This window comes from Pygocentrus nattereri, chromosome 11 (genome assembly GCF_015220715.1).
Source record: "Pygocentrus nattereri isolate fPygNat1 chromosome 11, fPygNat1.pri, whole genome shotgun sequence".
In the NCBI taxonomy this organism is placed as follows: domain Eukaryota; kingdom Metazoa; phylum Chordata; class Actinopteri; order Characiformes; family Serrasalmidae; genus Pygocentrus; species Pygocentrus nattereri.
In genome coordinates this window covers 28,239,078-28,311,166 of record NC_051221.1, presented here as the reverse complement: position 1 = coordinate 28,311,166, position 72,089 = coordinate 28,239,078, and the positions used below count along the sequence as shown (strand labels likewise).

The 72,089-nt window shown below is 37.4% G+C and overlaps 1 protein-coding gene across 1 annotated transcript; it reads left to right on the top strand.

Moving 5' to 3' along the window:
* The first annotated feature begins 17,204 nt into the window (after window positions 1-17,204).
* tafa5b (TAFA chemokine like family member 5b) lies at window positions 17,205-49,453 on the top strand. The gene is made up of 4 exons (XM_017699309.2): window positions 17,205-18,118; window positions 31,924-32,073; window positions 47,894-48,021; window positions 48,113-49,453. The coding sequence occupies exons 1-4, from the start codon at window positions 18,028-18,030 to the stop codon at window positions 48,119-48,121; spliced, it is 378 nt and encodes a 125-aa protein (XP_017554798.1). The 5' UTR covers window positions 17,205-18,027; the 3' UTR covers window positions 48,122-49,453.
* The last annotated feature ends 22,636 nt before the right edge of the window (window positions 49,454-72,089 follow it).

The window sequence follows — 72,089 nt, the reverse complement described above, 5'->3', positions numbered from 1 at the left end:
ATAACACAAATGTTTAAATTATTAATCTGGAAATGATCAATTATGCAAATTATAAACATCCAAAATTATTATTCAAACATAAACATTAATATTAACTCCAAAAATATAAAGTAGGAATCTGGCGCCTACAAATAATATGACAGCACTGTAGAAGTGAAGAGGGGTTAGAAATGAAGATGAATTTATAAAAACCTGAACCATTTTTGACCAGAAAACAACAAACACAAAATGAGTGCAGGCAATGTTTGGCTTAAACATAATAATTTTTACAGTATTTAACAAAGCACAGTCACAGCACACTCACCACTCACAGCATGTTAGCAGGACTGGGATGTGGGAATACATATTCACAATACAGAAATAAGAAGTGTCTTCATTCAGTGTGTATTCAGTCCAACTTACAGTTTGTAAAGCCAGTATTCAGAATACACTTGTCATATCTGTAGTGAGCAAAGAGACTGGATGTACTTGTGAGCACACTTTAATGAACAAAACAGACTTGCAGAAACATTAAAAACAAAATAACAAACTACTAAGCTTAACCAACACCTTGAGCAAACCAAACATGGCATACTCACACAACAACTGCACCTAACAAAGCGATGAGTAGACCAGGCAAATGCTAACTAAAACAAAGGGCTTGATAAAGGCTAGAACAAGTGGGGAACACCTGGTAGAGGGAGAAGACAGACTACAGACAGGTGAGGATCCTAGTAGGGAAAGGGGGCAGAATACAAGAGCCAAAACAAAACACAAACACGTGGCTAAAAAGCACATGGCTACAACACAGGGGAAGAAACTGATGAAGACAGGGACAGAGGAAACCCACAGTGACTCCCACAGTTACCTTTTACATTTTAGGAAGACTTTTAGAATGCCCAACAACAAAATAAAACAAAATGCAATATTCAAAAGAAACATCATCACAGCAAACGTGCTCATTAGATGAGCTCTACAGAGAACTTCAATTACACTGGAGTTCATGCCAAAGCCGGAATAGACTGATAAATCAAAGAATTAGCATTCTCAGTGTTACAGAGCTCTTTAGAGAGGTGATCAAATTAATAATTTCCTTGATAGTGGACATGTTTGCATCAGTGTTGTACTGGACATCTGCTCAGGGGATTGTGGGAGCAGCAGTGGACTGAAGCAGGTGGTGAGAGAGGGAAAAAATAATTTTGGAACTTTATTTAAATTATTTTTCATGAAGCATGTTAACAGAATAATAACATGAAAAACAACTGGACATCAGTAACAGTGAGGAACAGTACAAATTAAGTAAAAAATGTTTTCCCCATGTTCCTTAAAAAGATGTAAAAATTTAATCTAAATGTTGTCTTAATATGCTATATTTTCATGTATTGTAATCAAATACAATACAGAATACCTTTAGGACAGTGTACTCAGTATTCAGTATTCAGCCATCACCACTTTTTCAAAGTATTTTGATCAACTCTACATCTTAGCAATGCCTTTTCACACTAAATACTTGTATGGAAACTGAAACTTACAAGGACACTGTTTTTTAATCAAAAGAGCGCTCATTTACAATTATACCAGTAAAAAACCACCTCTTCAATTCAAAGGGATAAAGAAAGGTTGGAAAATTTGAATTGTGACTTCTTTGATTATGACTGTTTATGAAGCCTAAATCACACAAAGGTTATATGTTGACCGCAATGAAAAAACAAAGTACAAGAAAAATGTAGCATGTAGAAAAATATAAAACAATTTTCTAAAAATCTGGGCCGTTTAAAAAATATTTGATCAAGATTAATGATGTATTGTATGCGCAACCTGCACATCACTGCACCAAATGTAATGGCAAACTTTGCTTCCAGCACCTACCATTTATAACCAATTTGGCCCAAAGTGGTGTGAGTGCAAATGTACCAACTTAATCTGCAGGTTTCAATAAAACAGACTGACTAGTTTTAGCAGTGGTTAGAAAAGTGCAGGAAAGGGATATAATCAAAATAACAAAGCAATTCAGAATGTCATTGTATCAGCTTGATAAAGTGCATATGTATTTTATTTACATAAAATCTCCATATTTTTGATGAGTCTGTGAAAGTAACCAAAGAGAAACAAAATAAAAAAAAATAAAACAAACAAATAGCTTGACAACCCTGGAAGACCGAAGAGGGGGGTAGAAATAAAGATGAATTTTCAAAGTAGATAAGGTGGATATGGACTTTAAACTAACTCCATCAAGTTGAGGCTATACTTAAACCTACAGAAGTCTAGCTCACTGTAAATTGTTGATATTCTTCAAAAGCTTTGTTACAAGTACCAAGACAGCAATGAAAATGATACAATTGTGACTTTTGTGACTTACATACATGACTCAAAAGCACTTATGATGAAAAAAGTTACATTTATCGCTCAAAAACAGCCTTCATAGTGAATCTTGAGAAATATCCATCCAATAGCTGTCAAAACTTGTAGATGACACTGCCATAGTTGTTCTAAAAGAGAAGTGAATTCATGTTCTACTTCAATCTAGTTAACTATATAAGAAGCTGTGTAACATTTCTTCTGGCTTTAGGTTGTGCCCCACGTTCTGCTACATTCATAAAGCCAAAGCTTTTTCCACTGCTTTCATAGCAGTTTAAAAAAAGCATCATTCAATTTTTGTGAAAAGAAAATGGAGAGTGTCAGCATCAAGAAGAAAGAGAGAAAGGAGGAGAAAAGAGAATGAGCAGTAAAGTGAGAAAGCTTACAAAAGCTCTTTTGGCAGACGCTGAGGGAAACAAAGCCTGGAGATACTTATTCAGGTGGAGTGGTGTAATTCCAGCTGATACATTCATACATCTGAAACATGACTTCTTAGGCCTCGCTGGCTGACTAAAACTCTTCTAAACTCTTCCTCTCAGGAGTAGAGCTAAATCTTTTATGACAAGAATGTCTGTAGGAGTGAGAAAAAGTTCTTTTAACACATTACAGGAATCATTTCAACAGAGGTTTGAGCTTTAGTGTGGTAACATAAAAACCTATGCCTAAACAGTAGGCAGTACTACAAATGTGACCTTATTTCTCATTTTGCTTTTATTTTTCCTTGGAAATAACAATAATACCTTAGTGTGTACTGAATCTCTAGAGCTGCCACATTCACCTCCAGTTCTGCTCTGCAGTTTGAACTGCTACCTGGCTCAGCACACCTGACCCAGCTTAGGAAGAGCCAGTTAACTGACCTATCCAGTCTATGCCTACACAAGACAGAGGGAATGAAGAACATAATGTCAGTCTGAAATACTAAAATATCTGATGGTTTAAAATTGAGACCAGACTGAACATCCATCTCACTCTCATACTGTGGAGCAGTTACAAAAACCAAAGGTTTGTCTAGTGTACCAGAAAAACAAATCACACAGTGTCCTGCATTTCCTATATTTCAAACTTGAAGTTTTATTTTTGTCTGTGTATTTTGTTGAATTTAAAATGTAAAAATTAATATTTGAATGTGAAATTATAGTCCACAATTCAGTTTACAGTTCATATAGAAATTTAGTGCATTGAGTGCATTAATCATTTATTCTTTATGTGTGAAATATTAAAGAGAATAAAGAGAGTTTCTAAAGCTAGAGTTAAAAATGATTATATTTGTTATATTTTATGTAATATTTGCACATAGTTATAAAGGAAAAGTCACTCATAAACATCAAGCAAGACCTGGTAGACCACGAAAAAACCAAGAAACATTGTGCTTTAAGGACGAATGCTCTTTTATTGAACAGGCAACAAGGGAGAGCTGCAGGTCAGCATTGCTGAAACAGCCAAGATAGCAAGCAGGTCACTTTTAGCCATACACTTTCATTGTAAGCACTAACACTGCACCAGCTACTCCACAGCCCAGAACAGAATAGCACTAACAACATCAACATGCACACATGTGTTAAGCTTCTAACAACAACCTATTACAATAAAGATCTCTCCTACCATGAGCGTGGTGACTATAAGATTGTGAAAATGGAAAAAATGTCCGTTGTGGTGTAAAAAAAAAGGAGATTTGCCAGTTTATTGAATGAAAAATAGAAATCAAGGCAGAAAAATCATGCTAAATATGAAAAGTTTAACAAAAGTAAAAAAAAAAAAATAATATTGAGAGTCTTTAAGGTACCCATCACCCCAGTAAACCTGAGTGTGGAGTCGGGTTCGCTCTTTCTCCCATCTCCCAAGACAAAGAGTTCCTGCTTGTCTCTCCAAGTCCCAACTCTCTGTGGTCCTGCCCGAACTGCCCACTTAAGGTTTTACCAAAAGAATTTATAACAACCCTGCATATCTGAAGTGACCTCCTTCACCCAAACAGCATTAGAGACAAGCACTCATTGTCAGGGCCTACAGAGATGAACGACCCAACTGCACACTTAGGAAACATACATTGTAATACACCTAAGAACATCGTAATACCTGATTTTTATAGTGTGTGTGTGTGTGTGTGTGTGTGTGTGTGTGTGTGTATGATGCACAGACTTATTGGATGTATGTGTGCGTGTGTGTGTGTGTTGGATGTGCAGACTTAATGGAGCCTAAAGTTGTACGTGACATCTCCCCGTTCCTTTGATAGAAACAGCCTTGAACATCATAAAGATAGCCTCCAGGCACAGAAACATCTAATCTAACTAATAACCCCCACCAGACAGATAGTTGTCGTCAATAAGCATCGAAATGTCGTCAATTGGAGTGATAGTCGCTCCTCTAATCTATGTGTGGGTATGTTTTCACGTAGGTATGTGTATGTGTACGTGTGTGTGTGTGTGTGTGTATGTCTGTGTGGGTGTGTTGATGTGTGTGTGTGTATGTGAAAGTGTGTTGGTGTGTGTGTGTCTATGTGAGTGTGTGTGTGTGTGTGTGTGTGTGTATGTGAGTTGGAGTAGAGCCTGACTCTGATAGCTCCCTAGAGCCCAACAACCTTGACCATCACAGATAAGCTCTAGGCACAAAAGAACATCCACACACTGTAGCTTCTGTAATGAGTATATCTCTGATTCTTTAAAAATACCATTTAATAACTTATAGTTGGAAGGGCAAGATCCCCCCAAAAAAATATAGTTTGGTGGTCAAGTTCCCCAGATTGCTTACAGTGACTCCTGATGGCCTCGCTGCAAGGATGGTGCTGCAATATATTTTCTGCGATATGTTTTTATTTTTTTCCTGATGTTGAAAAATGAAAAACTTGTACTTAATTGCTGACTGAAAATTAAATAAAAGAAAGGTGAAATCAGACTTTTGCACAGTACTTTAGTTTTTATAGCAGTGTGGTCCGGCTCTGTAGTGTGGCATTTTAAACTCAATGCTAAGTAGCAACTCAAAATTCCAACATAAACTCATTAAGAAAAATGTGAGTTTTCCCTATGTTCTGTAAAGATTATCCAAGCACGGTCACTACAAGGGAATACATTTGTGGGCGGAGTATGGATAAACCAATTACCTGATGAGGTGGACCAGGTTTGTTGGGGCAGGGAATGGAAAAGGACTAGAAACCCATACAAACCCTGCTTCAAATCATAAGATATGAGCTGCACTACAAACATGTAGTACTGAGCTGCTTTTTCCTGAGTGTTTCTATTGCAGCGTCACTGTTTGTGATTCTCCTTCTCTTAACATTCTGCCTGGCAAAGTCTCTCCTCCCTCTGCTAAAAGCCCATCTAAATCATATTCATTTTGAAGGCTTAAAGGGCACCAAAAGTGCTGCTATTGAATAATGCAAAGAAATTGGTGCTGTGGCGTGTTGGAGAATTGTTTGTGGCTGAAGTAATTTAAAGGAAGCTTTCAAAAGCGATTATGTAACTGCAATGGCAATTTGTCTACATGCTTCTCCCAGCCATCACAACAGATTATCAGCTCTAGAGAGCCTGATGTTAATCACTATCTTTTGTGTTGTTTATATTTTGTCAGAAATTGTTGTAAGAAAATCTTGTAGATAAAACATCCTTAATTAGAAAGTAAGTTAATACAATGAGATTTCATCACAAGTAATTTTGGAGCATTTCTATTTGCTAAATTGTTGGGGTCAAATTGACATCAAATATAACAGATGTCAGTATGTATGAAGATAATGGAAGGGTTTTGGTTGTAGAAAGCAAATGAAAAAGGTGCTTAAGTGCCATAGTGGTTGATTACAGTTTTATGATGAGATGGTCAGTCATATCTCAAATAATGATGGGTCCACATACTAGGAGAAAGTAATGCAGCTGGTATCATGGTGTGGGGCAAACAACCTGGAGACAAAGTAGGAGCAAACAACCTGGTGATACACAAAAAACTGTGGAGATGATTACTGATTTCAGAAAGAAACCCACCCCACTGCCTCCAATAGAAATACACTGCTCCACAGTTAGCAGAGCAGAGTCTTACAAATTCCTGGGCACTACCATTCAGCAGGGTCTCAAATGGGACAGACATAACACTGCAGTTATATAGAAGGTGCAGCAGTGCCTGTATTTTCCACTATCATAATAGAATCCATCATCTCATCTTCTGCTTCTGTCTGGTTCAGCTCTGCATCTTCTCACACCAAGCGTAAACTGCAGTGAATGGTGCAATGTGCAGAGAAAATCATGAGCTGTTGGCCCTCTCGACAACATTTACTAATCTAGGATGAGGAAGATGGCGGGAAAAATCATGACTGAAACCTCACACCCAGTCAGTCTCTCTTCTAGCAGTTTCTATCTTAGTGTTGAAAGCCCTAAAAACTTGGACAAACCCACCACCTCCACAGGTTCTTTCCCCAGGCCATCATTCTCCTAAACAAGGACACTTCTCACATCTCTCCACTGCACTTTACTATACACAATGTGATGCTCATAACCACTACATACTATACTATAATCCTTCTGAACAAGAGCCTCTCCCACTCTCCTCCTACTCTTGTTGCAATATAAACATTTATCAACATGTTTAGATTTACATTTATATTTATTTTTGCTGCTCAATTCCTTTGTCTATATATACTTTAAAACTTCAGTACATTATCAGTACCTTATGTTTCTGTTCTGATCTCACACAACACATCATTTTTACTTGTAAGCTTTCTGTGCTGTCTATTTTCTGTTTGTTTACTGTATCTTTTTCTACATTTATTTTATTGGATTCCTGCACTAAGATAAATGTCTTGTACATCTGGTATGTGACTGATAAATCTTTTGATTGTGATAACCAAGTCAAAAATAATACAGTAACATGATTATAAAATTTGTTATATATTTAGAACTTCATTGTTCTCTTTCCATCTGAGATTGTGAAGTTTAATAAAAAAAGACACATGCTGTCTTCACAGCGAGAGAGGCAGCCAAAAGCTAAGCCATGTATTGTGGTGCATAAATGGTTTTTTGCTCTACTAACAAAGAATTGCATGTTGGTGTTTAAGGGTCTCAGAGGAGCTTTAGGCTTCAAGCTGCTTCACGCCCCCTGAAGAATCAGAACCTAGTGTTCAAATACTACTGGTTGAAATTTGCAAACAGAAATGTTTGAACCAAGGGAACAACTGGGTACAAGAGTGACTAAACTGAAGACATTAAAAACACCTCACATTGAACACTGGTAATGATTCTAGTAAGGAGAAATACAAAAGAATGAGAATAAATTAAGTCTTCAGGATACAGACAATAAATTTGTTCATTCAATTTGTACTGCCTTTGTGAAATGTGATAACATTTGCAAGAGATTTTAGTTAATAGTTTAATACACTACTTCTTCAATTATTTATGCAGTACACTTTCAGAACATAATGTCAACACTAAAGGTCTTAGATGCAGATACAAACACTCATGCACACAAAAACAAACTCCTACCATCTCCACAGGAACAGGTGCTTTATGGTTTGCCTTGAAAATGTCCTTGTGTGCTTTGCATAGCAATGATGGTGAACAGGTATAAATTTGTGCTGAATTTAGAATGATAGTATTCCCAGCTGACCTCTGGGCAGTAAAATTCATAAAGTGCCCGGTCTTTTATAGGTACATTAACTTTTTTTCTCCTCTTTCTCAATTTTGTGGTAATGCCACTACCAGTCTGAGAAAATGGAGTTATCCTCTGTGGAATACTGTTGAGTGATTACATCTCTGACCCAAACAGTATTTAAGATAAAGCAGTATGTCAGTATCATATAGCCCTATATGGGATTTTAATTCATATAGCACACTGCAGTACATCATAAGCAGAAATGAAATCTTTAAAATGTTCTCTTTATATGAGGTATTTTCAACATACAGCAGATGACAGAGGACAAAATAATGTAAACGCCATTCACATTCAACTAAATATGACATGCTAACATGATACAGGTGATTCATATTAGCTTTAATGCCAATTAGCAGTGGATTTCAGCTGTAAACAGTCAGCACTGACTGTCAGACTTGTTTTCAAAGCCACACGAAGTAGCTAAGAGGAGCCAAATAGTTGGTACCCATGTGTCAAAGGGTGGATGTACATCAGGGCACACCAACTAGAAAAGATGAACGTTAGTCTCTGAAGTTGTTAATATTCCACAAAACTATGGCCTTTAAAGGAATAAGCCCCTCTGTGACTCCATGAAAAAAAAAACGTACGTGATAAGCTTCATAAATCTGCAATTCATGACAGAGCTGCTTGTATCCAAGTCCAACAAAACAAAGATGTAAAACCTTGTGTAAAAAGCACAAAACCTGGACCCTTGAACACTTAAGTGACTTTTAATCCCACAAACAGGGAAATTCCACCTCTGCATTTAACCCACCCATGAAGTGAAACATCACAAACACACTAGGGGGCAGTGAGCACACTTGCCCAGAGCGGTGGGCAGCCCTATCCATGGCACCTGGGGAGCAATTGGGGGTTAGGTGTCTTGCTCAATGACACCTCAGTCATGGACTGTTGGTGCTGGGGATTGAACGGGCAACCTTCCATTCACAAGGCCAGGTCCCTAACCTCCAGCCCACAACTGCCCCAATGAAAACAATGTAACAAGAAATAATACAATCCGTCATAATGTGCATGAGGATAACTTCAACTCACAATGTTTATTGACAACTGTTAAATGTTGTTGTAGATCTTTGTTGTTAAGCATGTTCTAGATCTATAATGGTCATCTCATGGGAGTTACCGGGTCTGATTAGTGCCTTGTGTGCTTGTAATAAAGCCTATTTATTGCCCCAGGGCTATTTTACGGTGCAACACTGTTCCTGTAAAACTTCAATGTATATACTGTATATTGGTATGTAGCTAACTATGTTTGTTTTTCATCCAAATTGGTTTGGTCACAGAAGTGCCATCCAGTGCTTGAGCTGTACACTAGGACTCCAGCATGAGTATATACCTGTATATATTTATAAAAATAAAGATTGTCTACACATATTCTTTTGAAGCTCACTTATCTTTTATTTGTGCATTGTAACATGGTTATATGTAACATTTTGACCTCTGCAGTCTTCACCAGGGAAAAACACCAGTGCTAAAGTTACAGCAGCTACAGAATGGATGATAACATTCATCTTATTGACTTTGTAGGTGTATTTGTGTGTAGCAACATCAATAACTGAATATCTAGAAATTACACAGCTCATAAACATAACACTTACAAAAGGTTGTAGCTTTACATTGACCTTGGCTGTTCAAAAGACCCACATGAAAAAAATAAGTGTACAGGGGCATGAAGTGACATGACAAGGCTTCCTGTCCATTAGAAGTCATGTGATTAAAATATAACAAGCATTTTAAATAGAACCTGTTGACATACATATTATCTATACAATAATAATATAAAATCATGAATAATAAGATGAATATCTAGCCAAAAACAGCAACATCAATAAAAACTTACACATAAATTTAACTTATAATGAACTGGACGTATAGGGCCTAGTATAGAAAATATTTGATATCCAATTCTTCATTGAGCCCACTGGTCAAAATTGTGTACAAATTATATTTCCAATAATGTAAGAAGATTTCATTCAACAACTTTCATTCTTAATGTATCTGTGTGCACTAATGTTACAAGTTACACAAAATAAAATGCAATTGGAGCTATGTTCTACATTATGGTATCCGATTAGGTCACAGACACATACTCTAAAGAACAATTACCCCAGAACAATCTGTACCCTGGGTGAGCATGTTTTTCTGCTTCCCATTACACAATATAACTGTAAAAGTAAACTGAGCTCTTGTTAGCCTGTGTGGTCACATAATTTCTCACTCAATTCTAACACTGACAGTAAACGGAAGATCTTAAAGTTCTGGTTTCCCTTTTACTCTGCCATTGAACTTATGTGAAGAGTCACAGATAGAGCTTCTGGCTATATAGTTTTTATTTATTTATTTATTTTTATCCCCATACATTCCACTAAAATGAACTACAAAGAAATTTCTTTTTTTGTCTCTTCCCACTGGGCTGCTACGTGTGTTGTAGGCCGTTGGGAGTGTGAGAAAAAGAGAATAACATTTGTGTTTCCAAGGTAGTTGCACATAAAAAGTGCTCACATGTGGACATGAATGTCAGAGCAAGCCGGGAATTTAGTTCACACGGGGAGAACATGCAAACTCCACACAGAAAGGATCCTGGCTGCCCAGCCGGGGAATCGAACCCAGGCCCTCCTTGCTGTGAGGTGACAGCACTTCATTTGCTTCCAAAACTTATAAAATAAAGTTGGACTAAGACTGTAATCTCATAATAATCAATAATATTTTTAGGCTGTATGTTATTTAATGTTATATTTTGCAAAGTATATTAGTATTAAATGTTTAATAAGGGTGTTTAATAAAGGATCACATAGATCCATATGTTTACAGACATGTGCAAATCCACAAGAGCAGCAAATCAAATAATTAGTAGTAGAAGAACTACAAGTCATTGATCCATGTACTCTGCCATCTGGATAGGATGTGTGTGGTATATCTACAGCAATTAATAATGTTCAGTGCATGGAAAAATAACAGATCTAATTTAATTGCTGGAATAATTGTTTGAATAACAGAAGCTATGATGGATAGCAGCACTGCTGTGAAATATAAAGATGAAGTATGCAGAATGACCCTTTTACACAGCAACACATCTCTACCTGTTACATGCAAACACACACACACACACACACACACACACACACACACATATTATGAAATATGACATCCCAGTACAATAGAAATTGTAGCCTCTCTCAGTGTTACAGCAGCTACTGTATGGATATGATTATTTCTCTTATTGACTTTGTGGGTGCCTTTGTCCACGGCAACATCAATAAATGAATAACTGGAAATAGCACAGCTCATAAAAATAACTCATGGTACAAATTGTAACTTTACATTCATCTCAGTGGCTTAAACAGAAATGTCAACCGAATTACAACTCCAGCTTAGATGTTGTGCAACATTGCAACACTTATCAAAGGGCAAACCCCATAGTAACTCCCCCCTTATTGGTTCATGCCAACATGCCTTCTGTTCAGCAGGAGTGCAGGTTCTGTGTTTATCCTAGTTCCTCACTGCTCTGTTTTCAGTTCCTATGTTGTACATTCTTGCGCATTTTGACCTTGCTTGTCTGTTTCCGAGTTTACAAGTATAGATTCATCCTTGGATGCTGTGAACATCCTGAAAAACTGTACTAGACACTTATGTTTACCTCCTCTAGCTCCCCTTCATTATAACGGTGAAGGGTTTCTTTTTTTTACAGTCTTTTACAGTATACACTTGCATGTCACAAATTAAACCTCTGTTTTCTGCGTTTTAATGTTACATATTATTTAGCGAAATTGTGCTTATGTTGATGTGTTTAAGAGTGGTTTGATGAACAAGTCAAACACATTCTATGATCTCCTCTGTCCTTTCAATCTAAGCACCATTCTTAATTTATGGAATTTTCATTCAAATCTGTGGTCCACAGTTGAATGTTGCCTTCATAGAGCTTAAGGTAAAGACAATAATCAATCTCTGCTATAAAACTGGGCCCTGCAGAGCTAAGGTTTAACTTAATACTGTGTTTATTTGATTTTATTCTTTTATTCATTTCCATCTGCATCATAACATGCATTTTGAGCTCTTTTTTTGAGCTCACTTTTTGCAGTTCTACTGCAAAGCTAAAAAATGAATGACTGATTATTATTATTAATGACTGAGAAAAGTTTCACATTTTCACATTCTCACATTCTCATTTTTCATTTTTCTTCTTTAACTGAAGGATTTCCTTACAAAACACATTATAGACTACTTTCAAGAATTTTTTTTTTCTTGCTTGTGACATGTCATTGGGGAACTTTACACATACAGGAAATATCAGTGCTATGGTAATGTTATATTAATGTTATATTATGATGTTATTTTAAAAAAAATTAGAATCCAAGTTGTTATGATTTGATTTTCAGCATTTTGAAATGAAACAAAATTTCATAAAACAACATTTTGACTCAACGTTCATTAGTTTGTTAGTATATACACTGTTCAAAAAAATAAAGGGAACACTAAAATAACACATCCTAGATCTGAATGAATGAAATATTCTCATTGAATACTTTGTTCTGTACAAATTTGAATGTGCTGACAACAAAATCCCACAAAAATCATCAATGGAAATCAAATTTATTAACCAATGGAGGCCTGGATTTGGAGTCACACATAAAATTAAAGTGGCGGAGGTAGCGGTCCTGCTGCTGGGTTGTTGCCCGCCTATGGCCTCCTCCTCGTCTCCTGGTGTACTGGCCTGTCCCCTGGTAGCGCCTCCAACCTCTGGACACTACGCTGACAGACACAGCAAACCTTCTTGCCACAGCTTGCATTGATGTGCCATCCTGGATGAGCTGCACTACCTGAGCCACTTGTGTGGGTTGTAGAGTCTGTCTCATGCTACCACGAGTGTGAAAGCACCACCAACATTCAAAAGTGACCAAAACATCAGCCTGAAAGCAGAAAGGTACTGAGAAGTGGTCTGTGGTCCCCACCTGCAGAACCATTCCATTATTGAGTGTGTCTTGCTATTTGCCAATAATTTCCACCTGTTGTCTATTCCATTTGCACAACAGCATGTGAAATTGATTGTCAATCAGTGTTGCTTCCTAAGTGGACAGTTTGATTTCACAGAAGTTTGATTTACTTGGAGTTATATTGTGTTGTTTAAGTGTTCCCTTTATTTTTTTGAGCAGTGTATAATATAATGCTACCACAGAATGCTAACAACAACATTATTGCTTGATTTGAATATGGACATTTCAGTTACTTTTAAAGTGAGGAACTGAATGTGTTAGTACTATGGAGATCACATCAGTGAGTACTTTGGTTACAGAGGACAATCAAGCACATAGAAGCCTTTTAGTCATTAGTGAAGTGTCGGAGCTTGAATTTGATGGACCCACTACTGTGTAAGAGTGTGCAGCACTTTTTAATGGCACCGTACTTGAGCTGGTTTCTGTCATTCATTAAGTCTTGTAGCAGTGAATTTATATATATAAAATGTAAAATTTTGAGGACAGAGAGTATATATATATATATGTTAAAGTGGCCTATATATATATATATATATATATATATATATATATATATCGTTTTCTATTTAATCAGGTCCACTTATATAGGGGCATTTTGTAGTTTCTACAATTACAGACTGTAGTCCCCCACAAAGTAAGTATTAAATATTGGGTGATGGATCATTCTCAGCAATGCAGTGACACTGAAAATCATGTGCCAATCATGAGACAGAGTGAAATAAGATTACAGAAACATGATTCAGGCTGACCTCTAGTCAGTGATGCAGTAATTTCTTGTACTAACCATAAATGTTTTTAGTGTGCTTACTATACACAAATTAATATTCTCATAAGGTGGATGCTCAAACTTCCATTTATACAACCATAGGATAGAAATTAACCTATGTAAGTAAGTTATAGCTGAGTTACAATAACTTATAAAGCAGAATTTAAAAAAAATCCTGAATAATTCACTCCATGAGATGTCAACATGTGGTTGTGGAGTCATTCAGTGGTTTGATATGAAATGCTTAATTGTAGGGAAATGTACCAACTCTTTATGGTGGTGATGATAGGAACCAGGGGTCACCTTGTCCGCCACACAAACATAGCCATTTTAGTTGCTACTCAAAACCACCCATTAACCTATACATGTGTTTTCAGAGGCATTAAATTCTTCAGATGTCTCCACTATCACCTCCACTTTGAACATTTCTGAATAGCTAGGTTTCTCTAGAACAGGGCATTTTGCAACAAATCACTCTGAACGACTGTCAACAACGCAACCATTTAATTCTACAGATTTTTTTAAGGGAGTTCCCCTTTAAGTTTTAACTGTCTCAAGCACTGCTCACTCGATGTCTCTCCCTCTAAATATTTCTGCTTTATCTTCTAAACTCGTGTGAGTGAAGCATCAAATCTGGCCTATGATGTGAAGCCACAAGCTTGCTAGCCAGCAAACAAACAACCCCACACATCACAAAGCCTGAATGGTTTGTGATGTTGGGACACTCCAGCACCATTCACTTGACTTCACATGCTCAAATTTCATGTTCTTATTTGGAAGCTTGAAACATTTGTCTACTCAGTCAGTAAAGTGACCTTTTCTTTATGCTAGGGAATATCTGAATAGTCAAGATAATATTTGATTGAAAATTATTAAGATACATTTTTTAATGTAAAATATTCAATAGTTGTAGCCCTACATCTGACTATTCCTGCAATCTCCCAAACCCAAAACACATCAGTACGCATACACTCATATCAAAAGTTTGTGTGCCCCTGGCCAAGTGAGGTTTTGTTGCTTTCTTTCCAACAAAACTTCTGCACATCAAAAGCATGAAATAAATATTGAAAGAAAATAAATAAAAAGGAAAAAGTAACCAGATAACATGTTACTGTTTTTTTAGGATTCTGTTTCTTCTGTTTATAGTTATTTGTTATTTAGTATCATTGGCCTATTATCACTTTGACAAACATAAAGAGATGTGTTTATTAGTGTTGTTCATTGATGTTTTAAGCAAAACACATATTCTGATTCTGCAATCTCTCCCTTTACAACACCAATGTGTTTTTCAGAAGCTTATCTTCTCTTTGCACTTCACTCTTGCATCCTTCAAGGCCTCCTTTTCCTTTTCTCCTCGGCCTTCTTTTGCATTTTGAGCTTCTTTGCGTTCTTCTTTTGGATCTTCTTCTCATTCTTGTCTTTCTTCCTTACTCATGTTCTCACTTGGGATTCTGCTCATGCGATTTTGCAGCTACTGCATCAGCTTTTGTTTCTGAATGACCACAAGAGGAATCTGAGGATCCTGTCCTCATTCTCCTTAATCGCAGCTACTGGACCCCTTATCAGCTCAAGCTCCAGCTCCTTTATCATCTGCTTCATAACAAACTTGTACTTGACATTCACCTCCAGATTTTTGGAGTGGATCTCATCCAATAATTCCAGATCTTCTCCACCTCTTTCTTTTCTGCTTCCCACATCTTTCTCATCTTCTCTGTCTCTTCCTCTTTCATTAGGAGCTGAAGCTGCTCATTCAGCTCTAAAAGCTGCTGGATGCATTTCTTCATCTGGGCTTCTAGATGTTCTTTCTCCAGTGCCTCAGCAGCTTTTCTTATCTTTTCTGCCTGCTCTCTTTCTTTGTGTCTGTCCATCCTCTTAATTACCAGCAGGTGGTTCAGATGCCTTATGTGATCCTGAAGCCTCCTCTATGCGCTTGGATTCTGTCTTCATCAAGACAAGAGACTCTATATCAGTTCTTATGTTCTCCATATTATCACCACTTTTATTTTCACAATTCTAGTCGGAACACAACAAAGTAAAGATCGTTAGTTTGAAGAAATCCTCAAATACAACATGCAATATTTATTACGATTGTACAAAAGAGTGACCTTCCACTGCAATACAAAATTCAGAAGTGAAGAATTGATCTTCCAAATTGCACACTAGCAACCTAAACAGTGTAAAAAATAACTCATTAGTGTCGTAAGTGAAGTACAGAAGTGTGTGGTTTGGGACGCGTTAGATCAGCCAGTGAGATGTGATCAGCAGCTCCAAGGGCTAATTATAACATCGCTGTGCTGCACATTAACTGCTCAGTAATCATCTCCAAGCAAATGTTAGAGGTAATTTTTTGATCAAGGAATATTTACTGATTTAAACTGATGCATTTATTGAGTCAAATTAAGGCATTTATTGAGGTGAGCTGGTGTTGACTTCGTATTTGTCAACTTTTGAAATTCATTCTACATTTAAGGCACCTCAGTGTAACTGCAGTATCATTTAAGGTGGAACTGAAAACTCAAATGAGAAGCTGGTGGGTAAGAAACTAACTTGAGCTTGACATATATGCATTGTATAACACTTATTGAGAAGCTTTTCCTGCAGTTAAACATTGTTCACTCACCCAGTGCAGACACACTCAGGCTTCCTCAATACAAGTGGACTCGGGGGCCTCAATAGGGGTATTGATTGTAAGTTAACATAGTTTTCATGCTGTTACCATGAGCGACAGGCCAAGTTTCCTTACAAACTTGACTTTCTAGTTACTGTTATTGTTGTTGTTGTTTTCTATTTTTAACATATATATTTTGATTTTTTAAAGTTGTCTTATGATCAAAATATATAAAACCTATTAAAATAATCATACAAATGATCATATTTATCATGTTTGAATATCTACATTATGTTGATTCAGTTAAAATTTCGCAATGATTTATTAGTATTTTGCTAACAACCGTTTAACATTAAAAGTTTTTTTCAACTTTTTTAATGTTGAAACAACAACTGTCATTATTTCAAACACATTTCAACCTTGAAGGTCGGTAATCTGTGAGCTGGGTTGGAGAAAATCTCGGGGGAATAGATAGAACAGATAGAGGGAGAGAAAGAAAGAGGAGAGAGAGAGAGAGAGAGAGAGAGAGAGACAGACAGACAGACAGACAGAGAGAGAGAGAGAGAGAGAGAGAGAGAGAGAGAGAGAGAGACTTGTGACACAATATAGAGTCAGTTAATGTTGGTGAAAATGCTCATTACTTGACAAAAGAAAAACAAACCATAAACAGAGGAGAGCTTTCCTCTCGACGACCCCGGACATTTAAATAAAGACGTATATTAAATTACAGTAAAATTCACGCACAGTAACGATACATTAAAGCAGTAAGAAATGACATTCAGTGAGCTCAACGCTACGCATTTCGGAGGGCGTTTTAGGTGCTGATGACGTAACCCACGGGGCAGGGTATGAAACTGACAGCCTGCGGGGTTTTCGAGGAGAGCTGCTGCTGCACCTCACGCGCAGGAGACGCTGGAGCTCGCAGGAGCCTGAGCGCGCACAGAGCACAGAGCCCTGTCACAGCGCGCACACACACACGGCTCTCTCCGTGGCGTCTAAGCGGCGTCCGCCCTCAAAGGATTCCGAAGATCGAGGATGAGCGCCGTCGGAGCGCTGAGCCGGTTCATGGGTCTGATAAAGTCAGGCACGGCTTCAGCGCTCGAGAGGAGTGCGTGCTGCGTTTCTCCGAGACAGTCAGACCGAGCGGGCGAGTAAACAGACGCGTCCTCATCTTCACCCTGATAACGAAGCGGAGCTGCTCTTTCTCTCTCTCTCTCTCTCTCTCTCTCTCTCTCTCTCTCTCGCCCTCTCTCTCTCTCTCTCTCGCCCTCTCTCTCTCTCTCTCGCCCTCTCTCTCTCTCTCTCTCTCTCGCCCTCTCTCTCTCTCTCTCTCTCTCGGCTGGACTACGCGCATCTGTAACTTTTTATCCTCTGTCTGATGAGCGCTGCGGTCAGAGCTGATGGAACAGGTACCTCCACAGAGGCTCGTGTGAATATGATGCAGCGACTCGCTCTTGCTCTTGCCCGACGTCGGACTCTGGTCTCTTCGCTGCAGCGCTTGTAACTTTGTGCGATCATCACGTTAAACATTCAGCAGCTGCTCGGAACGTTTGAGAGACGGTAAAGTTTTCGAGCGCAGATTGTGTCCGTCCTGTCCAGTAGGTTCTCAACGTAAGTGGAGTTGTGTCCTCTTTGTCCTTTTTCTGTTCCTCGTTTTTTTCGCCTCGGGTCTGGAGTGATGGGCGCCAAGTGAACGAGTGGACATGCAGCCTGTCCGGGTGGCGTGGGCGCTCGCAGCAGCAGCTGCTGCCCTTTCCCTTCTGGCGTTGTTTCAGGCACATTTTCTACGAGAAGGTAAAGTCTGTGTGAACCTGCCTCTGTTTACAGTCTGGGTTGAACACACAAAATACTGAGCATGGCTTAGCAATATAAGCCATTGTCATTAACCTTTAAGTAATGAATAAATCAGGGTCAGACTGGACACTTTTCCTCCTATAACCTGAATTTAAATCCTACAGCAAAATCCCTATTGCTGATTTTATATTCATAGGCTCTCAGAAATAATGGTATGAAGCTATCACTGGGGCAGTACCCCTCATGCCAATGGGGTGGTACCTTCAAGGGTGCATGTCAGTACCTATATACAGGGAACATAATTGTATGAATAATCCATTGAGATTATATTTTCTATGATGTATTGACTCCACACACCCTGTCTTGTCTCTAGGCCTTTTATTTTATTGCTCTGTTTTAAAACATTAGGTTATGAAAATGTCCAAATATGTACTTTTCACTTGGGAAAAACATATTCAAGGTACACAACCTTAAAACCACTGTTGTACCTTTGAGGGTACATTTACATTCTTTGTACCTTGATGAACAAAAAATGTACCTGCACAGCACCTTAATTTCCAACAGTGTAGTGTGGAATTCATTTATACCCAGTTTGACTTCAGCATTCTGCTGCGTGGCCGTTTTCTTCTGAGGGTTGCTAAATTGTACTGAAATTGCATTGAACGTAGTGCTGCAATATAAATAATCTCTGTTAATAATTTAATGTTACTCAGTTGTCATAGCAGAACAGTGCACTTAGTGTAAGGCTTGTGAAAGAAAGGAGGGACAAGCAGCAACATTGCTGTATCTAGATGGGGTAGGGAGGTCTAGACGAAGGGTAAATGTCAACAGGTTTGAATATATATTGCTTGTCTTAGGTAAGTCTGTGTTGGCTTTGCTGTTTGTGCACACCCTGACAATGCAATGTCTAAAAGACTGCCTTAAATCCTCCCTCTGACCGTCCTTTGAATAGCACACATATATTGATACAAGTTCTACATCAAAGATTTCCCTGGTAAGATTGTTTGAAGGACTATTGAACGTAAGAAGCTCAAGTGAGCTTGAAATCATCGCAAAGAAAAGTGCAGTAGAGCAAAGACAGCATGATTGCAGGTAATCAATACACGTTACACTGACCATTACACATATGCTTCCCTGTATAATGGTAGAATAGTAATGTAAGGCATCTTATGAGATCATAGACTTCAGATATGTTCAGCTCAAAAGTGATGACTCAAAGTTATTATCTAACAGTAGGTTTGTGAAAGATTCTCCTCTGTGTGGGTTCATTTTCTATTAGTAGGGCTTTCACTGATTTTCGTTCCATCCAGCCTCATGAGCACTGCGTGGCAGAAACAGCTGACCGCAAATCGCCCCTATCATCATAATGACTGCTCTGTAAACTTTAATGGCCTCAAGATTTATATTGAAAAGCCTTTTGCATGTTGCATATAACAGGGATCAGGTGGGCTATGGAAAAGCCACTGAAGGTAATTGCTCAAGAGGCATAAGTAAGCTTACAGGTCTGCACTGGCTTACTTCCATGGTTAAAAAAAAAACAACAACACACATTGGCTTGGTTGCCACAGTAACAGGGCTTTTATTGAAGATAATTGGAGAATGCATGGCTTTGCTTTTCATAAAGTCAGAGGACACAAACGGAGAGCTCTGGCAGACTGATAGTTGGTATCTGCCAAAACACTTTTCATTTTGCTCATGCTGGGTGATGCTGGGTGGGGAAGCTGGTGGGCTTGTTTGGCTCACATTTTTTAAAAGTCCTGTCTTTTTTGTGAAATCATTTTAGCGCATTAAAGATGTTTCATTTGTTCAGTAATTTTTTTTCGATTGTAACCGATTGACTGCTTTTTTAGTCACATGCAGGGATGTCACCAGATGTTCATGGAAGGAGGCTAAGCCTGTTCTAGGTCTGGGGGCATGATCCTCCATGAGAATTTTTTAAAGGCCCCAAAATGTTTAACATTTAGAGTGGCAACAGCCAGAAAATTTATGCAAAGTGGCTTTTTGGTCATGTTGACACTTAGCAGATGTGTCTGCTTGTGGTTTGTATTAAGCATAAAGCTAATATGACATAAACACTATCAGTCTGCTTACAACAAGCACAGATCAAGCAAAAGCACTGAAGTCAAGCAATGCTATCTCTTAGTTTTAAAAAATATTATTCAAACACACAGATAGATATAGATGACTTCAGTCTCAGCAGTTGGTGCCATCAGGAAGAGTGTGGTTTGCTCTGTAGGCATGTTTAATAAACTAGGTGACAGAAGTGCATGCTCATAGTGATACATATTATATTTTGTCAGTTAAATTCAGCATTAATTTTAACTAAAAACTTGAACAACTCTCCCTCGCTTTCTTCTTGATCACTAACCTCCATCAGTCCTGTTTGTCTCCTTCAGCTTCTTTCTCTCCTTCTTTCCCTTCCTTCCTAATACACTCAGATTTAAAAGAATTCAAGGAAATAATGTGAGGTGAATCAAACAATATTTGATTATGTAAGATATAAAAATTGAGGGATATAAAATTACATTATGATCAACAATATATGACCTTTAAACTGACATTAACTCACCATGAACAGTATATGACTACAACTGGTATCATTGTTTGTGAATACTGAGAAGAAATATAAAAACAAAGAATATAAAGAGCTGTCAATAATGTTATTGTCATCTATGTTGCTCATTTTCTGTAAATGGGGAAAATTTGGGGGCAGTCGTGGGCTGGAGGTTAGGGAACCAGCACTGTGGCCGGAAGGTTGCTGAAGTGTCCTTGAGCAAGGCACCTAACCCCCAATTGCTCCCGAGGTGCCGTGGATAGGGCTGCCCACTGCTCCGGGCAAGTGTGCTCACTGCTCCCTAGTGTGTGTGTACACTAGCATGCATGTATGTGGGTGTTTCATTACACGGATGGGTTATATGCAGAGGTCTAATTTCACAGTGTGCAAACACAGTGACAAATTTTTGTGAATTCTATTCTAAATTCTTTGACAGCTAGCTATCTATTGTTAGTGCTTGGCTAAACCCTTTTACATCAGATTAACTCAAAATCAGCTAAGAAGCAACCAAGTAAAATCCCAAAAGCTAGCTATACTGACCATGATAAAAGTTGTAGGTGGGTATCTTCACTTTGTAACTATTTACTGTTTCACTCTGTATATTATAGATTTTGAATAAGGTGCATCTAGTGAACTTTTAGCCATAATCCTGTCTTCACCTTCAGCAGGCTTATGTTTCTTTGAAGAGACATTTATTATAATAAATAATTATTAATTATTAACATTTATTATAATATAACACTAAAGCACTTCTAAAACTGCCTAGCAACGGCCACATATGATGATATACTGGTATGGTGGGACAATAGATGTCACTTTTGTTGACTTTTGGAATTGATTTACCTAAACTGCCATTAGGTACGTTGGATTTTTGCATGTATACTGTATGTATATCTTTTGGTGTCACAGTAGCTGTAAAAACTATTTTAGTTTATAAATATTTCATAGTTGATTTAAATCTATGTTTAAGTCTAAATCTTATCCTTACACTTAGAAATCAATTTGGTAAAATTTAATGTGAATGATATCTACATGGCGAAATTCTAAAACAAACAGAAGGATTTAGTGGTATATTTAAAAAGCAATACTTGAGTATTTCTGAACAGAAGATATCAAAATAAAAAGTAAATGCCATTGCTCCATATTTATTAAGAATTTCCAAGCAAGCACAATGATCTAAGATCAGGATTCATCAGTTCATGTAAGTTTATTCAGTGTTGTATAACAGCTGTAATCTGAGCCACACAGCAACATTCTTACTTTGAGAAGTTCAATAATTATGGGCCATTGTACAGACATATTGGACAAATATGTGCGAAAAGAATTGACCCCACCCTTTCTGTAATGGTTAGTAATGTGGTTGAGGATGTGCCTGGAGCTGCAATTATTTTCATGTATTCTTTAATGTTGTTAAAAAATAAGCTCATGTCATCACATTTGTTGGCTTTTGCTTTTTTACCAATTCTGACTAGTGAATGTTTTAAATGAAAGTGTTAAAAAAGAAAAAAAAAGTGTTCGGTTTTTAGTTTGAGGACATCAAAATCATTCACAGGACTAATATGGCTGATTGTTAAATAGGCGTATATCTTATAACCTCAACATTTATTGGCAATCATACTTCATACCAGTGTAATAAATGTACACCACTTTAGTAGAAGGGCATCAAATTCCTTCATGAACCATATAAACATACTTCTTAACAGGTAGGCATTGCAAAAAATAACATAAACATATCATTTTTAAAACATTTAAATTGTAGAAAATTATAAAAAACACACTTTACATGTGTGTTCCTCTTTGTCGTTTGCAATGATATAACTACCTAACTGGAGTCATCAGTCATATGGCAAGAAAAGCTTCATCACATTAAACAGTCTACCAATAACATGGGAGAGGGGTCTTTTCATTCATATTGCCACTTACGTCAGTATAATGTCCTCTTTTGAATACTTACATAAACTGCTCATAAACACTCAAAGCTGTAAATATTAGGGTAAATATTAAGGTTTACATGTTTAAATACATTTATTGCTAATGCATCTGTCATGAAATATCTGTATAGCCTTTAAATAACATATTACAATAGACTGTAAATCTGGAGCACAAGCCCCAGTTATTACAGTGACAGTGATTTCTCTTTTTAATGCCTTCAGGCTCCATCAGTACAGTCCACTATAAGAAATAATGGCAACTGCCAGCTTTTACTACAGTAACAACAACAAAAATGCTGTCAAATAATGTAGATATCCTGGATATAGCCATATTTTAAGCAATAATAAACAGAGGATGGTTGGCTATTAAGCAAATTAGGCAAAGTCTAATTTTCTAATAAAATTACAGCTTTGAAGTTGAGGGAAGGTTTAAGTAGACTTTACTGTTCAAAAAAGGTAGAAGGTGCAGATGATAAAATATGAAATGACCAGTGCTCAGTGGGTCAGAGTGATACAGATTCAAAAAAATATTTCACAGTGGGAGTAAAAATTAAGTTAAAGTAAACCATGTTCATCTCAAATAATACAAAAAAACAAGACTCTCCATCTTTGAGGAGGTATAAAAAGCCTTTATTAACACAGCACTTACTTCACTTTTATAATTCCCAGTGTGGAACTAATCCTTTTAATACTATATTTAATACTTTAGTAAATACTAAAGATATTGTATGTTTTATTTTCTTCAGGTGTTTTTTTCAGGTTTCACACATCATCTGATTTTTCATCAGAAATTAAGGAGCCATATATCTACTTGATTAATTAAATACACGTGCCTAACTTCTAATATGTAGCAGGACAATTACACATAAAAACAACAACAACATCAAAGTAGCAACGCATCAGGAAGAAGGCACATATAAACATATGTATTCAGGGAAATTATTAGTGTCTGGTTGATATGAGCAATAGAAAAGTTATTTTAACAATAATCAGCAAAAAAAGGTGCAATCAAAATTAGTTATGGCGAGTAGGACTTGATTTAAGACACTTGGTGTAAGACCTGAATGAGAACCGTAAACACAATATTCCAGGCAGCATTATAAAATAAATGCAAGAATATGCCATACATTGCACTATTAATAAATGCAAGAATATGCCTTACATTCCACTATTAATAAATGCAAGAATATGCCTTACATTCCACTATTAATAAATGGAAGTATACAAGCTTCAGTTCACAACTCCTCTCAGTCATCATGTAACTCCTTAAACCACAGGGCAGTTAAAGTTTTATTACACACTCTATAACCTAAGAATACCTCAGCCAGTTTGCTCTGTAGTTACTGAATAATAAGCCTTAGTATCTAATAAGCCTGGGATTTTAAGGGGTTAAATAACTGACATAAATGGCTTATAAGTTGAGTGCATTATTTGTTTTTGCAAACAGCCAAGTAAAAGTGTAATGCATTCTATATAAACAGTCTGTATATAAACTATATAAAATTTATATAGTCAATAGGACTTTGACACTTGAAATGGGCTCTGATCAGTTACATACAACATGAGTCTAGATTATTTGCAGAATTATTAAATTGTTCATTTGTTAGTTTTTCTTGTATGCAGAAGCAGAATTAATGGACTATAAACAGCGAGAAAGAAATGTCAGAAAGATTCATACTTTCAAAAGGTCAAATCGTCACTGTAAATCCTGCAGATAGCAGTCAATCAATTCAACTGGTTTCAGGAAAAATGATTTCTTATACAGAATATTTAGGCACTGCAGATTTCACGTGTAAGATGATTTATGCAACAGTAGTTTATATCATAGGATGATGGTTTTTCCAGTCTTTTCAAGACATAAGCAAGCTCTTATCCTATATAGTAATCTACTAAAGCAGCTGAAGATCCTAAATGGCCTTTATTACAAACCAGAATCTACAGCCCCCAGGATGCTGAGGTTAAGACCTATTCAATTTTCAATTACAGCAACATTTGTTTCTTTGCTACATTTGTTTCTTCAATTTATCACATCTTCCTTAATTATACCTTATTTTATCCCTAAAATTAAGTTTCCCCTTGCTGTTCAGGTCTTCTCTGCTGCACTAGAGCTGTCAGCCAAGGTGTGATTGTTTTCTCATTTGTAGTCAAACACCACGTTATGTAGTGCTCATGTAAAGCCATCCATACACCACATGCATGCAGTATGTTACTTTAATACAGTTCCAGGAAAGCGCCAAGAGAAAAGTAATTATTAATTAAATAGTAAGTTAAAAAGTTAAATCAGATGTCTGTTGAACCTCCAATTGTGGGTGCTTGGGACATTGCTGGGAATCAAGGTTTGGCCACAATGATAGGATGCCACCTTCATAGTCAACTGCACCACTTGGCAGCACCATTTTATCAAACCTAGCATTTTAAAATGAGCTTGATGAAAATAATGAGTTCAGAAATATTAAGTGATTAATCCTAATTGAACTAATTTAAAAGTTTTAGAAAGAGATTTGTTTAGCATTTAAGGTTTTACCATGCGGGAAGATTCATTGCTTGAAGACCTGGCTGAGACAGAGATGCTTTGCCAAACTGGCTTAGCACCAGCGCAGTGACTGGCTGATGAGCGCAGCACACTCCAGAGAGCAGCTGGCATCTTCATTTCCATCCTCAACTAATCCCACCGGTCCCCACAGAACAGGGAGAAAAACCCAGGAAAGACGAGGGTGATTAAAAGATTCTGTTGATGCCCTGGCCAGATCTTTGCTCATTTTGCACCATTTTTTTTTTTTTTTAGCAAAAATTTACCTTTTACTGGCAGAAAACATTTTACATGCTTGTTATGTAACACAGATAAGGTTTAAATCCCAAAGGATTTGGAGGTGTTATTACACAAAATGGACACTGTTAATTTCTTGCCATCTTGGTCAACTATGGTTTGTAGTAAACATGTAACATTTTATGTGTCAGTGGTCAAAAAACCCCAAAACAAAGTGCTGCAAAATGTTTATACTATTGAAAGCTTCATGAAACCATATGAAGTTTGACTACATGATTTGTCATCGGATTGAAGTGCTGATATCATGGTGGTGCATTCTTGAGTGCAGTCTTGGTCCCCTGATGATAGATTCACTTTTCACTCCATCACTTTTCTGACAGGCTGTAAGGGATAGCTTTTGAATTTCAGATCAGCAGAGGCAGCGCGCTCTCCCTCTCTGAGATGTGTGGTTGGCAGCTCTTTCATCCCTAAAACATTGGGCTGAAGCATGCACTGAAGTATGCAGGAGATTTCGGAGGGGGAACTTTGAGAGGTCTGAGACACAGTAGACATTTCACTGTCACAAAGGCCACTCACTCAGACAGACATGACGTATCATCCATCTTGAATTGGGCCACTTAGCATGGCTAAGTGTCATTTTGTGAAAGTTTTGAAGACTTTTGTTCAGCAACAAAGAATCCAGGTTGTTTTCCTTTCCTTATAAATTATCTGGAAATGTGTTTGTGTAAATTATGCTGCACTAAGTGGATGAAGGGGTTAGAGTAAACACTGGTGGGCACCAGAGAAAGAAAGCGAGCGGGGCTGCTGTGTTTGTCATACAGCACAGGCCAGGCCTGGGCTGAATGAATGCACGAGGGATTCAAAGGAGGAGTGCTTGAAGTCTGCATTCAATCAACACAGGGCCATGCTCCATTGGCAGCATGCTGATGAAGCTCCATGAATAGCCCCATGCACTCCCTCACTCCAGTGTTTAGCAGGCCTCAGTCATTAGGTCCTGTTTGAGTCTGAGATTACAAATGAATGCCAATGCTTTTCCAGATTGGGGCTCACCTCTCTAGCTATGCACATGCTCAGACAAAAGAGTGCCATCTATCCAGGAGTTTTAAAGGTAAACTACATTCACCAAAGGTAAGGTGAATGTTTGTGCATTTTCATAACTGAACTGTTTTACCCCTTGAATGGCCAGGGGGCCATTTTATTACACACTTCTATAACCTAAGGATAGCCCAGCCACTTTGCACCTATGTCTGTATAATTACTGAACAATAAGCCCACGACACTGGGAATTTAAGGGGTTAAAGTATTAAAAAAAACCTGTATTCAAGACAGGACATATGGAGTCAAAGCAACTTTAAAAATGTAACTTTAATGGAATATGGTACAATTATGTTCCCTGACTTAAAGTACCAAAGATATATCATTTAAGGTTCCACACTAGTGACAGTGTTTTTACCTGGAGAAGTACAATTTTCGCTGAGAATATGTGATGGGTGCCGACAGAAATACAGAAGTCAAATAACATGCTTTTTTGATTTTCTAGGTGAAAGTAAGTTAACCCATCATCTACAGAGAACTAATGTATGTACATTTTAATGCCAAAAAAACCCCAAAAAACAAAAAGCATAAAACATTGAATATTGAAGTGCCATCATTATTTATTTATTTGTTTGTTTGTTTGTCCCCATTGATTTCTTCATTTATTTATTTAAATTAATATGCTGAAATAAGCAAATAAATAGAAATTGTGCACTAAAATGAACAGAGAAATGTCATATGTAAGTGTGTGTCTGTAGAGGATGTGTTCATTTATTTTCACATAGAAAACCAATAAAATGTAATTTGACCAGGGGTGCCCAAACTTTTGCCTATGACTGTAGATCTGTGACAACTCACATAACGATTTGACTTAACCATTTGAATGCATAACTTCTCTTTAAGGAGCAATAAAATGACGGTGTATTTCCACTATTATTACATGTATTTCCACTATTATTACATGTCATATATCATAAAAACATTTTTCTTGGTACTATATAATTATGACTATTTTTTGCAAATGTGTAGCATTGCTCTGAAGAACCCTTTTTGACACCTTTATTCTTAAACCTTACCTAAGGATTTTCAAAAATTCTTTTTAATAATGGTACTTTATTATTTTTAATTCCCCATTATTATAAACCATGCTGTATCATTAATCTATGTATATTTTTTCATCCTATTTTGTCTTGCAGTGTCTATTGAGCTCATTGTAGTTTAAAGAAATTCTCTTGCTCCATCTAACTCCTAATCCGGGTCCTGAACATTGCTTTCCATAACATACCCATGTCAGCTCAGGAAGGGCTTGTTAATTAGTGAATTTTTTGGATCAGGCAAGGAAAATATGCAGAGCAGGGCTACTGCAGGACTTGAGTTGGGGGCCATTGATCTAACACTTCCTCTCCCTGTTTTACATCAGTGCTCATAAACCATTTACAGAAATAGCATCACTTTCGATTTTTTGATTGATTGATATTCATAATACAATAGACATGGAGCACTGCAGTGTGATATTGCAATGCCAAGGGCACGATGAAAGTTTCTTGGTGAACAGTACAATAACTTTGAAAGTTACTTTGGGAGGGAGAGTGAAAAAGAGCGAGCATGGCTGGTGGGAGGGGAGAGATGGGGAGAGACAGAGAGAATCAAATCACTCTTGAAAATGTTCCAATAATCACTGAAGCGCTCAAGCAACTCAGCTGCCCGAAATAGATTGGAGTGAAAGTACTTTCACTTTTTATGATGAGAGAGGCTTGCAACAAGGGTCGTCTGGAGAACTTTTTTCAGGTTTTTATGGCAGCTCTGACAAGCCCTGCAATATTTCTCTTCTGCTTTAAATGTAGCCTGAAATACAGGGCGTAATAAAGGGTGCTTTGCATCTCGATGAGTCAGTGATGGGGTGAAAGAGGAGGGAGAGAAGATGGAGGGAGGATGTAAGGGTGTTGGCGGGAAAAGAGTGAAGTCTGAACATGAATTTCTCACAGGAATTAGAGATGTTTTTTGGCATGAAAGAAATGATGAGTGACACACATGCTGGAGTAAAGTCCATTTCTGCTATCTTCAGGGGATTTTGTGTGTGTGTGTGTCTGTGTGTGTGTGGCTGTGTCTGTGTGTGTGTGGCTGTGTCTGTGTGTGTGCGCGTGTGTGTGTGTGTGTGTGTGTGTGTGTGTCTGTGTGCGTGTGTATGTGTGTGTGTGTGTGTGTGGCTGTGTCTGTGTGTGTGTGTGTGTGTGTGTGTGTGTGTGTGTGTGTGGCTGTGTGTGTGTGTGTGTGTGTGTGTCGCTGTGTCTGTGTGTGTGTGTGTGTGTGGCTGTGTCTGTGTGCGTGTGTATGTGTGTGTGTGTGAGAGAAACGCAACAAATAATTCTAAACGCAGAACAACGCTGTAGGTTGTGATCATGAGGACTGTACATCTCACAGCAGGAGTCTTTCACTGAAATGAAAACATAAAAACACTGTCAAGTCTGAATGCCATTAGTGTGGATACATTGTATCAAGCTAATTAAAGATCCAGTCAGATCATTTCTGAAACACTTTTTCACCCCATGCTTTTACCTAAAAGATGGCCTGAGTAGTAACATCTACTTTTAGTTTATTCTCAACACATCAAAACCTGTTTTTTCATTATAAGCCTGATTTATAGACATACTGCAAAACTGCATACACTCCAAGAACATGGAATGAAAAATACAGAGGAGTTAACATGCATTTAATGCTTTTGTACATCCTTTTTATTTTGACAAGCTGGATAATCCATGTGCCAGCTGGACTCAGAAGATTGCCTTCTGCTTGAAGCCATTTGCTTTAACTTATGCTGGATTGTTTTGATTGTCAAACATCTGCACTACATCCTTGTACATCAAATATTTGCTGACGCGTTGCTATTAAGTGCTGTAAGACCACATTCAGCAAACTGCAATGAAATCTGAAGGGCTTATAGGTAAATTGCTGTTACTACATGTGCAGGTTAATGAGGACAGATTTGAATAATGGCAGTGATGTGCTTGTTCAGCAGAAAAGTGTCAAAAATACATTAAAAATTATACCAACAACCCTTTACAAAATGGGCAAATTGATCTATAATGTCTTGCCAAAAATGTATAAACAATCTAAACACAGCACCAGTGATTAGATGAGTTTAAAACCCTTGAATGGCCAGGGCCAACTAGCAGGCCTGAAGTTCTATAACATGCTTATAACTTATAAATAGCTCAATCAGTTTGCACTGATGTCCCTGTAGCTACTGATTAGTACACTCTTAGAAATAAAGGTAGTAAACTGTCACTGGGACAGTACCCCTCTTGTCACTGGGGTGGAACCCTCAAGGGTATGTCTCAGTACCTTTAGTCAGGGAATATAACTGTACCATAATCCATTGAAATCATATTTTCTAAGATGTATTGACTGCACACACACACACCTCGTCTCCTCTCCAGGCTTTTTATATTGTTCTGTTTTAAAACATTCAGTTATGAAAAAGTACAAATACATACTTTTCACTTGGAAAAAACTCACTTAAGGTTCGCAACTGGAACCTTAAGATCACTGTTGTACCTTTGATGGAACATTTACATTGTTTGTACTATGATAAACGAAAAATGTACCTGCACAGAACCTTTATTTCTAACAGTGTAAGCGTTAGTATGCAATAAGCCTGGGATTTTATGGTGTTAATGAGAGTGTGTTAAACCTAATTAAACTGTATTGTTTCTAATTTGATGTATGCTTTTCACCTTTTAAAGTAAATGGTAGACCCTGCAGTGGGTCATTTAGGTCTAACATTTACTATAAAGGATGAAAATCAGCCTCCCTGCAGTGCAATCACAGTAAAATACCTATTTATGTAGTTCTAATCTGAACAGTAAGCACTAGAATGAGTTAGGTTATATCTTCATAGGTTATACAAGGTTATATCTTCATTTAACTTGCAGTTCACTGTCAGTGTATAATTATGAAATTATTTCAATGTGTATTAGTGCTTTTTTAACATTTTCAGTACATTCTCAAAAATAAAGTTTCCTGAATGTTTCTTGGCTTGCGTATATATGTAACGGGGAGCAAGGAGGTGGACACACGTGCTGAGATAAGCATGATTTATTATAGGCAAATCCAGGGTCATAGTCGAGACAGTCCAGGGTCAGAGATCCAACACGGATTGATTGGGGGACAGACATGACAGACACCAGAATCCAACAAGCAGAACAATACAAAGACTAGTACAAACAACACAACCAACAAAGACCAGCCATCACAAGGGGCAAACACAGGGCTTAAATACACAGGGAAAATGAGGGACAGGTGGAAAACAGGTGGAGACAATCAGGGGTGGAGTCATGAAACAAGGGGGCTAAACCAAAACAAATGCACATGGGCTAAACCAAAACACGAACACATGGACAGGACTGGGAGGGGCCAATCGTGACAATATAGTTATAGAAAAAACTACATAAACTACTGTATATAAAACTGATATAAAATAGAGCTGTAAAATTATTTATGCAATTGGTGTAATTAATCACAGGTAAGAAGTTATTTGTGATGAATCATGTTTATCTTACCTGCTCAAATGTGAAAATTTGATCCTACAGACCGTTTTATTTTCATAATTTAAAAAGGAATGCATTTTCTTACAGCTATACCAGTGGATAGATTAAGCTTCATTATAATTTATTTGCTACTTTCAGTAATTCAATAACAGTACTTTATTATGTGAATGCAAGGTTATCATGAAACATGAAAATCACAAGATTTATTACTAGCATCCAGTGACAACAACAGTGACTTTGTCTGCCGACACATGCAGAAACCTTTGCTCTCATAGCAGTACTTTTTTGTTCAAGGGGAACTCAACTCCATTTAGCTGTTGCTTTTGTTACTTTGCCACTTGATGGTTTATCCATAGTTCTTCTGCAAGCACTGTCCAGTGTAAACCGCTGGATTACTGATTTTGCTTACTTGTTTTGATTACTTGTAAATTATTCTTTCAACTCAGTGTACCTCAGTGATAACCATGTTCACAACATGAGAGTAGCTGGAAATAACTTTGCATTTATCAAGGGAATGAGCAATGTAACTTTAAAAACTGTGTTTGAATGAAAGGGCAACAATTGTGGAGTCATAGCAACACATGTGCATGAGGTGCAAGAGCACCTGGGCTTCAGGGTGGAATTATGCATGGTTCAAAAGGTCAAAGTAGGAAAATTGTGGTTTATCATGTGTTATTAATACATTAACTTGGACTCTTCTAGTTTAAAAATTTTACATTATGTGAAGAACCACGCCTTGAAAGGCTCTCTAGGGAATCAAAAGTGATTCTGCTGTAGAATTACTTTTAAACTCTTGTTTAAGATTTTTCATTATCATATATTTTGACAATAACCACAATTATTTTGTCACTGATATTATTAAAGACAAATTTCACACTGTCCTATCCTTATGCAGCAGATAATTAAACTGTGATTTTGGAAAAAACAGAATTTTACAATATATTAACTATGCCTTTGTCTGTTTAATTCAGGGCAGTTGGTGGCTGGCACATGTGAAATCATCACCCTCGACCGGGACAGCAGTCAGCCGAGGAGGACCATTGCCCGGCAGACGGCCAGGTGTGCCTGCAGGAAAGGCCAGATTGCCGGCACAACCAGAGCCAGTCCAGCATGTGTAGACGGTAAGAGCCAGGGGGCGTTGGTCCAGGCTTTGGTGTCACTGTATATCTGAGCCCACTGGAGCACAGCAGAGCAGCGACTGATCCCAGAGATTATTCTCTCTGCTCAGTGAGCGGATGTGTGAAGCATCACTCATAGGATTTTGACTGTTGCTATGGGTTTCATCACTGTCTCTTTCTGAAGGGAGGCCACCTGTGGATTTGTATCAAGGTGCTGGACACCTGGGAAATCATGATCTTGTGGCAATGGGATTTAGATTGCTCTATGTGATCTCAGTGTGTGAGAAGAAATCCTTGGAATTGAAACTCAACTTGAGACTAAGATGGTTCTTATATGCAGTCCACTTTCATTTGCATTCAAATCATTGATGTTAAATTAACTCCACAAGAGTTAATGAGCCACTGAAACTCACGTGAAGTCTGTCTGGATGAAGCTGGACAGGCTCCTGGAGCAGGCTCAAATTTGCTCTGCAAGTGTTAATTGAACACTGGTGATACAATGGAGTACCTGAGTAGAACATTCTGAACAAGAGTCAGTAGAACATTTCAGTTTGCTGAAAAAGTACACACTACTTACATAGTACTTAGAGTACACAGATAGAACCATGTGCACAACCTCAAGTTGTCAGCCTTCTTTTTTTTAACGGTAGTTGCTGTCTCACATGGAATTGTAATAGCACAGCAGCTGCTCTTTATGTTGTATACAAATTGCATGATGAATGGACCAACAGAAATGCTCCAAAATAGCTTGAATAAAATCTCTTTACATTAACTGACATTAAAAATAAAGAACACCTTAAAATATCCTGTAAAATGGCTATTTCAGAGATACTTGTTTTAATTTTTATAGTTTCTTGTTCCATCATTTTTTACACCATTTGGAAATGCCAGCTGCCTTTTCCACTGTATGTATGAATCAATAGAATAGACCAATAAAAATAATCTCATACTACTTAAAATTTATTTTTGTTTCATTAACATGCATTAAAGTTAAAAACACTTTTTCAAATTAGTTTTTTTATGAGCTTTTCTTATGACAGTGGAAAATATGTGTCACTGTCATAACACACTGACAGTAAAGAGGGAATTAGCAAAAGTCCATAATGCACTCCTTTTTATATAGATTCTAAGTTTTTTGAGACGTATTTGTGTCTCAATCTCATGGAGGTCACATTTCATGGAGATAATCCCTTATTGCCATTCCTCTCCAGTCACACTAAAGTTTTGAAAAAGTATTGTGGTTTATTGTGATATGTCACACTGTTCTAGCTTTTGTTGACAAGAAAGCTAAAATAAATAAAATATCCAATCTGCGGCTAGATAACATTTGGATTTTGAGAAAATGCAGATAATTAAATCCCAAGCTGGTTTTAAGTTTCCTTAAAAAATCCATAAATTCAAGTGTCAGTAGCTTTGTTTCATCAGCATCATTGTGTAATAACAGCAGAGGATCAACATTTCCCACTTGACCACTACCTGACCACAGAAGATCCTTAGGTGCAATTTCATGCTCTCTGGCCCTTTACTTGTCTCTCACAACATGACAGGGTGAAGCTATTGATTTCTGAGGAGGGCGAGAGAGGATGAATAGGAGCTATTGTCAGACAACCACAGCAGCTAGCAGCCTGATTGGTGGCCTTGTGATGTCCCCACTGGATTAAATGATAGCTCTTCAGAGCGGCTGGAGGAAAGTATTCTGTTTATCTTAGTGCCCTGTGGCTCTATCTGATCCTGGTGAAAAAGCAGGTTATTGGTGGGGACTTTGGAGTCAAAGGGAGAAATAGGCTGCTCTGTCTGCCATTGTGCCAGGCTTTTCTGCCAGGTTCAGTCAAGCGATTGCTGGCAGTGTGTAAACATGCCTTGCTGTTGGAAGGTGAGCTATTTTTCAGTCACACTTGATGGGATGAGGCTAGGAAAACCAAGAAGGCCTCTCTATCTGCTGGAGCATGGTTAAAAAGATGATGACGAGACTGGAGGTCAACCACAAATCCTGCCAATAACCAGCGTTTGAAGCATCTTTGAAGAAACACTGGTTAAGCAATACACCGTAAAAAATGTCAGCTCTAATTATGCCCTCTGTCAACACACTTGAAGAACACCTAAAGTGATTATTGATCTTGTTTTTCAGTTTTTTTTTTTCAAATTCACCATTAAGAGACAGCTGATAAAAGGTGAAGATGTGGTGTGTAAAATTAGCAGTCCATGCTGATTGCTGATGCTGTACTGTGTAGTAAGGAGAATGTAGGTTTAAAATATGATATAAAATATATACGTAGAATAATGTTTCTGTTGCAACAAAACCTTGCATCTCCAAAAATGTGTACTTTTTTAGAAGAAGGAAAACACATTCTTTACTTTATTTTGGTCCATTTATCATGAAATAATATAAAGCCCAGCTTTTCAAATTATGTAAAAAAAAAGTAAAAAAATAACAAAAATGGAGATACAAAGTTTGTCCAGACAGAGGTGATAAGGATTTTGGCCATGGAGTAAAGGCCTAATGCTGCTTTGGATATGTAGGTGGATTCGTGCGGGGTACAGATCCATGTGTGTTGTGCTGTGGGTGTGTATGCAGAAACATTACAAGTAACAAACTGGCTACTGCCCTGTCACCCACAAAGACACCTCAGCTAAGATCAGTACATGTAAAGATGTCTCCTACACAGAATTTTATCCCTGACTGCAACTGGTCAAGTCATGCATTTTGAATATTGAGATTATTTTCAGAAAAGAATTAACCACACATAAATGTAAGTAAGTAAGTAAGTAAGTAAAACCTCATTTATATAGCACTTTTCCAGAATGACTCACAAAGTGCTTTACAAAGTACCTACAATTAAAACACAAAACAATTAAGATCATTATGATTATATACTCCGTGACCCTGACAGAGAAGCGGCTTAGAAAATGGATGGATGGATGGATGATTATATACTCAAATCATTAAAACACACAGTTTAAATTCTCAAATGCACACCGACTTATAAAGCACATTGATCAAAAGCTGTTGAAAGCAAAAGAATAAAAATAAGTCTTTAAACATTTTTTAAAAACCTCAGTTGATTCAGAGAGTCTGACATCAGTAGGAAGATTATTCCACAATTTTGGAGCATAAACTGCAAAAGCCCGGTCCCCCTTTGATTTTAAGTTAGTACGTGGAACAGTTAGTAACCCCTGATTTGAAGACCTTAAAGTTCTCGCACTATGAAGAGGACGTAAGAGCTCAGTAGTGTATGCTGGAGCCTCATTATGAACAGCCTGATAAGTAAGCATTAAAAATTGTAAAATCAATTCTATAGCTTACAGGCAGCCAGTGTAGAGAAGCCAATACTGGTGTAATATGTTCCCTGCGCTTTGTCCTAGTGAGAAGACGAGCAGCTGCATTTTGTACAAGCTGTAGACGAGCCACCTCTCTCTGACTCAGACAAGTAAATAAGGCATTGCAGTAGTCCAAACGGGTGGAGACAAAAGCATGAATAATTTTTTCAATGTCAGAAAAGGGCAGGAAATGTTATTAATATTTCTAAGTTGAAAAAAGCAGGATTGAAGAAGCTTCTTGATGTGTAAGGAGAAACTGAGGTGGGAGTCAAAAGTCACACCGAGATTTCTCACAAAGGGCTTTGCCTTTAAACCAACACAATCAATAGCTAACTGCACCTCTGTCTTTTCATCATTTAGTTTAAGAAAAATTTGAGACATCCAGGTTTTAATGGCTGTCAGACAATTGGTAAGATTAGCCAGTCTACCAGTGTCATTTCGTTTGACTGATAGATATATCTGTGTATCATCAGCATAAAAATGAAAAGAAACATTAAATCTTTGAATAAGATCACCTAAAGGGAGCATATATAAAGAGAATAAAAGTGGACCCCAAGATACACCCTTGAGGCACCCCACTGCAGAGAGATGCATGTGCAGACATCCTGTCACCCACAGACACAAAAAATGACCTGTTTCATAAATAAGAATAAAACCATTTTAGTGCTGTCCCAGAAATTCCAGCCCATTGACTCAACCTTTCCAATAAAATACCATGATCAATGGTATCAAAAGATGTGCTTATGTCCAAAAGAAATAAAAGTGATACCTCACCAGCATCAGCATGCATTAAAAGATCATTTAAGACTCTCAGAAGAGCTGTTTCAGTGCTATGCTTTGGGCGAAAGCCAGATTAAATTTTTTCCAGAATGGCGTTGTCTTTAAAAAACTGCATAAGTTGAACTGAGGCTGTCTTTTCCAAAATCTTGGAAATAAAAGGTAATTTAGAGATAGGCCTAAAATTATTACAATTTGATGAATCAAGATTTGATTTCTTAAGAAGTGGTACAACACAAGCTTGTTTTAAAAAGGTCAGGAAAACAACCTGAAGTAAGAGATGCATTTGTAATAGGTAATAAGCAATGAGCAACAGACAACAAGACCTTTTTCAAAAACTAGATGGCATAACATCAAAAGGGGAAGAGGAAGGACGCAAGCCTTGCACAACAGATACTAAATCCTCCAAAGAAACTGGTTCAAATTGATCAAAAAGAACCATGTTACAAGGAGGAAGAGAAACCAATGAACTACTGGGTGGCAAAACAATGCTAGTAGATGTAAATCACATGTAAATCTGATCTCTCAAGTCAGTTCAGGAAGGGGTCAGAGTTAAATTCATTCAGACTGTTAAATACAGGTAAATGCATCAGTCTAGGCCACACTTGACTACGCAAACACCTTTCAGTACATTAAATCATAACACAGCTGTTTCAAGATCACATTGACTCAAACAGTCATTTTCTTATAAAACATGATTGCTGGGGCTTAACCATAATTGTGGAGTAACCATAATTAAGTGTCATCAGGAGATTGTGAGTGTGCTCCTTGGCAATGTCGCAGTCTTGTGTAGCTGGCAGTCAAAGGAATTTAATTGGCCTGGGTTGGTAAATTGACCCTACCTCCTCTTAACCCCCCTCAGTCAGTGTAATGTTAGCCAGTGTAGGCCTCCGTTATTTGAAATATCAGAACTGATATTTAGCATTCTCCGCCAAGCATGTTGAGTGGTCCGTTGAAAAGATGAGGCGCTGCCTTATGTGTCTTGGAGAAAGTTTGTGCTGGCTTGTGTGCTGTACCCATCTAGTGGGTGAACTTAATTGGGTACAAAAAAATGCCTGCTGTCTTGCTACAAGTTTAAGAAAATTAACGTAAAGCGAATTTTAAAATAAAATCAAATGTAGATCATTTTTCACTTACGTCAGATGTAGTCAGTCATTTGAAACATGTTGGATGTCAAATTTGGCAAACACATGGCTAACAAACAGTAGAATTCATTAATCAACCAAATTTTTCCTGTAAATTCATCCCTGAAACTTCTCTCAACTTGCTCAAACTGCATTCAGGTCGTTATTGAGGGTGCGCAGACTTGTCAACAACAATGTAATTTGATTTACCATTCACTTAAAACCTCTCTATTAAGATGGCAACCATCTTTTGCACAGAACACGAAGCACTATTATCAGCAAATGTGCATGCTTCACATCATATAACAATTAATGATGGCTTATACAAAGCAATTCAGAGTAAGAAGTCTGATCTCAGAACAGATTTCTTCTTTATTGTACGATGATGATCGCATCCTAAACTATGAAACTATGAATTTTTTTAGTACTATATAGAACCCTATATACCAAGACTGTACACTCTTTAAAATGCTTCTTTAAGGATTCTTTAGTAGAATTAACGGTTCTGTATGGAACCAGGAACACTCAAATAACCATTTGAATACATATATCATTCTTTGGCTGGCCAAATGGTTCTTCTCAGCATGAAAAAACAGCTGTATATGATTCTTTTAAAAACATCCACTATTGTTAAGAAACCTTTTTCAGTACTATATAGAACCCTTTTCGCTAAGAGTGGAGGTAAGCACTACTGCTCCTGAAGGGGTTTGTAAATACAGAGCTGAATTCAAATCAGACTAACTGGAGACACATTTTACCACCAAGTGTAAAATCATGTGAATACAGTCTTATCAGGATACAGTTTATATACAAGCCACATGAAATGTGGTGTAAAGAGCAATTTTTGAGTACTATTCTTGTTCATGTACACTACAGTGTTCTTGCAGTTGCATTACAGCATTTCAGGAAGAGATTACACTGAGTAATCAATAAACATCAGTCTGCTCAAGCGCTGATCAGTACCATTGGCTAAAAGATATGTTAAGCTGCTGCAAAATATAAGCTTTGTTGCATGTAAAATCATGCATAAAGAATACTGAATAGGTTTGGATAGCATTATTGATTCTAACAGCATCTTTAATGGTTTTTATGAAAGTTCACTGAATTTCTCAAAAGAAGAGACAAAGCATGACGAGCAGGGCATATTTACATTGTTAATGGTTGAAATATGCAAAAAGAAGAAAGAAAAACACAATCTCACGATGTCTTAGCATTCTGTAGATTACTCTTTTCAGCAAGTAGGCATTTTATTTGATTACTCTTGGAGCAAATGGGTTTTATTTACATGGAGAATGCATCTTGTACAGTAAATCAGTTATTGCTATGATTAAGTATTTGCAGGTGCTGGAAACATAGCAGATTATTAATACATCCCATTTCTCTCAGAGCTTACTAAAGGCAATGCATAGTGCATTTTGTACATCAATTAATCTAATTATCCTTCACATTTGCCTCAGAGCTATTCAGCACCTCCAGTTACTTCTTGTAAGGACTGTAAAAATGTTGGTTTAAGAAAAGCATTGCATTGTTGTTCTCAGAGCTGAAATACAATGAGGCAAAAGCAATGCCATGCCAGCTTGACTAAACTCACAAGGACATCTGTCATTACTCTGTATCACACCCACCATCATACAGTTTGGTTAGAGTGATGAGAACAACAAAAATAGCCCTGCATTCAGAATAAGGCCTAGAAAAGCTGTAGCTCTTTACTTCATTGTAGTTTAATGGGTAGACTTGTCAAGGAGTTTAACTGTAACAATTAGAGGGTACACCTTTATGACAGAGTCATGGGATAAAAAATGGCAATAAATGACACATTGCATGTGTCTTGGGGGCATGTTCAACACCGTTTTGTATTTTTTTTTTCTCTGGATAGATTTCAGGCACAAGCCATAGCATTCTGAAGGTAAAGGCTGAATTCCTTTATTAGTTACCTGATGAAATGGTTAGTCATTTTTTGCAGTCAGATGACCAAACAATGTGACAAGCAGTATAGTTTAGAATAACAGCTGTGCTTCTAGCATGAATTACAGTTTCCTTCTTTAGCAAACAGCTGACAGTTTATTAGACGCATGTGTCTTGTATGTACACCCATTGGCCATTTTATTAAATAAAGCTACTATATAGGTGCACTTTAGTACTAGGGGTACCAGAGAATACAGGTACTGGGTACTAGAGAATTACTGGCTGTAGCCTCGCTGTTGCTGCGCAATGTATGAGCCCTTTACTCCATTCAACAGTGGAAAAGGACCACTATACAACCATCGCTGACCAAATATTATTTGGGTGGCGGACACTTTAGCACAGTAGTGACACCAACATTGTTGTGGCATGTTAGTGTGTTTTGCATTGGTAAAGCTGTATCAGGTATGGCAGTGTTTGTGGGTTTTTACACCCATTACTGCTGGGTTGAGAATGATCTGGCAACCAAAAATATCCAGCCAATAGTATGAGCTATAGAGCTATATCCAAATGACCACCTACAAAGACCATCAACAAGTGAGATGTGTCTAATTAAGTGGCTAAAAGTATAATGCATAGAATAAATTGTGTAGAATACATAGTAATTTATCAACTGGTCATCTGAGACAGTCAAGAAGGCTTTGAGAATGGGTTAAGAGGCTGTGATCTTATGTGGCTCCATGCAATGTGATTCACAGGGCTTCTGTGAGTGAATAGTATTCTAGATCTGTGACATGTGAAACTGCATAGGTGCACAGGAAGCAACTTGAGTCCACTTCGTTACTCCAGGTCAGAAAGTATGTTAACACAAATGAAATCACTGTTTGTATATTGAAATTAAGCAGCAAAAACAGCCTGCTTTGAATTCAGTTTTTGCGATGTCACAAAACTCAAAGAACTGAACTCAAATCATCTATTCGGCCTACATCAGTCTAACCCAGAAATTGAAAAAATGCTCATGCAAAAATGAATTTTAGGGATGTCAAGTGTCTGATTTTGAGCTCTGTTGTCTGGTTAGTGGTGTTGATCTGACACTAGAAAGTCCAGATTAGACTAACTCTAAAGGTTTCTGACTTATTCATGATAATATGAAGATGATAAAGTGCCATTCTGACCGTCACTGCATCTCTCAAGTGATCAAATTATCATTCCTAGGGTGTAGGATTTGGAGCCATTAAGGGCATAGTGGCAAAAGCTGTAATCTGTTTGTAAATGGTGCTAGAGCTTCCTTCAGCCTCTTTCCTCTGACAGAAACTTGATTTTTAAGCTTCATTGAATTGAGAGACTGGTCTCTTTTGTCATATTGTCTCCTCTCCCTACTGTTGGCAAAAAGAATTAATTAAATAAATAAATAAACAGGATTTATTTTGGTTAACACTCTCAAATCCGAGTGGAACCGCTGGAGCTCAAGCATGCCCACAGTGACATGCTTTCGGAATAAATGAAAGCATAATCAGAGAAAGCATGTTATGTAGTTACTTACAGCAGCTATCCTGTGATGATGGAGGATAGTGTGTGAGCTCCCCCACTCTCAGAGTTACTTGATTAAAACATGGCATTTCCATGGGGACCAGTGAAGAAAAATGTCTTTGCTGCCTCTGTGTGGAGTTGTGCTCTTAGGGGGATTTAATAAGAAAATTCCTCATTGCTAAATGTGAAAGTGAGAGTGCATATATCTGGCGTTTCTCTGTGGCCTCTAAACTTCAGACTCTTCATCTTAATATTAGCCATGTGGGAGTATCAGTCTTATCCTCTAAATGTTACAAAAGTTTTAGAAGGTTTCTCACACACAGTGGTACACTCTTAAAAATAAAGGTTTTAAAAAATGTTACACGCAGTTTGACTCAGATGCCAGCAGTGCAAAACAAAAGCAAGTTCTGTAAGACTTGATTATGTTTTTTTTTTACATCTTCCACTTATCGACTGGTAGGGAGCACAGTCTTTTTTCCTGGAATCCATGCGTGAATGAAGCTAAGTAAATAGGTATTTTGTATTTCTCTCAGTCATATTATTTTGATTTCTCTGGCTATTTTTGGCTGCTCTGTTAGAACACAGTCTTTGCCAGTTGTGATGATGAGTTTTTTGTTAATTTTTAGTTACTCACTAGTATATTATGTTAGAGAAAGCATGTAAAAGGACCTGTGTGCACTTTATGTACATAGCAGGGTGGGGGTTGGGGGTATTAAAGATTTCTTGAGTGTTGTTTAAAGATGTCAGTGTCCACATTTGTTTCATGACTTTTCATGATCTCCACACTGTGTCTGGGTCAAGGGTGATGATTTCACCAACTGACCTGAATTAAAGAAACAAAAGACACAGTAAACATATTACAACATTCCCTTTTTCCATAATCACAGTTTAATTAAGCTCTGAAAATCCCAGTCTTATTACAAACTAAGGCTTAGTATTCAGTAACCACAGGGACTTTGATGCAAACTGGTGGAGATATTCTTATCTTATAGGTTATAGAAGTGTGTAATAAAACTTTGGACCTGCTGGTATGCCCTGGTCATGTAAGAGGTCAAAGGTCTGAAGAGTCAAGCTGTTATATAAGGATGGGGCAGTATGAAAACTTACCACCATCATATTAGTGTCAAATATTATTGTGGCTATTGCTAAAATATATGCTCTATAACACATTAATGCAACAAATCATTAACTAAGTGTTTTGTGTATTGTTTTAGTTTGACCCTTCAAACCATCCACAGTTCCATCCTGAAGCTCAGCTGCAGTTGAATAAAGATAAAACAACAATTATTTTATTGGGGAATAGTTATGAGAGACACAGACAAGCTGCCATCATAGACTTGAGAGCCCTAAAATCTAAAGAACCACACATAAACTTGGTATACTAATGAACTCGGTTTTAACAGTTATTTCAAAACAGTCACTAAATCAACATTTTACCACCTTAAGTACATTAAAAAGGACAGATATTTTCTGACTTTAAGGTATTATTACTGGTCTATAAATCACTTAATGGTGTAGGACCAGCATGTGTCTGATGTGCTGCAGTGACATAAGCTGAACAGAACTCTTTGAGATCTCTGAGATCATTAGGAACAGTTTGTCCTGCCTAAGATTAAATATGGAGAAACAAAGTTTAAGAAGTAATCTGACTCACCATTTTTTTCTATCTATAAAATAAAAATTTTGGAATCTGTCAATGAAGACAGTGTTCTCCCATCATTAGGACAACAGGGGCTCTTACAGGGAGTGAGAAGAATTGATCTGATTGGCTGTTGCTGCAGCTATTTCACACTTTTTTTGCACTTTTGCTATGACCACAAAAATAGAGCCCATTATGTTTTGCAGCATTATTGTCCTGTTGTCAAAATATATACTGTATGTAGAACATTCTGTATAGAAACAAGGTGGTCTTTGGAGTGATGCCATAGAAGAACCACTTTTGCTGCCCTAAAGATTAGTAAAGAATTAGTAAAAAATATTTTCTTACGTTCAGAGAACCTCCTCTTAATGAAACAATTTGATGCTGATCATATATATATATATATATATATATATATATATATATATATATATATATATATTTTTTTTTTTAAAGACACTTAAGAAGTCTAATCTAATTCACAATGAGATATATACAGTATCTCAATGATAGATCTAATCTGTATTCTTTGGATTTTGGACTCTCTTTGTGAGTGGTCTGTCAGACAGAGTGTGCCTCTTTGAAGTATTGATTTGGAAAAGCACGACTGCGTTTTGCCACAGTTGGCCTGCCTATCAGAGCAATGGTGGTCTCCCCAAAGCCCCTCAGACTCTGTGGATGGCTCATTAGTGGAGCAGGCTGAGAGTAGCACTCAGTCAGTTGCACACTGGTAGGTAATAGGATGCTCTTTGGCACTTGTTTGTGCTTGTTGATTGTTGTTGCTCCATTAGACAGTGGAGGTGTGGTGTTAGGCAGTGTGCTGTTTGGGGTACCTAGTGTCTACGGAGCTGTCCTGAAACTGCTGCAAATCAAATTAGTCACTTTATCTGCTGAATTACTCAATTACTGAAAGAGTAATAATTCCAGCTGCAGTACCCAACAAATGGACTGCAGTGAGTCCACACAGCTGCTGGATTGAAAGGCTTTTCATGTCAGGTTGGAAGTCAGAGATTGTTGAGTGTAAAAATAACTCAGCAAGTAGTACACATACATTCACAAAATCCTATAAATAGCCTAACAAGTTTAGATTTGCAGTTTGTAGAATAATAAATTTCATTTGTATAATACACTTAATTATCCTCAATCATAAGACAAGAACATAGTTTGGAGGTATAGATCCCAAAATGTCTTTCAACAAAAAAAGACTACTTGAAGGTTTTTTATTTAATTTCTGATTAATATTAACCTGTTATGAATCATAATTCATCTATTCATCTTCTATGCATCCCAATTGGGAAACTTGTGTTGCTAACAGAGAACCATATATGCACCTGCATCAGAATCAGAGTGAGAATGTTTATTTGCTAAGTACACTCTCAGAAAAAAAAATGTATGAAGCTGTCACTGGGGTAGTACTCTCAAGGGTACATCTCAGTACCCTTAGTCAGGGAACACAACACTATAATCCATTGGAATTTTATTTTTTAAGTTGTATCGACTCTGCACACTCCATCTGGTCTCCAGGTTTTTTATGTTATTGTTTTGTTTTAAAAAAATAGGTTATGAAAAGGTAGAAATACATACCTTTCACTGGGAAGAAAACACAATTGGACCTTAAAACCTCTGTTGTACTTATACAGTGTTTGCACAAAAAATGTATCTGCACAGAACCTTTATTTATAACAATGTACCAGATGTACAAGAAATTTCTGTTGGTGCAGGTGTCAGCATATGGTTAAACCCAATAAAATAAATATGGAAAAAGATTATGTTTGTGTATATATAAATTAGATCGTATCTGCAAAATCTGCAAGTAATATAAAACATCTGCAGTGTGAGGTAAGAACTGATACAATCATGTACTGAAGTTTTGAAGTACATGCAGCCAAAGGAGTTAAGCAGCAAATATAATTATAGATGTAAATCCAAACATATTAATAAATATGTATATTGCAACAAGTTAAAGTGTGTAAGTGCACTTTTATTCATAAGGGTTATGGTGTGGTATGTACAGTTGTTATGAACATTACAGTGTGTGTAATAAAGTGCATGTGTAGTGGATTAAAGCAGAGGAATGTGATACGTTTTCTTGTTTAGAAGAATGTGGAAAGAAGCTGTGGAGGTGTCTTTAGGGCTTTTACTAACCACTTGAAGAGAAAGTGACCAGGTGTGAGGGGTAAGTCATGATTCTCCCCCACCCTCTTCCTCATCCTAGATGAGTAAAGATCTTTTAGGGTGGAGAGCCGACAATGATTTTCTCTGCACATCACACTGTTCACTGCAGGTTACACTTGGTGTGAGAAGATGCAAAGATGGACCAGACGGAGGTAGAAGATGTGATGATAGATTTTATCATGGCAGTGTAGAACTTGATCAGCTGTGCTTGAGTCAGCCCAAATTTCATGAGCTACCACAGGAAGTAAAAGTGCTGCTGGGCCTTCTTCATAACTTTAGTGCTGTTTCTGTCCCATTTAGATCCTGCAAATACACATGCACACAGTCTTAAACAGAATTTTGGGGCCACATCATCATTGATCAGAATATAACATTGATTTTATTTATGATTTAGTCTCAATAACATAAGTCATGAAAAAAATTGTGGTCTAATTAAAACAAGAACCTTTATATGGTCATTAATTACTCACTGTTGAGAAGTGCTAAAGTGAACTTGACCTAGAAACATAAGCATATAAGAATGTCATTGGCTGTGACCTGCAGTTATCTCAGAGTCATACTTCTTAACTTCTTAAATGAAGATGGACTGGATTTGCATAAAAAGCATCACGTGTGATCATGACAGACACCTGAATATAAATACAGATGCTGGAATGCTGGAAGAAAGCAGCAGGAAACCGGACCACAGGCTAAAAACCATTCATTACTTTACAGAATGCATTAAGCCTCGAAGCCATACAACATTTTTAAAGGCTCTTTAAAGTGTGTGTGAGTGTTTCTTCAAACCTGTTAAAAACAGTCTGTCTCAAAACATTATAAATCAATTCCTGGTGGAGTAACGACCTTTTTACTGTCTTTTCATCCCAGCAAGATCAAAGACAGTGTTGGATCTACTGTGAAGAAGCATGAAACAATGTGGTAGCTACAATAAAATGAAATTAAAAGTACTGATAACACTTTAGAAGCATTCTGTCCATCTATGTAGTTCTGTTTTTTTTTATTTTACCCCAATGTTGTAACTTTATCAAATGTATTTATTTAGCCATAAATATTTTTGATCATATTTTTCCCTAGAAATATGTGGCTATTCTCCCACAACTCTCTCTCTCTCCCTCATTCTCTCTCTCTCTCTCTCTCTCTCTCTCTCTCTCTCTTCATTCATCTCTCCTTCTGTCTCTAAGGGACAATATGTCATGGTATGCAAATGAACATATATGGGTGCCCCAGTTATTATAAATAGACATTTGTGTTTGATTAAGTGAAAAAAACAATCTTACCTCAGGAAAAATTGGTTCTCTGATGATCCAAAGTGTTCTATTTTATTATCAGGCCAAGTGTTCTCTTTTGTTTCATTAGATTTTGCTTCTGCTATATATCAGATAGAATGTCCTCTCTTTTCTTAGCTATAACCTTCAAGGCAGTTGTGGACTTCTGCAGTAATTACATATAAAATAGGGGTTTACACAACATCAGACTTACACAGCAGACCATCTGCAGCAGTAGGAGAAAATAATGAACATATATCCTGACCTGTGAAGCACATTTCTATTGCAGAGATGACTTGGATCCTGTTTGTTTGCAGTGGGTAGATGAGAAAAGGAATATTCATAACTGCACTGCTAGTTCAAATCATACTGCCACCACAACTGTAGTTCGGCAGTTTGGGATTTCCAAATTGTGTTTGCTGCTCTAACAGCCTCTACTTATCGGGAATGCCTTTGTACTACAGTTTGGAACACAGCTGCATGGATTTTCTTCACACAGTCACAAGAACATTAGTGAGGTCAAGCACTGAGGTTGGATGACAAAGCCTGGCTCACATTCAGCATTCCAATTAATTCCAAAGGTGCTGAATAGGGTTGAGTTCAGGGCTTTGTGTAAGCCAGGTCAAGTGCAGGTCAAGTTCTTGCACACAAAACTCGACACACCAATGAAGCTTTTTCACATGGAACTCGGCAGGGCAATGATGTTCTTCTACACCTTGGCAAATAATTTCTTTATGCCCTTGTTTTGTGCACAGGGGCACTGACATGATGAAACAGTAAAAGGGTGCCATAAGGTTGGAAGCACAGAAAAATCTAGAATATCATTGTGCACTATAGCATTCAACTGAGAGGTTGAAATTCATAAAAAAACAGACAAAGACATTAATCCTCTGACCAAACTTTACAGTTGGCACTATGTATTCAATAAGGACTTCTACCAACATTCTTCAAACCCAGATTCATTCTTCACACTGCCAGATGGTGAAACATGATTCATCAGTACATAGGACACATTTCCACTCCTCCAGATTCCAGTGGCAAAGTACTTTAAACTACTTCAGCCAACTTCAGAACCATCAAGTTCAATAACAGTTTCTACCCTTGAGCTGTTAAATTGGTCACACTCACAGTACCCACCATATCATGAATACAAACACTACTCAAACCATATGCAATGCATATTGCGGTTTAATATCATTCTGAACTTCTGACTGACTTTGTATATACTTGGACTAAACACTACACATAAACATTGTTTTCTGAATACTACCCCTAAAAATTGCTGCGCATACCTATACACTCTGTGCAGTAGTAACAAATGGTAACAAACCATGTCTGTTTTTTATGTTTGTATTGTCTGTAGTCTATTGTCTGTTTATTGTATTTTGTATTTATTTTATATATAACGTCTTTTGTGTATACATGTTGTCTGTCATCTAACTATTACATGTGCACTCATATGCTTATCTTAATGTTTATATACCTAGAAGTAGCCTGAACCTGTTTCAACGTACTGTACCCCCTTATATGTATAATGACAATAAAGAATAGAGTTGAATTGTGATCTTAGGCTCGTATGCAGCTGCTCAGTCAAAGAAACCCAATGCATTATGCTCTGCACACAGTACAGTTCAGCACTCAGTGGTCTGAGTTGTTCTTGCTGTAGATATATTTGCTTCACAATAACTGCACTTACAGTTGATCGGGACAGCTCTAACAGGGCAGACATTTGACAGATTGACTTGCTTGATGAGTGAAATCCTTTGATAGTCTGCATTGAAAGTAAGAGAGAAAGTAACATACTGACTCTTCAGTATGACCTGTGCTACTGTGAATATTTATATGGGAAATTGCATGACTGCATGCTTTATTTTATGTGTATTAGCAGTGAGTGTGGCTGAAATATGCCGAACCCACTAATAAGGAGGAGTGTCCTCATATTTCTGGTAATGTAGTTTACCTTTAGGTTTAATATTTTATAGAGTTTTATGTAGTTCAGCTATTTCCATCAGGGAGTAGCTGGTGTTTGGTTTAAGCTTTTGTATGTATTTTATATAATTGTAATACCTTTTGTATTGAACTTTTGTTTTCAGCTCATATTGTGAGGAGCAGGCAGTGGTGTGAGATGATGCCATGTTTGGATGATGAGGGCTGTGACTTATTAGTAAACAGATCAGGCTGGAGATGTGCACAGCCTGGAGGCAGAGTGAAAACTACCACAGTAAGCCACTTCATTAACTTCTTTTCAGCTCATCATGTCTTGACTGATATAAAAATTATACTTCAATCATAAAATTCTTTTCATTTCACAGGTATCCTGACATCAACTGGAGTCAATGCTTCTGAGAGAGGCTGCTGGGTGCAGATGCTCCTCTCCATCCTCCATGGCCACAGATATCATCTCTATCTGAGTCTGTTCTTCTGTCCATTGACAGGATGAATGGAAGAGAATACAGACCTGCTCCTGGTGCTTCTGTGGATGGTCAGATGGATCCCACAACTAATGGGAGATGCACAGAAACTGGCTTCATGTGTGACAATCTCAAAAACATACAGATGGATACTGCTGGACTAAGCAGGATATGGATTTGTTGATGAAGACTGTTGGAGTTTTGTTTTGAGCTCCATCGATATCTGATATTTTTATCACAGACCAAAGAAAAATTGATTGGACAGTATGTCTCTATGTGGAAAGATTTTGAGATGTGAGCTGTTAATGACAAGAATAAATGCACAATACACACAAATATATAAATACAGACATACCTGCGTATCAACATACACGTGATCATTGAGCACAGAGATGATTGAGCATTCATGAAAGCTTTGTCTGTGTAGCTTTTTGGGATTTTTCAGTTGGTCCTGTTGCTGTATCATGAACATGAAACAGCTATTTTTGAAAGGCACAACAAGCGTGATTGATGACAGGTCAAAAGGAACTTTGACAAAAGACCAATAAATGTATTTTCAAAGACCCAAAATGTATTTAACATTTTTTAATGTAATATCTTTCTACAGAAACAAGACACTTATTTAACACGGATGACAATGTACTCGTGATTGCAACTATAAATGGTGGATCCGCAAGCAGCCACGTTCTTGCCATTTTGACTTGTTCTCCTTGGAGATCTACTTACTCAAATGATGTGACAACTTTATTATTCCAACACTGTATTTATCATATGATGATAAATCTTAGAATGTCCATCATAATGAAAGTGTTTATGTACCGGTCCTGCTGTTATATGTTATATGACAACTGTTGCCACATTAAGATAATGGTCCTAATAAGATAATGGAGTTCCACTCTTTCATATATCTTGTGTACGCACTCAGGTCTGCCTCAGCTTGCTTTGTGTCAGGTTTTGCTTCTCTTAGTCCATTACTCTGCCCTTGTCCTCTTCCTTTCCCCCCTCTGTACAGAGCCTGTGGAGATATGCTGCTGTCAGCCAGGCTTCAAGCTCCATTTACCATCACTAACAGCCTGCATACATTACACACAGCTCCCCTTATTACTGACACATCGCTGCTGCAGCCCTGCCGGAGCACTCACCTCTCCTCTGCTCCCTTGCTCAAAGTGACGTGTGTCAGGAAAGAACGGTTGTATGCTTTATATGCTGCACTGAATAAACTTACAAGAACTTTTGCTGTAATTTACTGCAGTCATATTTCACACTCAGGCTGCCATGCATTAAACGCAGTGCGTACGACTGGGACAGAGAACCAGCACTTGTCTTTTATAGAGGCAAATTTAAGAGACTGAAACATCTTAAAGACAGTAAAAAAGTAATGCTGTGTAAAAAGTAATTGCTGTGAATGGCTGATGTATATGAAGGATAATTTTATTATAAAGCTATCAAAAAGGCCAAGCTAATTTATTATCAGTTACTATATTATCTGGTTAGCCCATACTAATTGTTAATGACATTTTACACAATTATTAAGCCGTTATGAAACTAGCAGTGAAGAGGCCAAGCAAGAAGCAAAAGGACCATTTGCCGGAGTCAAAAGCTCTCATAAATTCATAATCCTAGCTTGATGTGATGTATTGAACCTTCATAAATTCCTGTACACATCACAGAAGCCCAGCTCACTCATCCACAAACTAAATGAGAAAAATTACAGACTTTGCCAGTTCCCGTTAAAAACCCATTTACATTCTGTCAGCTCCTATTAAGGACGAAGATTGGGACAATGAGCAAAAATATGCATGGAGAAGAAATCCAGCCCCAGTCCATCACGGTAATTTCAACACCGCTTACCAAGCTGGCAGCAGATTTCTCCTCAGTCTGGACTTTCCTCCTTGTGAGCGCCACACTAAACACAAGCTGATAAGCACCCTGCCTGAAAACCTGCTTGAACATTATTATACAATTATGTGCATCCAGTAACAGTATCAGCCATGGATTAGAGGCACTAAATGCTGAGCTATGAATAAATTACCCAGAGATTTTTTTTTTTTGCATAAGCAGGAAAAGCTTATAGGGAGGGGCATGTATGCTGCTAGTCTGTCTGTAGCTAACATAGTTTCATCAAGGGGACATGTTGGGTAATGTGTTGCCTTGGAGATAATCCAAATAATCCAAATTATTGAAATAATACTAATTACAAGAACAGATGGTTCATTCAAAAATATGTGTTTTTGTTGTGACACGTCTTTATGTCACAAAACATGTTTTTGTGCATGCTTTGAGTTTGGAGGCAATTATACTCCAGTTAAAGATTTACCTGTCTGTCAGCATGATCCCCCTAATACTAAACTGTATTGACAAGGAAATGTTGTCTGCAATTCAAATAGAAATAATTAGTGCTGCAGATCATTAATAAGATCCCATCGCTCTGTCATGGAAATGTCAGAATAAATAGCTGGGTCTCAGCTGTGCTGAGCAAACTCTATTTTCTAGAAATGATGGGAAAGACTAAAAGTGATGTATGTATAATTGTGAAAAATCTAAACCCTGGCCTCTTTTTATAGTGCAAATAACTGATTATGGGGAAACCAGGAGAGAACTCCGCAATTATAGATAATTGTGCTGCAATTATAAATTTGCATGACAAAACCACTGCTTACATTAATACCTGACCAACAACTTTGCACCTGGAGTGAACACAAGCAGGGGAGAGCAGGGCATTCTACCTTTCTTTTAAAGGTGTAGAGGGAAAAAGCAATGCAAATAGGCATTATTTTCACAATATAGCTGATTACAAAATATGGGACTCACAAAAAGACAGTGGCTTACACTATGAAAGCTGGAGATTTGCTCCATGTGTATTGCGTTTCCCTCTCGACAAGGCTCCTGCAGAGCTCCTGTAGAACTGCCCTTCAAGCAGCCGTATTGTCGCACCATTAATCATCTGCAGCCAGTGTTATCATCCTCCCCAGAGGCCAGCAATGTGTTCTCACATTGCACTGAGACCTGCCTGTACCTAGCCTGTCCATCTCAGCCCCTACAGGCCCATCTGAAGCACAAACTCCAGCCAAAGTCACCATTCTTTAGGGAGACAGAGATTTCAGAGGACCAGGACAAGCTTCATTTAGGTTACACGCTGCACAGAAACGCTCAGGTAATGTTGAATTTAACAGAGACTTGAATTCCAAAGCTTTAACCTCTCAAACTCAAAGGAACAGTGGGATGTTCCTAAATTTTATTTGCCATGCTCAGAATAATATAACTTTACTGGAAACTTGGTCTCAAGCAATATAATACTCATGTGCATTGAATTAACATAATAAAACTGGCAACTCTACAAAATGTCCCAAGTAAAACAACCTGTTTTGTCAAGTGTTGTAATGTAGTAGCAGCCTTACTTTCATGAAATGTTATTCCAATGTGCAGGGGAGTTAGCTTACATGTAGCAATGCTTGTATTTAAAGTACCTAATGATCTAGTAATTAAAAAATGCCATGACATCCAGGAAAATATGTATGTAGGACAAAGCAAATTGGCTTTGGAACATGTTTGTTCATTACACAGTGCAATAGCTGTGGTTTTTGAAAACATAAATGATCTTCCCATAGGCAAAAATGACTTAGACTTCTTTGCGTAAAAAGTTATTCCTATGTATTCTTTAAGGCTAGAAGGTAATAAATGAGATATCCTAATGATGCATTTTACTTTGTTTAAGCAGGTGTATTCTTGTTATAGTGCTGTTTGAGGAGTGCCCTTACTCACAGTACTCTGTGATTGGTTATTTTGTATGTCTGATAAATGGCTAAGTCTTGTCAAAGTAGGTGGTATTTGGGCATGTTGAGTGATGAAATCTATCAGACTCTTTAGACCAGTCAGATGACAACGTCTTTAGGTTCAAGATTAATAACTGACAAAAAAGGACAAGAGTTAAAGGGGTTAAAAAAGGAACATGAACACAGCGCAAGAAAACACATCAGTGAGTAAGAACAATATTCATTCACTATGAGTAGGAAATAAGTGAACCAGGACAAAATTATGGTTGCTAACCCAAATGGAGAATTATGCTATGTTTTGGTATGCAATTAAGATGTTATCATTCTGGAAGAATTTCTTACTGGTTTGGGCAATTACAGGCATCAGATACCAATATATAAAAGCTTGTAGCACTCAGGTACAAACAAGATGGCCCAGAGTCCATTCCACAATATAATTCATGCATTAAAAAAGAAATAATGCTCTAATCAAGTTACAAAGCATGACCTTGTGCAGTATTGTGTTTTTATGATAACCCTAACGTTGCAATAATTTGTGGACATTTGACTACTGAGACCATACAAGATGGTGATTCGGATGCAGACTTAAAAAGGCTGTCAAAACACGATTAGAAAAGGACTCACATGGAAGACAATGCTTCACTGACCATGAGTTATTCTGAGCCCCTGCTACCAAAACTGATTGATTTACATCTGTGACTCACCAGACACATGAATGTCACCTTTCCACATCAGTAGCCTTCACTATACAAAGCGACAGGAGCAAAGAAGGCAGCAGAGGTGAGAGAGAGGGAGGCTTTGTTGTGGGGAGATACGAACAACAAGAACAAACAGAGAAACTGACAAGATGACAGATTTAATGAACAGAATACACAAAATGCCACATATGACAGGTGATATTTGGGGATTCATATTTGGAAATAAGTGGCGCAGTGTGCAGTCACTTCAAGTTTGGTTCTTGCGTATGCAAATGGATGGAAAGAAAATACCATTAAATAGCTTATTTACTGAATGGCTTTAAATGGTCAAATTGATTCAAATTGTTATTTTTTTTATTTATACGTTTTATTGCAGCAAAAATGGGTAATTTTTCTCTTAATACAGATCTGTTTTTTATTTTCTCTAAATACTCTCAAATGAACCTTGTTGCCTACACAGATGCTCCTAATCATTGTTCTTGAACCTCACACAGTCCTGCTGCAACATTTCTTTGTGTGGCTTTGGTCGTGTCCAGCCTGCTGAGTCGCTTTTCTGTGTTTTATAATCCAACATGGCTGACAGCTGACCGCTGATGCTAACAATAGCATGACAGCACGACAGCCAGCACTAAAGAGCATTGAATGATAAATTACCCTCTTCAGTTGCTCCAACCAACAGCCCTTTAGGTCAACCAAACAGCTTGACGTGACATTTTTCCTGTACTGTATATGCAAAGTGGTGCCAATCAATTAACAGCTTCGCTCTCCTCCCTCGACTGCCCATTAGAATGGTCAGAAATTGATTGTGAAGTGGAAAATCAACACAAAAGTTGCCAGAAGTTAAGATTCATGGCAACAAATTTAGTACATTTATATTGTTTTTTGTAATGGACAGTGTCAAAAGGGAGCTTTTCAGAAATCCAGGGTCAAGATCCCTAATGAGCAAATCAATTATAATCAAATAATAAAAGACTCAAAAGGGGACCCTGTCCTCTGGGCTGCACTGGATAATGGAATTGTGATGTGAAATGTATAACAGAAAAACAGAAAGACACCCAGACCATGCAGAGAAGAGATGTGTGACATAAGCCAGTGACTGATATTAAAGGTCTACCAAAGATCTGCCAGACTACTGAATGTGTAAGACATACACAGGATGTGAGATATGAGAGCTTGGCAGATAAGAAGTTCAATATGAGCATAAGGCAGCTTTAGAACATCAAGAAATCATGACAGTTAATGAAAACAGTCAGTATCAGTGACTTTGCTAAAGTTTGCTAAAGATTTTTCTCAGATTACAGACAACAGCCTCACAAGAGAGCTCTGTGAATACAGAGGGACGTTTCAGTCTTTCAGTGTCTTTATGTTCTTTTGGAACCTTTTTAATGTATTCAGTGCTGATGTCCATGCTGTTAATAAAGCAGTACTGTTTTTAGAAAGATTTCTTTCGATTTTTTAATATTTTGTTTTTGTAAAGGTAATGAATTTATTTATATTTTTTACTTAGAAGGGGCTCATCCTTGGAATAGCTGTGTTTTATATTTGGATATCACCCAGACCTTCAACTTTATCTGATGTAAACTGTCAGCCCAAATGTTCAGTTTCTAAACACTTTTCTAGACACTTTGGAGTTGTTTCACTATTTGGAAACAAATTGGTGAAAGCTGGGGAGAGACTGTAACATCAAATAAGCACCAGAGTTAAAAAGGAGAAGACTCTCTTTGAAAAATAATCATGTGTTTTTTATGTGATCTTGCAGCCTGGCTTTCTATTTTTTTTATATTTATTTTTTATTTTATTCCCGGGCCAACATTCCTTGGCCACACCACCACTCCCCCTTTTCCAGGGGACATGTTATTATTATTCATTTTTCTTTTTCATTTCATTATTAATGTCACAACTCATCATTTATTAATGATCATACAGATATAAGGTGATATGGCACCACAACCACCCAACACCCCTCCAACCCCATCCCCCACCACCCTCACCCACCCCCTGCTTTGAGTAAAACAAAAAACAAAAATAACAGAGACAAAAAGAATTAAAGAGAAAGGATGAAATAACAATAATAGTAATAATAATAATAATAATAATAAGAAGAATGATAACAATGACCCTTAACAATGGACAAACTGGACATACAGGACAGACAAATGCAAATACTTAACAAAACAATAAACAAAGCAGTAATGGCCCCTTTCGCTCTTTTTAAAAAATATATATAATCATAACGTGGTCTTTCCAGCTTGCAGTGATCTGTGAGGAGGTTAAGCCAAAGCTTCATTGAAATGTTGGTTCTGTCCTTCCAGTTCAGCAGTATAACGTTTTTGGCAATGGTAAGTGATATGAATATGAAGGATTTGAGGTGATTGGGTGATGAAAGTGAGGAAAGGTCATTAAGTAGCGCTACAACAGGACATAAAGGGATGACAAGGCATAAAATTTCTGATACCCTGTCCATGACCTCTGACCAAAACTGCTGGATTGGGGGACAGTTCCAGAAAGCATGATAGTAGTTATCTGTTAAAGCTGGACAATGTTGGCATTTATCACTGTGACTGAATATATATATATATTATATAATATATATTCTGTGTTTTATATTGAATTAGCTGGAGTTAAGAATTGCTGGACATGGAGAAGATTTCACTACATATATTTTGCCAGTTGACATTGCATGTTTCTTTTATATCTGAGGTCCATTTTTCAATTGGGAGTGAGATAGTGTTGTCCTTTGAGGCTATAAGTTTATATATTTGTGATAACATTTTCAGAGGTTTAAGGGAGTGTAGTTTTAAGTAGAGAGGGGGAGTGTGATTGCAGAAATTTCCACTATTAACTGTTTTCTTTAGAACATCTTTGAGTTGTATATATTGAAAGTGACTGCTATCTGGTATATTGTATTTTTCTTTGATGTCATGAGCAAGCCATCAGAGAACAACTTTGCCAGGCTGGTTATTCCTCTGTTTCCAGGATAAGAATATAAAAGGTTTGTTATTTATTAAAAACATGGGATTATTCCATAGAGGAGTATGACCGGAGGGAGAGTGGCTGTAGTTAAGAATTTTGTTTGAATTCCATCACGCTTTTAGTGTGGTGCTTATTGTACTGTATTTATAAAATTTTAGTGTCCAGTTAAAAATAAAATGTTAATGTCCAGTTCTTGAATTAAACCATCCTCAATGTCTTGCCAGGGTTGGTTTGAGCTTGTCCAATGTCTAATGTAAAGCAATTGATGTTCTAGAAAGTAGTAGTAGAACTTTGGGGCTCCAAGTCCTCCAAGGTGTTCAGGTTTCTGGAGGGTAGCTAACTTAATTTGAGGCTTTTGGTGCTTCCAATAGAACTTGGTAACTCCACTGTCAAGAGAGGAGAACCAGACTGATGGTGGGGTCACAGGGGTAATAGAGAACAGATAATTGATTTTAGGAAGGATATTAAATTTAACTGCTGATATTCAGCCTATTAAAATTAATGGTAGTTTATTCCACCTTTCTAGATTTTCCTCTATTTATTGCATTAAAGATATTTAATTAAGTTTATACAAATAGTTTATGTTAGAAGAGATATGAATACTAAGATATTTAATAGACTGTGTAATATGTTCAGACAATATATCTTAGACCTCGTCATCCCAGTTGAATTTACTTAGAGGCAGACACTCAGATTTGGACACCCTGCTATACTAATTTATCAGATCATGAACTGACACTGAAGGGTTAGTAATGTATAGTAAAACATCATCTGCATATAAACTTATTTTATGGTGGTATAACTTTGACTGTATACCTGAGATTTTATCACACTGTCTGATAGAGGCAGCCAAGGGTTCAATAAAAAGACAAACAATAAAGGTGATAAAGCACACCCTTGTCGACATCCTCTTTGTGGCTGAAAGGGTCTGGATATATGTCTGTTTCTTGAGACTGAGGCAGAAGGTGAGTTGTATAATGTTTTCATCCAGTTGGTAAAGTATGGCCCAAATCCAAAGTGTTTAAGAGAAGCAGAGAAAAAGGACCACTCTACCCTATCAAATGTCTTTTCAGCATCCAGAGATGCTATTATACATGATTATATATATGGAGATATTTCGCTGTTATACATATGAATTAGATTGAATAACCTATGTGTTCTCTGAGGACTGTCTCCCTTTAATGATCCCAGTTTGATCTGTGCTTATGAGAGTAGATATGACCGATTCCAATCTGACTGATAAAGCTTTACTTATGATTTTTATGTCTGAATTGATCAGTGAAATGGGACGGTAGCTGGAACAATCTGTAGATTTTTTATTTGGTTTTAAGATAAGTGTGATAAGAGCAGTATTCATATGATAGGGTATGGATGTATTTTCGAACATTTCTGAAATTACTTTTAAAAAGAGTGGTGAAATAAGAGGCCAGAATTGTTTGTAAAATTCTGCTGGGTAGCCATCAGGTCATGGACATTTATGATTAGGCATTAGAAAGAGGGCTTTGGTGATTTCTTCAGAGGAAGGAGGTCTGTCTGTTGATTCTGATACAGATGTAGGTAATGTAGGTAGAGAGACACTGCCCAGGAATGCTTCAGTTTCTTCCATTGAGGCTTTCTTATCAGAAGTATAGAGATTAGAGTAAAAAGACTTAAATACATAATTTATAGCTATGATGAATGGTCCTACCAGAGGTATCTGAGATTGCTGTTATTATTGATTTTTTGGTTTCCTATTTTAATTGATTTGCTAAAAATTTTCCAGTTTTATTTCCAAATTCAACTTGCTGTTGTCTAAGTGTAAGCATAGCCTCTTCTGTCTTCTTTTTTTGTATATTATTGAGTTCGTATTTAGCTTTCATTAGTCCTTTAATGATTTGACCAGTAGGTGTCTGAGAGTCCAAAAGGTCCAATCTCTTCACCTCATCCTGCAGCTTTTGTTCTTTTGCCAGGTCTTCCTTTTTCTTTTTTGAACAGTATGAAATGATTTTTCCTCTCATCACAACTTTTGCTGTTTCCCAAAGTGTGCAAGCTGTAATGTCAGGATGTTCATTAGTTTCAATAAAGGCTGTCCTATTCCTGGTTAAAATAATCTAGAAATTCTTTATCACTGAGTAAAGTAGTGTTAAAGAGCCATCTGGGTTGAGGGAGGGATTGATAGTCTGCTAGAAAGGTGATACTAATCAGGGCATGATCAGATACAATAATACTATTAATATCTGAATGAATTATTCTATGTGCGATAGATTTGTTAGACAAAAAGTAGTCTATGCGGGAGTATGACTTGTGGTAAGGGGAGTAATATGAATATTCTTTACTACTGGGGTTCTGCAGTCTCCAGATATCCACCAGTCCATGATCTGACATGTACTGTTTAAGCAAAGTTGTTGAATGATTATTTATGTTACGTTGTGCTGAAGAGGAATGATCTATGCTTGGGTTCAGAACTGTATTGAAGTCACCACCAAATATAAAAAATGAATCAGAGAATTTAAAGACTTCTGAGAAGAGTGAATGAAAGAAAGCAGAAGAATCTGTGTTTGGTCCATATATATTTACTAAAGTTAAGGTATCTTTCCCAATAGTGCCATTAATAATAATGTAACAGCCCTCTGGGTTGGTCAGTATATAGTTACTTATGAATGGTATGTCCTTCCTGATTAAGATGGAAGTACCACGTTTTTTTAAACTATATACAGAGTGTATATATACTGGCCAATCCATTTGGCGGTTAATTTCCAAGACTCTGCCTCTGTAAGGTGGGTCTCTTGAATAAAATATATGTCAGATTTTAAACTATTGAGATGGTTTAACACTTTTGTTCTTTTGGCAGGGGAGCTGATTCCTCTTATAGTTTATGAGACTATTTTCAGGGATAATACCATGATTGTATAATAGCCATATAACTTTGAACTGGCATATTATAACAATACATATAGATGGGGTGGTTATGTTTACAACCAGCAACAGAGACAGGACAGACAATTACAGAGACTACATTCAGAAACAGACGTAAAAAACAGAATAGGTTGGGCATGGATGTGTGTTTCACGTAGGTATGTGTATGTGTACGTGTGTGTGTGTGTTGGATATGTGTGTGTGTATGTCTGTGTGGGTGCGTTGATGTGTGTGTGTGTGTGTGTGTGTGTATGTGAAAGTGTGTTGGTGTGTGTGTGTGTGTGTGTGTGTGTATGGGTTTAAATGGGCTGTAGGCTTAGGTTAGCGTGATGTACTGATGGGAGAGAGGGGGAAAAAAAGGGGGGGGACAGAACAAACGCATAGAGCTGTATTTCATATATGCTGGTTGCTGGATCGAGTCAGTTTATCCTCCTTTTCTATGATCCTTCTTCTTTCAGAGAAGCCACGGTGTGATCTCTGAGTCTCTGAAAAGCTGGCCATTGATGTACAATTTGTCTACAACTTGTGAGACGCGTTTGCCGGAGAGTCTGTGTTCCTTCATAAGAGGATAAGAGGACCATAAGAGGACCTTGCGTCGTTCATTTATCTCCCAAGGAAATTGGTCATTGATACCAAAAGTTGTTCCTTTTAGTTCTCTTCCTTTGCTTTTTACAAGCTCTTTCTATTTATAGTGTTTGAATTTAGCGATTATTGGTTTGGGTCGATTTTGTGAGCGGGCTCCGAGATGGAATTTACAATGGAAGGAGATGTATGGAGTTCACTGTTATTTCGCTGGAGGTTGTTTATCTGTTCTTGAGAAAATTCTAAAGTGGTTCGTAGTTCTTTCGCATCCTGATGCAGTGTTCCTAGTATATCTAATTTCTTATTGATAGATGCCAGTACAATGACCTGGATTTTGATGGTGTTTAAATCATCTGTGTCAGTAGAGGAGTCGGTTTTCTTCAACTTTGATGGGTTTTATACCTCTTCCTTCGGATCCATCCCTACTTCCATCTCGTGGTAAAAGTATCGGTCAATAAAGGTTTCAAGACCTTCCACTGTAGCAGTGTGTACAAGAGGACCAGAACCAAAGTTAAATATCCACGGAATCAGAGGAGGGCCACAATTTTGGGCTGCAGCAAACTTCTTACTATGTAGCAGCAGGACGCCACCCTGTTGGATTCACCTCTGCGTTCTCTGGATTCAGACCTCGCCCATGCTCCCTCTCTCCTGCTCCCGTTCCCTCTCTCCTGCTCCCACTCCCTCTCAGCAGCCTGGCTTTCTAGACTTTGTTCTCAAACATAGTAACTGCTCAGCTAAACACTGTAATGTTTACATTTACATTTAATCTACATTTAGCATTTAGCAGACGCTTTTATCCAGAGCGACTTACAAGAAGTGCTTTGTCTATCTAGAGAAAGAATCTTTGCTACTTACCAATAGGTTAGAAAGAAAGCAGGTCCTGAGCTCAGATACTGCTAGAAACAAAAGTCACTGTTGATACCCAGAGACAAGGAGCGGAGTTCAACACAGAACAGTGCAATACAATACATACTTAATTCAGTGCTCATTAAAGTGCTGTATAAAGAGAGGTGTCTTCAGTCTGCAACCAGTGGGAGTTCGTTCCACCACTTGGGTGGCAGTACAGAGAGCAGTCTTGATGCTTGTCTTCCACGTGCCTTGAAGGATGTCAGGTCAAGCCAGGCTGTACTCAAAGGGCTTGTGGTGCAGTTCGAGATTTCACCATTTCAATCAATTAGGTACGGGCTGGTCCATTTTTGGCTTTGTAGGCAAGCATTAGGGTTTTAAATCTGATGAGTGCAGCTAAAGGAAGCCAGAGAAGGGTGAGCAACAGTGGGGTGATGTGGCTGAACTTGGAAAAATTGAAGACAAGCTGTGTTGCTGCATTCTAGATGAATTGCAGAGGCTTGAAAGACAAGAGACTGCACCAGTACCTGGGTGGCCTCTTGAGTGACAAAGGGTCCGATCCTCCAGATGTTGTACAGGAGAAACCTGCATGACTGAGTTAGGTCCATGATGTGAGTCGAGAACGATAACTAGCCATCCAGAATCACACCAAGACTTCTTGCCTCTACAGACAGAACAATTAGAGAGTTCTTGAAAGAGATGGCAAGATCATGATGAGGACCTGTAGTTGCAGGGATGAGTAGCAGTTCAGTCTTGCTAGGATTTAGCTTCAGGTGGTGAGCTGCCATCCATTAAGAGATATCAGACAGACATGCCGAGATGCGACTGGAAACCTGTGTCAGAGGGTAGGAAAGAAAACATTAGTTGAATGTCATCAGCATAACAGTGATAAGAGAAGCCATGAGATGATATTACATCACCAAGAGAGTAAGTGTAAAGAGAAAAGAGAAGAGGATCCAGCACCTTGTTGAAAAAGAGTTTTAAGAAATGTTATTAGAATCTAAACACTTGGATTTAAGGTATATGGAACAACCTCTAGGCAAAATTCGTACAGCTCAGTCATTTCCTTTAAAGGGGTCATTTAATAGCATGACCTCTTATTTATAGCAATGTAAACCATTTTTGGCAAACCATTTATGGGCAGATATGTTGCTTCTCATTTTCTTTTCTGCGTCATTGCAAACTTCACCTCAGCATTAAAAAGCAGCTGTTGCTTAAAGTATAAATAACTTTCTGGGTGAATCTGTGAAAAAATGGTCACCTCTTTCAAATTTGTGATGTCCTACATTGTCACAACATGAGGCTATAGCCTCACAGCAGTGCAGTCGTCATTATAATTATACCAATGCTTCTGCCACTGTAGATACTAAAACTCAACCACCACTGCAGCACCATTCACTACAAAACATGTGCTCACTCACAAAAGCCTTTAGTCTAGTAAAGACAACATGGCAGTTTAAATTCAGATGACTGAGATGTTGAGGAAAAACAACACAGCAAACTGAAAGCCTGACTAAAGGATCTTGACATGGCAGGCCTTGAAATGCTTTTATGGGCCATTTATATCTTACCTTTCATGGAAAATTTCTATCTTACCATGAATGTAAGGTTGCACCTGATGAAAACAACTCCAGTGCAGCCACGGTTATTTGGTCAACTTGCTAGCTGAAGGTATCTATACTTGCTTGTGTGTGTGTCACCAAAATACTTCTGAACTGCTGAGTATATAGTAGTGTTATGGTACTGATATAAATATTCAATACAGTATACATTAATTACTTACTTTTTCAGGTTTCAACTTTACAAAGAAAGGCTACTGTCTAGTTATGTACTCACTCTCTATTCAAATGAACAACACTGTGTTAAAAGGCGCAGTGTTTAGAGCTGGAAAGTGGCTCAGGCCCACATGGAGATGTGTTTCGATTTCTTGCATCTGGCTCGTTGGCTTGTGTGAGTGAAAAACATAACACATAAATACTAGATTTATTTACTTTTTACACTTCAAAAGTTTTGTGGGTACAGACATATGGAGCTCTGAGGATAACATTTTGTATAAATAAAAATAATGCATGGCCATGCCTTATTAACGCATGGGAATGAGACCCTAATGCATGGCCATGACTTAGTAAGGCATGGGAATGAGGTCACGGCTTACTAAATTGTGGCTACACATTAGGATCTCATTCTTATGCTTTACTAAATCGTGACCACATATTACTTTTATTTATACAAGATGTCACCAGTGGAGCTCTGTACAGACACACTGTGCTTAATACCATTTCACATTATGTTGTTGGGGCTGCAGAATTGAGGTGGTAAGCGCTACAGAGGGGATGGCAGATGCCACCTTTTGCCACCCTGTTTATCCACCCATAAAAACAGATGCAGTGCTGCCTATAAAAAGACCAAATGTGCGGCCATTGCTATTTTGTCTCATTGCATATGCATTCATAGGAGTTTCTCTCAAAGTGCAAGATGCTGGAAGGAGTCGTTGTAAGGATTATACTGAAGAACCTATTATGACTGACCAAGACAGAAATACTGACTGCATTATTAACACCTGAGAAAAGCTTATCTTACTTTTGATGTTAACATGGCTGACATTTTTAGTGCTCAGAGAGAAAAGAGAGTTTTTCAAACACATTTGTTTATTTTTGATTGAAGAAAAATACATGATATATTATTCTTAATTTGATGAAGGAAATAAAACTCAAAACAAACAGTTTTAGGGAAAAAGGTTGTAAACTTCTATTAACTAATATCTTGGGTATTTTGTACACTATCTAAAGCAAGTGTTGTGTAATTAATGATCTGACAGTTTTGTTTTCCAAGCAATGGTTAAGAGCACATACTAGAAGCATTTCACTCTGCAGTCTCTGCTTTTCTAGAACTGCTCATTACTTAATCTCTGCACTGTGTGGTTTTTGTTTGACAAAACATTACTGCCATTGTATGATGTCCTACACAAAGCTAAGAGGTTACCTTAAAATAATACAGTTTTCAAAGACTCTGGATGCACTCAGTGAAATAAAAGATTTTTACAATTTCACAGTTTCCAAATGCACTTGGCACATAAAAAAGCTCATCCCACCAGCCAAAAAATGAATGCATTTCAGAGCAAAGTCATCACTTATTTCCCCAAATTTCTTAAATAGTAATTATTTTCTCAAAATAATGACTCATAATGCTGAAAAAAATCACATGCTTTCTGAAGTAATAATTCATTTTTACTGTTAGTTATCATTCTCACATACTAAGTCAAAACCGTGAGTAAATAAGCAGTTATTTTGACCTAATAAGTTAAAGTTTTTCTTCTATATGGTGGACATGGGTTTTCATATAAAAAGCACATAAGCCTTTTTATATTATGCAGGTCTGTCACGATTGGCCCCTCCCAGTCCTGTCCATGTGTTTGTGTTGTTTTGGTTTAGCCCAAGTGCTCTTTCTTTTGGATTTGTAGTCCAGCCCCCTTGTTTCAAGACTCCACCTCTTATTGTTTCCACCTGTGTTCCTGCCTGTTCCTCGTTTACCCTGTTATTATTTAAGCCCTTTGTTTGCCCTTATGTCTTTGCTGGTCTTTGTTGTATGAACTGTTGGTTGTATTGTGTTCTCATAGTGTTTAGTTCAGTGCTCTTTATTGTCATGTCTGTCCCGCGATCTCTACTTGTTGGCTCTATGACCCTGGACTGTCTCGACCCTGATTTTGGATTTGCCCATAATAAATGTTGCTTATCCGCTTCCTTGCTCCCCGTTATAAGGTCATTTTAACTATGAAGTTGCACCTGCATTCATTTGCATGGAAGTTCTTAGTAGATAACCTGCTGATTTGTCATTAGGTTCAGTCAAATATGAACAGATAGCTCAAATAGAGAGCTCAGAGCTCAGAACTTTACAACATCTTGAATACATTTTAAAGCACTAATGAACCCAGGAAAGAAGCTAATAATTTGGTCTGTTAGCTGAGCACAGCAATGTAGCAAATAAACAATTCAATTAAATGCAAGATTGCAGTTTTTCGTGCCTAGTAATATAATCAAGAAATTATCGAGCCTTAATACAGACAGATAGACTTTTCTTTGTTATCCTGGGCTGTCTGTCTGCCTCCCTACGTTGCCGGAATGAGTGAGGCTGGGAGTGAATGCTGTTTAACCCCAGAGGAGACAGAGAGGCCCTAGGGAGAAAGCTGCACTCACACACCTCATCCATCACACACACCCATCACTATTACACTGCCTACTCCCTGAGGAACATCAGCCGTCCTTGAGAGAACTCCCATACCCTACACGCATATGTAACAACAAGATTTCTCTCTGGTTCCATCGGCCTTGTGCTGTGAGGAAATGTGATGAACCAAACAGGTTTTATTTGGACTACTTTTAGCTTCACATCAAAGAGAAATAAATTTAAAATGTTTTTTTTCCAAGCTAACTGAAAGTATAAATGATAAGTTTATATGGTAATTATTGTTATTATAAGATTGAGATAAAACTATCTATCTATCTATCTATCTATCTATCTATCTATCTATCTATCTATCTATCTATCTATCTATCTATCTATCTATCTATCTATCTATCTATCTATCTATTTACAGCACTATGCATACATTTGAGACCAATTGTCATTTATTTACTATCCAGTCAAAACAGCGAGTACAAATTATTTATGTATTTGAGATAAAGGAAAAAAAACAGGACTTTCCAAATTTGGTGTTCAAAAATGTTTAAAACATATAGAGAAAATTGAACTCCTAACAACGGTGCAAGACCTTTTAAACCACAAAAACTTTCTCCATCAGATAAACAGAACATACAGCTTTCATCTTTGAGAGAGAAGAGAAAATCAAGCTCAAGTTTTACTTTAGATATGAAAACATCCACAGGTGTTTCTGTTCATCCTTCCACTGTGAGAAGACAACTGAACGCTATAAGTCTGAAAGGACATTTAGCACTTAGCAAAGAAAATCAATTTATCACAGTTTGATTATGCAGGCCCAATACAAATGGTCAAAAATGATACATTGCTGATACATTTCATTTTAAAAAATCATTACTTTAACATATATTGAAACTAGGATTTTTTTTTCTTTATCTTCTACCAGCTGTTGACAGCAGCGATAAGCATTGTAACAGCATTCATCACATGTTCAACAATGGATTGATTAAAGCACTCAATACTGTTGATGCATCCCCCAGCTGTGACAATCAATCAGGCTTAGACACCATTGGGACACACAAACAAACACACTTGTAGTACTGATTAGAGATGTTTGTGAGGATTATATTACCTGTAGAGAAAGCTGACCAGGTTATAGAACACTCACAGTAAGCACAAGCAAATGTTAAAATGCTGCCAGGCAGAGATGGGATAACCTTACTGTGATTAGAACTAAACTGTCCAAATCGAACTTTGCTCTATTGTTTCGTGCCATTGATCTTGTTTCCTTTCGCTCTTCTACGCTCAGAAGTGCATGTTAAGCAAACTCTGTTGAACAATTGATACAAAAAAGGTCTAAGCAGAGACAAATGAGGTAGGATATAGTTCATCCATCACTTTCATGCCGAAGTCTCAGTGTTTTCAGGTTTCAAAATGTAGGAGTTCTCCTCTGCCCCATGCAGAGCTTTTCAGCCCACTCATGCTGCTCATCCAGAATGAGTCACTGTGTTCTAATTTAAGAGGAAAAAGGAGAAACGAGGAAGACAATAGCTCTCAAAGTTCATACTGAAGTGAGTACATTCAATCCACTACACACCATCGCTGTCGCATCAAAAACTCCTTTTTGGACTTCTTGTCATTAATTAGAGCTTTCAGACCCTTAAAAGTTTGGAGTTATTACTGTTTTTGCTGTCCTATACTATACCATCCTGTACTGTACTATACTATACCATACTATACTATGCTATACTATGCTATACTATACTATAGTTATTATGTAATGAATTACATTTACATTTGATTTACATTCTGTATTATCAGGTTCAATGATAAAATAATGGTAAAATGTAAAGGGTGTTTTTATGTTTTTGTACATATTTTCAGTATTTTTTTAATTTTAATGTCAGTACCACTCCAATTCCAAAAAAGCTGGGATGCTATGTAAAATGGAAATAAATGTAAATAAAAAAAGAATGCAATGATTTGCAAATCCCATAGACCCATATTTTATTCACAATAGAACATAAAACACATATCAGATGTTGAAAGTAAGACATTTTACCATTTCATGACAAAACATTTACTTATTAAGAACTTGATGGCACACACCTCAAAACGTTGGGACAGGGGCAACAAAAGAATCAGAAACAGAATCAGAATACTTTATTGATCCCAGAGGGAAATTGCAGTTGCAGCCATTTATATTAAAGAATAAACACATTAATAATTTCAAACAAAAGGAGAAATTTGCAACATGTACACATAAATTCTCATATAGTAAAGTGGCAGTGACTGTTATAATAAATATGAAACATCTTGTATAGAGCAGTTCAAATTATTATACCTCTGAATTATTACACACATAATTATTATTATTACACATATGAACAGTACAGTTTGGTACTGAGTATTGCCAAGATGAACCACACATTGTGAATCACAATTTGAGGGAGATGTTATAGAGTTTGATGGCCACAGGTAAGAATGACTTCCTGTGGAGCACTGTGGTGCATTTTGGTAGAATGATTCTTGCACTGAATGTGCTCCTGTGTCTCATCACTGTGTCGTAGAGTGGGTGGGAGCCACTGTCCATAATGGCTTGCAGCTTAGACAGCGTCCTCTTCTCCGACACTGGTGTCAGCAAGTCCAGCTCCACACCCACAACATCACCGGCCTTGCAGATCAGTTTGTTGAGTCTGTTGGTGTCTGCCACCCTCAGCCTGAAGGCTGGAAAAGTAAGTAGTACTATTAAAAAAAAACAGCTGGAGGAGCAATTTGCAACTAACTCATATGACTGGGTATAAAAAGAACATTTTAGGGAGGTAGAATCTCCCTGAAGCAAAGTTGGGCAGAGGTTCACCAATCTGCGACAAACTGCATCTAAAAACTGTGGAAGGGAAATTCAGAAAAATGTTCCTCAACATAAAATTGTGAATACTTTGGATATCCCACCATCTATAGCACATTATTTCATTAAAAGATTCAGAGAATCAGGAGAAATCCCTGTATGTAAGGGACAAGGCCAATGGTCAGTGTTGGATTCTTTTGATCTTTGGGCCCTCAGGCAGCACTGCATTGAAAACAGGCATTATTCTCTACTGAAAATCACTTCATGGGCTCAGAAACACTTCCAGAATACACTGTCCTTGACCGTAGTTCACCCTGCAATCCATAAATGCTAGTTAAAGATGTATCATGCAAAGAAGAAACCATATATAAACAGGATCCAGAAACATCAGCAACTTCTCTGGGCCTTAATCAAAATTTGAAATCCTTTTTGGAAATAATGGGCACTTTGTCCTCCGGGCTAAAGACCATTCAGCTTTTTATTAACATGCAGTTCAACAGCCAGCATCCATGATGTTATGGGGGACATTAGTGCACATGGCATTGGTGTCTTGCACATCTGTGAAGGCACCTTTAATGCTAAATGAAATATACAGGTTTTGACAACATATGTTGCCATTCAGATGATGTCTTTTTCAGGAAAGGCCCTACTTATTTCAGCAAAACAATGTAAAACCACATTCTGCACCTATTACAACAGCATGGTTGTATAGTAAAAAAGTTATGGTGCTAAACTGAGCTGCCTGCAGACCAGACCTGTCACCCACTGGAAAAAGTTGGTGAATTATAAAATGAAAAATACGATAAAGGAGAACAAGAATGGGAAAACTTTTCACTTTCAAAACTACAGCAATTGGTCTCCTCACTTCCCAAGCACTTACAGAGTGTTGTTAAAAGAAGAGGCGATGGAACACGGTGAAAAACATGCCCCTGTTCCTACTTTTTTGAGGTGTGTGCCATGAAGCTATAAATGAGTCAATGTTTTCCATGAAATGGTAAAATGTCTCACTTTCAACATCTGATATGTGTTCTATGTTCTGCTGTGAATAAAATATGAGTCTATGAGATTTGTAAATCATTTCATTCTGTTTTTATTTACATTTATATACATTTATTACAACTTTTTTGGAATTGGGGTTGTGCATTGTGTGATCAGAAAAAACATTTTTGATGAACATCTTTTTTTCTTTGTCCAACATATGATAGTGTATACATCTGTGATTTATTTGTAGTTTGGTACAAATAGTAAGGACAAAACTAATCTTTTTAGCACCTCATTTTCTCAGTTGCTCTTTTCTCCCTCTCAGCTTGCGTGTGTGACAGGCTTGTATCATTTAGCTTAATCTCTTCTACCTGAGCATGGAGCTGTTTACTGGGATATGCATGTATATAATCAAACACTTTCTTTAGTTAGCGGAGCGCTGTCAGAGCAGACTGAGTGAATTTTCTTGACATCCTCATTGGCAACTGTGAGAGGGGTAACTGTGAAAACAAGTGCTAATAAGCATAGAGCCAGGCAGGTAGATTCCAGAAATGTTCCGTTAAGCTACAGAGCCCTGCAGTCTCTCTAGGGACTTGGGGCAAACATGAATGGATTCTCTGCTGCATGCAATACTAAAACCACTAAAGAAAAAAAACAGAGAAAGAATAAAAACAAATGTGAGAAAAAAGACCAGCTGTATAACATGAATCACAAATCACTTGCAGCTTGTGTGAGGCTTTTGCTGTTTGGTAATAGGTAATAGGTTGTAAATTATGCAAAGTCATTAAATAGAAAACAATTGAAATATTAATATATTGCCCATATGTTGTAACTAAACCTAAGTAGAAGTGAGCAAACATTCAACACTAACTGGCAAAATAATCAATGATTGTGTCCACATTGAAAAGGGTGGTAAATGGTAGCCTTTACACTCATAATCACTATATAAAGTTGACTATGCTAGCTTACCACTGACATCTTCCTGAGCTTCAAAGTGAAAATTTGAAAGTATGGCCAATGTTGGCCAACATTAAAAAAAAAGAAGGCCTTTGACTATTGCATCAGGAACTGAACAGGCATATCCATGACAACCTATGCATATCTATGATATCTGTCTCTTCAGAGGTTCATATCAAGGTGCTTGAAAAGCGAGATAAAGGCAGTGTTGCCTGAGAAGGGCCCACCACAGCCGAAATGTGAGGAGAATCTTCTATTTTGGGATAAAATGAGCGGGCCAAAAATGTATTCGTTAAATATATATTTTTAACAAAGTTTACAGATTTACCTAAATGGCACTGACATCTATTTTTTGTGCATTGTACTTTGCACTAACAATTGTAGTGCAAAGTATGTGGCAAAGCAGCGCCCACACAAATTGTGCTTCAAATAAACAGGATACGAAATCATCAAACTGCATTTTCACAGTGTATTAATACCTACAACCCTTGCTTTTGCCAAGTTAAAGGGTCACTGGCAAATATTTAAAATGAACATTAATATATTAACATACAAATTTATTTCAAAATGTATTCCAAACCATAAAGTGAGATAAAGGCAGTGTTGCCTGAGAAGGGCCCAATACAGCCAAAATGTGTGGAGAATCTTCTATTTTCGGATAAAATGAGCAGGGTTGGAGCTATAAGCAAAGGCCAAAGTATCCATCTGCCCACTGAACAAAGCTACTCCAGAGACTCAGAGGCAAGTGGTGCCTCAGGATTTTTCAGCCAATAAAAAGAATTCTGCTATACAGGGCAGTCAAATATAGTTGTAAGATAGGCTTGATCTAGGATTCACCTCTTTAACCATCCTCTGGGTAAAACTGCTCAAGAAAGCATCACAAACCGGTCCTTTGTTCCAAATATGTTTTCACTGCACCAAGAATCATCTTCATTAAATATTAAACGCTATGAGACCAATGTTTCATTTTACTGATTACACCAGAAACACAACCTGAGGAAATACATATTCATCATTAGCTTGAAAAGCTAATCTAACAAACTAGGAAGGGTCGACTCAGTCATTTTGCATTATACAAATCTATGAATTATTAGATTGCAGGGAGATACATTCATTATGTGTGTATTACTGCCCCACAGCTATTTCTAATAGTAGCTTTTCAGGAGTGCTTGGGCTCTGATGAATGTTAGCTAATCGCTAATGTCAGCTGAGGCATTAGGCACCATTTATCATGTCTTTAAAGGACATGCTCATGAGAATATTAACAAGAGTGCTGCTACTGCTTAAGACAGAAGTCTCTAAGTATATTAGAGCAGTGTTTTAGTATTGTGTTAGATAAGGAAAACCCCAATAAGTTTATTAAACTTAGCAGCAGGATCAGCACCAGAACTAAATGCTGAACAGGGCATTCAAAACCATGGACAGACTGGTACACGAGCACGTCCACATGGAAGTAAAAAACTAAAAATATAGCAGAAATGTTAATAAACCTAAAGACTTTATTTAGATGGTTTTATCCATCATTTTCTCTGAGCACAAAAAAACGCAAAACAAGCAGAAGGATGAGTTAACCACCCACATGGAAAAAAATATGCAAACATTTATATTTTTACAATATATGAAAAAGACCAAAAATGTATTTGATATATATTTTTTGTTATATAATTTAACAAAGTTTACAGATATAACTAAATGGCACTGACATCTATGCTTTGCATTGTACTTTGCATTAACAGTTATATGTATGTGACAAAGCAGCGCTGCACAAAATGTATTTCAAATAAACAGGATATTAAATAATCAAACTGCATTTTCACAGTGTAATAATACCTACAACACTTGCTTTTGCCAAGTTAAAGGGTCACTGGCAAATATCTAAAATTAACATACCGCAATACAAATTTATTTCAAAATGTATTCCAAACCATAAAGTACATTAGACAAGTGTTTGGCCTATTTTGATCTTTTTTTTTCATGTATTTGATAAATGCATCTACATACATTTATTTTCATATACATTTGTATTTTGTATTTTTGTCTATACTTTTTATAGTATATTTTGTAATATAATTGTTAAAATAAATGCATTTTAAATTATATTTCTTTAATATGACATGTTTGGAATGTATTTCAGCATTGACTGCAATGTATTTGACATATTTGATATACTTAATGATTAATGATTAACGATAATAATGCTGTCTCATTGTCATGCTAAGTCTTTATGACTATTGGATGGAAAAAATACATGAAAACACAAGTTTCTGAAAATCACAAAGTTTTGTATACTTCCTTTCTCATACCCGAGGTTGCTTCACAACAGCATTGTAATACAATTTAAGTTATGCTACACAGATCAACAGTAGGCAAAACACATGAAAGAGATATCATCTCAGTTAAACCATGTATCTCAAAAAATGTCACTTTCCAGGAGAAGGAAAAACATTTTTATTTTCAGTGTAAAACATTGTAACAAGATGTTTGTCATTTTGGACTGTTTATGCTCATTTGTTTGTAATATTTGTTAAGTGCTAGTGGCACCTTGTATTTTCAAATTTCAGAAAATGAGCACAACAGAGGGTTAGGGTTTTTCACTCTAGAGTTTGTTGTCAGAACAACACATTTTTGTTTTGATTGCAATATTTGCAATGCATGAAAAAAAACAGGAAGCTACCAAAAAAGCTACCTTAACACTGAAAGTGAAATGTCTGTAAGTGATACATTGTGAGATATTTTATTAAAATGCAATAAACGTTGCATATAATATGCTGCACATTCTGAAAAACATCTGCATCCACGTATGCCATGTAAGTTGTTGCAGTTTGTTGTATTAGTGGCTTTTGTTCTTTTCTGGTGAGGGTGACTGACCCCCAGCCCCTTTCAGACCCAGACTCAGCAGCCCTCAGCACAGAGGGCAATGACCCACCAGCCGGGTTTTTAAACGAGTTGGAGGACGGGCCACAGGGGCAGCACCTGTCCAGATGGCAGGGAGCAGAGGCCTGTGAGCACAACCGCAGCAGGAGCTTAGCTGCAGGTGTGCACTGGACACTGGCCAGAGCAAAACCCATGGGAGCGGCAGGACAAAGGATGCTGTGATCCAGTCTGCTGACTTTGACTTCTAGTCTGAACTTTTCTTCCCCAGTCATACGCAAGCCATAATTACAGGTAAT

Coding starts and splice junctions, on each gene's coding strand:
- tafa5b (XM_017699309.2), top strand. CDS start 18,028: ATGCAGCCTGTCCGGGTGGCGTGGGCGCTCGCAGCAGCAGCTGCTGCC. Junction 18,119..31,923: donor GGCACATTTTCTACGAGAAG/GTAAAGTCTGTG, acceptor TGTTTAATTCAG/GGCAGTTGGTGGCTGGCACA. Junction 32,074..47,893: donor CAGTCCAGCATGTGTAGACG/GTAAGAGCCAGG, acceptor TTTTGTTTTCAG/CTCATATTGTGAGGAGCAGG.